Below are 72,089 nucleotides of genomic sequence, written 5' to 3'. Positions count from 1 at the left end.
GTATATTATAAATTCATAAAAATATGTTGCGAGTTTACAAATATAAATTTAAAATCGATTATTATGGACATACAGAGCATAGAATAATCCCGATTGAATAATATTCGTAATTTGGTATGCTTTTAATTACTGATAAAAAAAACCAGTTATAAATAAACACATACAACTTGTGTAGCAAGCCGCCTAGCCGATATTGTAGATAAATACAACAATACGTACCGATTAAGTTATAAATAAAAAATATGTGATAGCTGATAACGTAGATAAAGATGACAAGGTGAGATATGAAAGACTGTTTGAGGTTTTACGAAAAATTGATATTGATGGAAAAGACCTACAATTCATAACGAATTTGTATTGGCATCAACAAGCTAATATTAGAATAAATAGCACACTTTCTAATGACTTTAAAATTCGAAGAGGAGTTCGACGAGGGTGTATCCTTTCGCCATTGATTTTCAATCTATATTCAGAAAAAATAATGTCAAAGGCCTTAGAAGAAGCAGAGGAGGGCATTGTTATAAATGGGAAAAATATAAACAACTTGAGATATGCAGATGATACCGTGTTGATAGCTAGCAACATCGAAAACTTACAAAAGATATTAGACAAAGTAGTAATAGCTAGTGAAAACTTAGGTTTACATTTAAATGTCCAAAAAACCAAATATATGATAATCGATAAAGAACAAAGCCCGGTAAATCTGCTTAGACTTAACAATGTCCCCTTAGATAGAGTACATCAAATTAATTATTTTGGACAATCATTGATAGTTAACTGGGACCATTCGCACGAAATAAAATGTCGTATAGAGAAAGCAAGAGTAGCTTTTATAAAAATGAAAAATATATTCTGTAGCTATCAACTAAGTATAAATCTCCGAATAAGAATGGTTCGTTGTTATGTATTTACCGTACTTTTTTATGGAGTAGAGATTTGAACTTTATCCAAAGTTTCGATCAACTGAATCCAAGCGTTCGAAATGTGGATATACCACAGAATATTAAAAATTAGTTAGTGCGATCACATAACGAATGCTACAGTATTGAAACGAATGAACAAGAATCTGGAATTAGTGACAACAATAAAAACGCGTAAACTTCAATACCTGGGACATTTTATGCGACATACAGAAAAATATAGTCTACTATAATTAATAATACAAGGCAAAATAGCTGGAATAAGGAGCCGTGGAAGACCACAAATTTCCTGGATGGACAATCTCCGAAAATGGTTCAATACATCAACGATATCTCTATTCAAAACAGTCGTTAATAGAGATCAAATAGCTAATATGATTGCAAATGTTCGATAACGAATACGGCACTCGAAGAAGAAGAAGAAATATATCATTATGTAATCGAAAAAAATATCTACTTCTAAGGTTGGGTCCAGGGCCCCCACTTTCCTAAATCCGGCCCTGGGTACTATGATTTTTGAGTAAATAATAAGTATTATGCATTCAATTAATGAAATCACTAAAATGTAATTTGAAACTTGACTATGAAAGACATTTCTTATTATTAAACTAATTTGTAAGTGTTGGTTGAAATCATGGAATCTTTTAGTTGTATAAATTATTTCATATTGAAAAATACAACAACTTAAGAAATTCGTATGCAATAATATTCATTTTCATTAGCTGATAGTTATACAATCATAACTAGCGTATTTAACACTTGTAAAATGTTTATTATGCCCATTTCATACTAAATTGATATAATTTTTTTGCCAGAAATTAAAAAAAATATGTTATTACACTTAAGTTAATCATAGGTAGGAATTAACATACTAGAAATTAGCTTAGTGGTTTAATTGCACTTTTAATACTCAAAAATTATTCAATGTACAAAATGGTCTAATTAATTAAATAACATTATCAATTTATGTGCATTATTTAGGTATATTATTTTTGTGCAACCATGTATAAATAACTTCTTTATTTTAAGTTTATTTTATTTAATTGTAATATGAAGTTTAAAATATATATTATATACATTTTACTCGAAAAAATTTAATTTAATTTCACATTAAGTTGTAAAACCACTGAATTAGATAATTTTGAAAATAAAATCACTCATATCTAACATAATTATTGTATATGAAAATTAATTTAAAAACAAAAATACTTTTAAGATCTCGAATGAGCACATCAATGTTTCATCAACAGATATCATTGCTGCAGCATTGTCAAATACCCCACAGTAATTTGGAGCTGAAAATATTGTGACTAGCTGCCTCTTGGCAAAGAACTCGTAACCATCCTCAACAACCTCAAAACAAAAATTTCAATTGTAAATATAAATATTTAAATGCTAGTATTTAATAACCTGATGAGCTCTGCATATAAGGTCAAAGTCATGTTTAATCAAGAATTTAGTCACAACCTCAGCACCAAATTTAAATGATACACCTCTGTCTTCATTTTTGCCCCAGCCCATTATACCCTAAAAAATTTACAATAACATTAATAATTATTAATAAATATTAAACATAAAAAAATAATAATAATACTTTATCAGGATCAGACCAGAGTAAATCACATAATAGACCTTGGTCAGATACATCTGTAGGCCTCGGAATCCGCCTAATTTGTTCCATTGATTCCAAATCGGGACTTAAACCACCGTGACAACAGAAAATATTTTCTTCTATTATTGCTGCCACAGGTAAACAGTTAAAACAATCCGTAAATATTCTCCATAGTTTAGTATTATATCGACGCTTGCCTAAAAAATAAATATTAGACGGTTAAATAATTTAAGTATATAACTTGAAATATTAAATTTAATAATTACATTCATCATAAAATCCATATATCCTGTTTATTCTAGCACATTCATGATTTCCACGCAGGAGGAAGATATTGTGAGGATATTTAATTTTGTATGCTAACAACAAACAAATCGTTTCCAGAGACTGTTTGCCACGGTCCACATAATCACCCAAAAATAAGTAATTCGATTCAGGTGGAAAACTTCCATACTCGAATAATCGTAGTAAATCAGAATATTGACCATGGATATCACCTCAAAAAGATAAATTGATTATAAATAGCATAACTCGTATTATTTTACTACTATTACTATTTTTAGCTATTTTTTTATTTAGTTAATATTTACATAAATTACAAAGTATGTAAATAACTGAACTTTCTACTGAAAAAATAATTAATCAATAATTTTTGATAGAAACAATAATGAACATAAATGATCATAAGTAATTCAATAACAGCTTTTTTTCATATCTTTTACAAATTTAATAACATTGTAGTTATTTTATTATTTTATAACGATTATATATGAATAGTTGATTTTATAGGAGATTAAACGTATAACTTGTTTTCAATGGTTTCCATGAATTTAATATAACTTAAAATATTTAAATAAAATAATTTTAAGAGAAAGAACTCGAGTGGTTCAGTTTTTGATTCTATAAATGGTTGATATAATAGAATAATCAAATTAAATCAAGTCATTTTTTTTTTTTTTTAATGCCTTAACAATTTTATAAAAAGAATTCAATTATTATGTCTTAAGTATAAGAATTAAAAATTTTATGTTGTGTTGACTACAATAAAGCTGTAGATTTTCGTGATTTATGTCGTTTCGTGAAAAAAAAAATAAAAACTCTCATAAATATTTTTGAAATTGTGGCTTAATTTTTTTTCATTAATCAGTAAATTATAAATATGATGAATTTTGAATTAAATTTTCTTGAAATTTTCGAAAAAAGCTAAGACGATTTATAAATAGCTCAAAAATATCTTTTGAAAATTATACAATCTATAGAAAACGCAATACGAGTATAAGTTAATATTCAGTGAAAATGTCAAGTCTCCACGATTCTTTTTTTTTTTCCTATTTTTTTTTTACGATTAATATTTTTTAGTTACGATAAAAATGAAAATTTGATTTTGTTAAAAATTGGTATGTCGTATATTTTGCTCATTTTCTTATAATTTTTCTTTAGTTTTTCGTAATTATTAAAAAAACTGTTGATGAATTCTTAAAGTAACTTCCTTTAAAATACTAACTAGACCACATTTTCTATTAGAAATCTTTTATGATTGTGACAATTGGAGTTATCTCTGTGTAAAGACACAAAAATAAGATAGTGGGTGACAAAACATTCAGTGATTATAAGTTTGAAGGTTCAAATGTCTGTCGAAATTTAAGATGTTTTTTTTATGCATTTTTTTCACAATTATTCGGAAAATGGTTGAGATTTTTAAAAAAATTATCATCTCAAAATACCAAATAGAACTCATTTTTAATATTTAATTTTATTAATATCCTAATTAATAATTCTACTGGTCGAAATCCTATATACAGACATTAAAAAAAACTCTCATGACAAAATCATTATCTTTTCACACATAACCTAAAATTAAATCTATATATATATAAAAATGTAGCCAAAAATGTATAACATTTCATCAATTGAGAACGGCTAGGCCGATTTGGTTCAAATTTTTTTTGATATACACAATGTACAGAGAGAATACACAAATCATGAGTGGCTGGCAGAAAGAGCAAATTTAGCAGCAAAAAATGTGGACGTCAACGAATTAAATCTTAAAATACAACTTTTTTTACCAGATGTCATACAAATCTGTTGATACAGTTTGCGACGTTACTGAAGCTGTAAATTATCCATCAGCTTTTAAACTCATTGGATTTACCAGGTAAGCCACCACATAATTTACAACTGAAGGTTGGACATCCGGTTATTTTAGTTCATAATTTGAACATATCACGATTGTGCAACGACACGCGATTAGCTATTAAAAAATTAATGAAAAATATTATCGAAGCTATCATTTTAAATGGCAAATTCCGAGGTGAAAATATATTATTACCACGAATCCCTATTTTACTCACAGATATGCCAATATAATTTAAACGCCCTCAATTTCCAATTAGATTGACATTTGCAATGATTATCAATAAGTCTCAAGGCCAAACGATGTCTGTCAATGGCTTAGATTTGAGCACATCATGTTTTTCACACGGATAATTATATACGTGTCGTGTTCTCGAACCATTCAGTTTGTGTTAGCAAAAGATGGGATAACAAAAAATATTGTACACTCTATTGCATTAAGGGATTGATATTGTTTTTTACTAATATTGTTATAATTAGCAATATATATCATTTTTAAGGATCAATTTTAATAAATTATTAAAAAAATAAATGTTTGATGTTTTTTCATTTTTATATTCCGTCACTATTCACAGCACTCCATACCTCTTCCACTTATATACCACATCCTTATACACTTATATTAAATTAGTTATTTTTTCTAGCAAAATATTCTCTATAAATAATTTATATGACACCACAACGTTTTTCGGGTCAGCTAGTTTTTATACAATTTATAAGAAAATATCCACATTTTGATGAAAATGAGTGCTAAATAATATTATGAGTGCCAACAACATGAAAAGTATAATACATCTAAAAGGAAAATCAAATGGATAGATTTTTATTCGTTATATATCTTTTGTTAAATACCTAATCAATTTATAAATAGATATTAAATATTTTAAAAACTATTATATATTTTCAATTTAAATATTTTTTTTTTTTTTCATAAAGATTTATATTAAATAATATAAAAGTGATAATTAATAAATCACATAAGAATCACTAAATAGTATATTAACTACTGTATACTGTACTAACTAAATGACTAATTAATTCTGTGTGATTTGCCATGTGAACATAATTATACATTTTTAATAAATAATTCTATAGATGAGTTAATACATTTTTAAAGAAGTTTAAAATTTACTTTTCGAAACATTTTAAAAGTTTCATAGCATTAATATCAACACAACACACCAAATATTGTACTTAAGGATTTTTGTGTTTTTGTTTTTTAAGATGAGAATTTATGAAACAAATAAAGTATGAATCACTTTGTTTAGAGAATTAAGATTAGTATATATACTAATACACACACACACACACACACATATATATATATATATATATATATATATATATAAATAAATACATGCATATATTTAGTATACAGATATTTAATTCACACAGTACATTAAAAAATTAATTTAATTAATTTTTAATCAGATAATTATCATAGATAAATTCAAAACTAATTTGGTGTGATATACTTACCACATATTTTCAACGGCGCTCTGAGTTCCAAAAGCATTGGCTGTGATAAAAATATTTCTCTAGATTTCAGGCACAGACCTCGAATTTCATTTTCGGAAAGCTGCACATTCCTTATGGATTTAGCACCACGCACTGTTGAAAATAACATAGAAAATCAACCGCCTTCGTACACTGAGATGGTGTTTCGACTAGGACGAAAAAGCGCCGATTAAGGAAAAACCCCGGAAAGTGACGAATGGCTTGACTCAGTTAGCTTACTTTCCAACAATCTCGATATAATGTCTCTGATGTTCAATATGTTACTCATTGTTTGGAATCGATTTGCGTTTTGTGAGAGATAAAATATTATTTTGCCGTTTATCCGTTGCTATTGATAATCCGCGTTTATGCTCAAGAGTAATAAAAAAAATGTTTACGTTGTCGAGGCGACCAAAAGGACCCGCACAGTGTTACATATTATTAATATTATTAATATATAATAACATATACTTATATAAATATAAGAATTGTAATTGCTTACGAAATACGTGTTACTCGAACTTTAATTAGCTACTATTATAACACATACTCAAGTGTTATTATTATTTTTTTTTTAAATAAAATAACCAATTATTACTAATTATTACTTATACACAATCATGTATATTTAAGGTTAATCTATCTCCTTTAAGCAAAACTTGAGTTGGAATAGAGAGTTATAATATTAATAATATTTATTATAAAATATTATAATATAATATTATAATATATATTAATATAATGTTATTATATTTTACTAATATTATTTACTATGGTAAACAAATAATAAACAAATATATTTTATTCTATTAATCTATTAATCAAAAATATCTGATCATACAGATGAATTTATAAAACACAAAAATATTTAATAATTAATTGTCTAATTATCCATCATCTCAAATTTTATAAATTAATAATCATTATAGACTTGAAATATTTCTAATTATAAAATTTATGTAATACTCTTTTTAATTTATTAATTTGATAATTTCATTCCATATTTCTTACATTACATTTTTGAAATTTGAAGTTAAAAATGAATATTATTTTATTATGTGGTATCTACCGACTTAATTAATTCTTTGTTATAATATTTTTTTATAACTTCTAAGTATAATTTATTAATTTGTATATGTATATACACTATAAGCTTAGCTCCATTTGTATAATCCATGATAAATATATATCACTTATAGACAGTGCTCGACTTGGCAAAATTAAAGAAGGGGGACTCTATTTGCTTAAAAAAAAATGCGTCTCCAAAACTTGTTAAGCGTTATAATAATAACATCATAATAATAGGGGGACGCTCAAATTTCTAAAAAATAGTAGGGGTACGCCGTCCCCCTGCGTTCCCCCTCAAGTCGAGCATTGCTTATAGAAATAAATTCAAATAAATCGGTGTAATAGTATTAAATATCTATATATCAACATAAATAAGTGTTTTTTTTTAAAAAGTATTTTGTTTTGTTTTTATATAAAATAAAAAATATTTGGTACTATGAATTTTTACTAACCAATTTTTTAATTTTGTACTAATAAGTCAACTATTGATTGATTCTTTAATCAATAATATTAATATTTCGATTATTTTAATTAAATGAATATCTCGATTACTAAGTTCTCGATTATCGAAATCAATAAATTATTATCATCATTAGTCCGAATATCAAATTTACAGTAAAACATTGTTTATTATTTTCACCCAAAATATATTTCTATATTGAACTAAATCCTCAAACTCCTCTGAAAATACTTTAAAAATAAATCACTAATAATTATTTTCTTTAAATATAATTTGTATGATTCACATTGTTGAATACACAATAAAATAGTATACAATAGTAGAACATTTAAAAATATACACTAATCATAGTTAATATGTAGTTAGTTTTCAAGTTAAAATTTATCCGTATAAATATTTAAAGCTAATGTGTAAAATATTTTCGCACTTTGACTGCAAACTGTCAGTTTTGGGAAACCATAAAACTGACGATTTACGAACTGAATTGAATTAAACATATTTGTCTAATATGGTTGGAGTTTGTAGGATTTGATTTGTTAATAATAATATATAACTTTAATGGTTTTGTGTGTATAATATTAATTTTTTATATTTTTGAATAATAAATGACATATTTTATCACATGTTAATATCTCATTACAATGAAATAATACTCTTCTCCTTCGCATTTCTTTCAACTATTTGAAATCTACCACCCTTGTCCTAAACTATAGGCGTAACTTGGAAATTTAATATGGGGGGGGGGGGGGCAAAAATAATTACATATCTAACAAAAAGGGTGTCTGAGGCTAAATGCCACTTTACTACCTACATATTATTATATAAAATTATTCATTTTCTAACATTATATTAGATAAGCGAAAATTTAAGATTTAAAAAAAAAAATGTTATAGTAATAGCTATAACCAGCTGTTTTGTACTTATTTTAAAACAAAGTATGTTAAATATCAGAGGGGGCACTTCCCATCCTAATTTTTTCTAGGGGGGAATTGCCCCCCTTGCCCCCCAGTTTACGCCTATGTCCTAAACCTTTATTTTTCTCGATTTTCTACATTCTCTATGCACAAACCAACAACTATCTCTTTTTTGGGTCTTCCTTTTCCTTTTTACCCTTCAATTTTTATTTTTATTACCACACTTATTGCTTTAGTTTCCTCTCGCCTTATCGTATTTTTGTAAAAGTTGTAGCTTATGCAATAGTAAGAACATTAAAATATCTATAGTTGACTTTAAAATAAAAACTTTGAAAATAACTGAGTCAATAATACTTTTATGCACCTTTAAATTATATACTTACTCTCAATAAATTAGTGAAATAAAAAAAAGAAGTAAGATTTACTATTGAGTTTTTAAAATATTAGAATTAAAAAAAACTCATAACACGCTTAAAAATTAAAAAATTAAAAAAACCTACCAACAATACACAGATAAAGTTTTTCTCTTAAAGTATTATATAAGTCAGTTTACTCTACTATTAAAGCTAATATTGCTACATTTGAACTACTGAATGAAAAATGGTTATGTTGTATGTGACGGGGATAACATATGCAGGTGTGGCCTCCTCTTAAGATTTTATTTCTTGAAATTCTGATACGTGTCTTGTGAGAAAACCCTATGCATAAATAGATGCTAAATTTAATATGTATGTGAAAGTGTATAATTATAATCAATTAATCATACTTCCGTGTATAGTATACCAATATACATATGTATATTTGTTATTAAAACTTGATCACCTTCGTTTTAGTTACTTGGCAAATTATTTTATCGACTAATTTTTAGTTCTCTTATTAAGTAGGTACTTAAGTATAAAATATGTTCTAGGTTGTAGAAATTAATTTATTCGTGGAGCATTTTGATTTCAATTGAATTTGTATAAGATCTTTAATAGTATATATATAATATTATATAATAATTATATATGTATATATTTATTAATCTTCTGTGTATCGGAAGATAAGTTATTTCAACCTAACCACGGTCGCGAAATTGATGGTAATAATTTTGTTTTAGTATACAAAGCAATAAAAAATAAAAATCATTTTGTCTTTTACCTCCCTAAAAATAAAATTCTACGAGAATTTTTAATATAATAAATTATATCATATTAAAAAAAAAAAAAATTGAATTATAAAGGAAGGGCAAATATTTTGAGTTGCTTGTAGTAAATTTCTAAGCATGAAATAAATTGCGAGTGCATAAAACATTTCAAGGATATTTTTTAATTAAATCTACCTAGGAAACTATCAAGAAATACTAATATTTTTTGTTCTATGTACCCTATGTAGGGAATGAAGGAAGAAATAGAATCATAGAGATACATAATAAACATAAATTATATTTTTTTCTCATTAATTCTCCTATTCATTATATTACTACATTAGTTTTATTAATTTATTATTTAATCATTTATTTATTAATTTATTATATTATTACTCATTAATTATATTACTTAGTTTCTTCAGATTTACAATTTAACGACTACGTCTGGAACTGGAATTCTGGTGATTACGGGAGCATTATAAGCTACTTAGGTAATATTAACTGGTTCAATACAATTAATTCTAATTCTTATATCAATAATGATATCGATTTTTTTATACACCCATATTAATTATGCTAAAAATCAATTTCTAGTAAAAGTTCGCAGATAAAAATTAATACACCATATTTGATTTAGTAAAAAACTAAAAAATGTTAATAAAACGTAAACAAAATTTTAAATATATTTTTAAAATTTTATAAATACCTGAATCTTACATACATTTTCATAATCTTTGAAATCAATGTAAAATAATTAGATGTCATGAACTATATTAATTGCACACAAAAGTCAATCAAAATTAATCCTTAACATTTTTGGAATTATTATAATTTGCAAAAATCAAATAATCAAAAAATTACCTACTTTATCCCATTTTTATAGTATATATAAATTAAATTATTAATTAATTATTAATATAACTAATAATATTTACAAACTAGATAACTTTCTATTTTGCTGTAACTCTATAAACATATATATATATATAATGGATGTTTTCAATTAATTTTAGTTTATTTATTTAAAACAATCTACAGGTCTTGATGGTATCTCTGCAAGGTTTTTAAAAGAATGCTCATTTATATTGTCACCTATTATAACATTATTAATCTTTATAATCTGGTATTTTTCCTATTATTCTATCCATATATATGAAAATTTTCATTTTTATCTCAAACTTATAAAAAAAGAATTTAATCATTAGTTTCAAACTACAGGCCAACTCTTAAAATTTCAATATTTCAAAGGATATTCTCCAAACTGGTTAATAATCAATTATTTCCTTTAAACGAACGTTTAATTTCAAACGAACAATATGGCTTTTGTCCAGGGCAATCATCATTTACCAACCTAGCCATTTTTAAACATTTCATCTTATAATTTGTTAATACACAAAATCAAGTTGATGTAATCTATACGATCTTTGAAAAAGCGTTTGATTGAGTTACTAAATAATTTTGTTTTCTTATTTAAACTCAAATAATTTGGTTTCAACTATCTGTTACTTCTATGGTTCGAATCTTTCTTAACTAACTCACTTAGTCAACTAACTAAGTCTCAGCAATAACATTTGAAAATCATATTTTTAATCAAATAAACTTATCATCTGGTGTCCCCCGAGAAGAACACTTGTTATCATTCCTTTTTTCTATTTTCATTTATCATGTTCATAAAGTCATAAAAAATTCACAATAACCTTATATTTGTGAATGATACTAAAATTTATAAGAAAATTGAATGTTTTGATGATGCGATAAAACTTCAAGAGGATTTAATCAATTTATTTTATTAGTGTAATGAAAGTTATATCTCACTTAATATAGATAAATGTGCCGTCATCTTTTTTTCTTTAAAAAAAAAGTATGTTATTTTTCAATTATAAGTTAAATAATTTAAATGTGTTTCGTAGAAATTTAATTTAAGACCAGGGTGTTTTATTTTATTCAAAACTTTCATTCAATCATTATATTGATTATATTAGGAATAAAGCATTTATGAAATTAGGATTTCTAAAATGCGTGTATAAGGATTTTAACGATGAGTCAGCTTTTAAAACTTTATACTTCTCACTATTATGGTTTCATTTTGACAATACTGAATTAATTTGGCACACTGATAATATTACATAAAATCAAAGCTTATTCTCTGTTCAAAATAATTTCCTAAGATATTTATCAAATAAATACCATTTAGATAGAGTTTCTCGTTTAGGATATAATATTTTCTGTAGTTTTTTTTAGGTTAGATAATGTCTTGAGACAAAAAAATAAATTTTTTAAACTGTAAATTTCTTTATAAACAATTATATAATATTATCAACTGTCCTGAATTTCTTGAGCGTTTGAATTTTAGATTAAACCATTCGTGTTTAAGAATTAAATCATTATTTTATCCATCACCAATTAATAAAAAATACATGTTTTATTACCATAGGCGAAACTAGACACTTTTATTAGGTCAGGCCAAATGAAAAATATAAAAAGTATTATTACGTAAAATTAACTATTATTTCCTATAATATAATTATAAAAATAAACGTTAAATGTCTAAATTGAACAATAACTAATAAAACCGATTATTCGAATATATAGAATAGACTTATTATGTTTTATTATAATCCTTATTTGTATCAATTGTACCTATATACTATATTATATATTAGTATTATATGAAACGCACAAATGTATACGTTTACATGTATAAATATATTATTTATAATGCCTAAATAATTATTAAAATATATAATATATACATATTTTTCGTTAGTATTAGGTCAGGTCATGGCCTGACTGCCCTGACCCGTAGTTTCACCTATGTTTACCACCCCGGCAAATGTTATTATGACTGCGGAAAATTCAATTAATTCATTCAATTTATTATATATTTTATCCAGTTAATAGTATTTACTACTACTATTAATAGATTTTTTTTTTAATATATTCATATAAGTTGTCAGTTTACACTGTCCATTTATTATTTTGAAATAGGAAATCAATTTCCGTTTATAAAATTATTATTATTATTATTTTTATTATTAACACTATATCAGATATCTAGTCATTAACGCAGTGGTATGAATGTATGAAGTACTTATCGGTGCAGAGTTTGACTTCTCCCTTGTCTAAAGTATACGCATTATTTGAAATAAACGTCTTGCGTTCCATAAGCGAAACTAGGGGGGCTTAGCCCCCTATAAATATTCCACCTATGATGGTTCTTGTATGAAAAAGTCATATAAAGTTTTAATTTTTTTACTTTGGTTTGTGTTCATAATTTTTATTATAATTAATATTATCCAAAAAACTCAAGAATACTAAATAAAATACACACTTCAAATCAAAGTAAAAAATCATACAAAATGTTTGTGATACAGATAATAATAAAGTAATAATATTGGTTCATGATTTGTTAATGATAAAAATAAATTATAATATTGAAAATGTTGACGTAAAAATCTTATCAGCATATTTACATGAATGACTTCCACGGTTGTTGATAATAATATTATTGCTTATAACCATGCAGACTTTAAATAAGCATGTAATATGAGGGGTTACCAACCAATATTTGAAATGTATAGGTAGAGTAAGAACTCGCAGGGGGCAGCCGCCTACCTTTCCCCTCCCGTAGTACCGCCTATGATTAACATGATATATAAGAATAGGAGTAATCTACAGGTTATTTTAAGTTTTGGTAGGAGGGCTGTAGCCCCCTAGATTTTTTACCCTAGTTACACCTATGCTGTGTAGATAAAATAATTTTGTTATTTCTATTGTTTTACTTTTTTTTAATGGGCTGTAATTTATTATCAATTTATTTAGACATTTTTGATTTAAAAACCATAATAAATATTATTAAATTTGTTTTTTTTCGTTGCACGTATTATTAGCAGGTAGAACTAATTAATGTGTAAAATTTAGGTAGTGTTTATACTTGATGAATTATTTTTTTCAAGTTGAAGTCAACACTGTTTTGTGAATTGATTTAATTTAAGGTGATAAAATATCAGGATTGTAAAGTTAGATTGGCCTGAAATTTATTTACATGTTATATTGTCTTATGAAATTATACTTTATGAATATACTACGACTTTGTATAAACGGCCACCTATATTAATTGATCATCATGTTCTCGCCTAGAAACTAATTAAAAAAAAAAAAATAAATTGAATTTATACACACCAAAAGTTTATTACAATTTACGATCAAATATTTTGATCGCCCTAATTTTTTAACTAACTATTCTTTTGTTCAGCTTTCAAGTTCATTATTTATTCTAACGAAAAGATATATAGAATTCAATATATATGTTTTTATATTAGGGTTCATACGTGGAAATTCTTTCATCATAAAACACTATATTTATTTATGGTACCCTGTAATATTACATGAGACTTTAATTTTTTACCAAATCTAGACCTATTTTTTTCAGAAAAAATTAATTTAAAAAACAATTTTTAATGATTTAGGTATCTTCTTAATATACTTGAGTAAATAATGTGGTAAATTCATCTCTGATCCGCACATAAAATATTATAAATAACAATTGCTTATATATTTTATATTGATTTATGATTTACTAAGGGACTATTTGATGACAATAATGGTGCCAAATACATACTTAAACTGTTGCATTTGCACCACATAAAATTGGGGTGTGGGTATAGATGACTCAGTCTGGATCAATATTATTCTGAAAAACTGGCACTTAGTAGTCAGTAGACATTAGCTAGAAGATATCTATTATGATCATGATAATACTTTGATCATTGATGGCTAAGTAATTGTAGAAACAAATAGACCGAAAGTTAAAAAATTATAATAAACCAGACTGTATCTTACTTGAATATATATTACGTATAAGACCAATTTAGAACAGATTTTTAATTAGATATTTAATTAATATATATTAGATAAGACTAAATCGGATTAAATAATAATGCACATAAAGTACAAACTGTTTTATATTTTAATTAAAATAAAACAATATTTTTTTAAAAATAAAACACTAACAAGATTTAAAGTATTTTAAGTTTCTAAATATATTAATTTTAAAATGCTATATTATGTATAATTTTTTTTGAAGTTATAAAAATCTAACTAAAGCTCAATAAGTTACATAAAATAATTGTATAGGTAGGTACTTACTACTAGATTGTATATTTTCTCGTATGGATAAATAATTTAAAATAATTACTTACCAAATGGGAATTGTGTTAATGATCTTAAATTTTCACTCACGACAACAAGACATAAAATGTTCCAAATAAAATATAAAACCATATAATTATAAGATTTTCCACAATGTATATTGTATACATTTGGAAAAAATTCAGATATCAAATAAGACAATTCACAATCATTAATTCGAATTCTATCTCTATAAGTAAATATTATGTCATCAATAAAATCATACAGAAACGTGACGAATTATTTTGGTGTCTCAAAACGTTATAATCTGAGTTAAAATAACATATTATTATGTAGGGTATTAATTTAATATGTAATTTAAATAATATTTATGTCATATTAAATTGTTATTCAAAATTAAGACCATTATTATAATATTAAACTGAAGGCAGACGAACCGGACTGGACTAATTCTCTTTTTTAGACAAAGGGACCCCAAATCGTACCAGACCGGACCACGTTAAATTAAAAACATAAATATCGATAAAGACCAGACTAGACCGTGCAGAGGTTTAGTGTCTAGGTAGGGGTGGGTGGGTTAGTAGTTAAATTTTGTGTTTGTACCACCTACTAAAAAGTAGTTAAGCACCATTGGATTACAATAATATAATAGACTCAGGCAACATGATTTTAGATTTTTAAATAAATGATAAAATTCTGTTGTATTTAATATTTATTTATTTGTTTTTGATTGTTCAAGTAATACTTTTTAATTTAGAGAAATACTTAAAAAAAATGTTCCATACGGGATCTGTTATTGAATTGGTTGACTAATATTTCTCATGTATAGGTATAATCGTTTTGATTTTTTAAATGTATTCATACATTTATATTATGTTTATACTTCAAAATTTGTATAACCAGTACTCGAAGTGGTGGGGATACGGAGGGATGGCATCCCTCTACTTTTTTGTATTTACAGTTTTCATCCCTCTACTTGTTTTGTCTAGAATAACGCATTCCTCCTAAAACTTGTATTTTAAAATGATATATTTATCATTTTTATATTTATATATAAAACATTTTTTTTTTCAGTGAAAATAATTGTTTTTAATATTCAAGTCCGGGCGCCCGGCTTATTGTGTTGTTTAGTATAAGCCGTTTCGCAACTAGTATTATACCCGTATTTAGAGCTACGGACAAAGATAATATACTTTATGTGAACTATAAAAAAAAAATATAAGTACACAAGGTGTGAATAATGTTATGATTATATCAGGATATCTGAATTATAATGCATCCCTCCACTTATCTTGAGCCATTTCGACCACTGTGTATAACTCTTTAGTATGTTATTTAAACTATATAATCGTATAGGTATAATTATTGTATGTTACATATAAAAATGTATAACAATCGTAGAAAGTATTGTAATATAAATTTTTAATATTTAAAATTATTAAATATGAATTTTAATGGTAGGAGCTGTAGAACCTATAGAACTACAGAACAGAAGGTAACTAAATAGGAATATTGACGCTTACAGAATAATATGGTACAAAAACTTCGAAAGTAACTATAGAAATCACCAAAAAGTTGTTTATATGTAAATAAAATTAGATATTCGAAAAAATAAAGAACTTCGAATCAGGAAAAATGTATTTATTATTTAAGAAAGTGAAAGGGAAAACATTTACCAGCAATAAAAATTTTTTCTTAACATGATGTATCTCATAAATGTGATTTCATTTAACTTTCGCTAGCTTGTTGATTTTCAACTAATGTTATTCAATAGTAATTTTATAGTGTTGTATTTATATTTAAGTATATGTTATTAAGCTTTCTATTTCATTTATTATAATTTATAAATAATTAATCTCTATTTTTTATATATTAATCTTATTTTTAAGAAATTCAATTTAATTGTGTTGTGTAAATAAAAAAACGAAAAACTCAAACTCTTAGGTCGGATGAGATACAGGGATTGTTGAGGTAAAATAATGTATTTGTTTTTTATATTTGAAACCTATGTGTAATTTTTCTCCAAAATAAGATTTTGAATAAAAGAGGTATTTTAGTTTATATTTCTAAAAATGGATAATATAGTAAAAAAATTAAATTTCTTAATAAAGAAGATTGAACTTATAATATTTTATATTACATAAAAAAAAAGCAAAAGAAGACATAATACATTTCAAATGCCAATAAATAGTAAAAATCTTTCTAAAATATTTTTAATTTATGAAATATCTTTAACTGAAGAACAAATATCGTTGAAATAACTTATCTCATTAATAATTTTATTTTATAACGCTTAGAAAACATTTTTGAGAGTTTCCACTAGATTTAATATTTTTTTTGATCGTAAAGAAAATCATGTATTACTTGTTTGACTCAGAATCTAAAATTGACTGTTTCATAAAAAACATTTTTCTTTTCTGATTTGAATACTAAAACATTAAAAAAAGTAACATTTATAAGATAATTATATAATAAGTTTGATAATAGAGTTTAAGAGAAATTAATTTAGTCGTAAGCCTAAGTTAACACTTAATGGATTCTTGGTAATCTGAATCCAGGACTTGAATTTTAGGTGCTTGGATATAAAACTCTTTTTTAAAGAACACAATTAAATATAAATATGGTTTTTAAATATAACTAATAATTATTGTCTATTGTTGGACATGAGTGCAATACTAAATAATTATTAATTAGTTTATATAACTAAAATATGAAAATAGGGAGAATAGTTTTTCGTTAACTCGAATAAGTTATCAGTGATATATTTGGGGAATAATAGAGGCAATTCAATCTAGTCTTCGAATTTCATATAACAACATTTTCAAAGCCATATTCGTTTAATTAAATGCTTACCATGTAAATCTTATGTTAAGTGACTTTAAATAATTTAAATCTGTATAAGGATTTTATATTTAAGGCTTTAAAGTATAATTTATTACTATTAATTTATGTTTTAATAAGATTTCTAGAAACACAAGAACCGAACCCTAAATATAGGGTATATAATTAAGCAATTCAATTTGTGTTTTATCAGTATACAGATAAAACACAAATTTAATAACTTAATACCATACATATAAGTAGTACACATAAACCATACATACATTGTCTCCCAGTAAAATAATACAGAATATAATTGATTATATAATTATAATTATCTTATTTAACTATATTTTCTTAATTAAAATTCTCAAAAAGAAATTTAACCAGCTGTTTGATCAGCATAATTACAATTACGGGTTTTAAATTATTATTTTCTTTTATTTATTTTAAATAAATAAATGTGTTTTTAAAGTCATGATTCCGTTTTCTTTTTGAAACTCGTAACACTTCTCATTACATGTTTATTAAATATTTATTAATATTTTATTTTATACATTATTTAACTGTGTTGCTCGAATTGAAAAGAGCTCGAAAAGATATTTTGATATTATAGTAATTTTAAAATAATATTAACGTCATCAATTATAAATATTTCAAAATAACGCAAAAATAAAGATGGTGTGCATTATATGAGTTAAATATTATTTAATGCTGAATACAATTTGTGACAAAAATTATTATTTGCGATGAATTTGTTTATTTATTTACTATATTTATATATTTATTTATTTATTATATTGGTGATCAATAAGTAAAAAATGTTTTATGTTTATTTATTTTAATATTAATTGTGAAAAATCAATAAATAAATATAATTGCTTTGTTTATTATAATAAACATGAAATATAGTTTAAATCAAATACAGTTAAAAATGTCATTAATTAGTAATTGGTAATGTGAAGTAATATTATTTAAAGATCTAATAATAATAATAAAATTATTAAGACTATAAATTAATTATTGTCTATTATTTTCAATGAAATTTTAATATAACATAATACTACATAATAATATATACTAACATAATACTAACTATACAATCGTGAAACTAAGAGTATTATCTTCGTATTACTAATCTCAGAAACTACGCGACCAATTACATCGGCTTTTTTTCTGTTTTGTAGACAATTTCCTATTGATGGTATTAATAATAAAATAAATATTAAGCTTTCCATATTTTCAATATCTTACATAATAAGTATAAAAATATTAACCCATCCTTGTTCGCTTGTGACATCACATTAATTTGAGAACCACTGACTTACTATGGTAACCTATGATATTAATCTTTATAATTTATTTTTCTAACTACATTAACAAATACTCTAATCAAACTGTATTCTCTACCGAATCACGGGATGAAAACGCAACTTATCAGACTGATAGATAAATATAAATTCTTCAGAAACTACATGATGTATTACCGGATTTCCTATTCATGAGCGCCCTCTTCCAATAGTTTAACTGACTGTTTACTTGGAAAATGAACAGCGAGTATATTTTACACCGGAAAATGTTCATGAAAAAATCGAAAATATTAAAAACTTAATTCTTATAGCATTTTTCGAACTATGTTCACGCGACAACTTCGCCAAAACATTACTATGTCGTGAAGAATCTATTTAATATACGTTTGTCAATGATAAATTTCGTAGGAGAATGTATGGAGAAGCAATAGGTGAATTTTCATGATTAAAAAATCACTCATGTTTACAATTCATCCAAACAACACATGGTGTTATTATTTGCGACTTCTTTTATACTAAGGTTGTGGACTGCCGTAATTTGCATATCTCAAAACAGTAAACGACAAACACTTTTTTTCCTCTAATATATTTTTTTTAGTATCTAATATATTTAATGATCGAATTAGGTAAATTTAAGTAGAGGATCTCAGTCCAACAATTTAAAAATTGCGTTCCACATGCGCAATTGGTGACTACGTGGTGACTGGTAGTAATGATGAATAAGCATTTTTATGGGCTAAAAATTTATCAGAGTAGTTTTGGTTGCTATTGTTGTTTTGGAAAAACTGAGCGAATACTTCCGAAACGCTGGTCGAGAATGTATAAATTTTGTTAAGATTATCTCTCAGTCGATCTGGAGTAGGGGGAGATTTATATCCTTTTAATGTTCGAATTTTGTTCCATAATGCCGAGGGGTCTATTTTATGATTGATAGTCGAGGTAAAATGTTTCCAAGATAGTGTTTTGCTTGTCTTAGTGATATATCTAGCTTCCGCTCTTGATTTTTTAAGATAAATATAGTTATATTTGGATACGAATTTCTATAGGCCAGTGATCACTTCCACTATAAGAAGTTAGGACCTGCCATTCCATTGAAGGTACTAGATTAGAAGAGGTTATGGTTAGGTCTAAGGCAGATAATGTTCTGTTAAAACTGTTGTGTCTGGTGGGGTCTCCGTTGTTTAGTAATATGATAGATTGTTCGTTTTCGATTATTTGTTCGATTGTTTTACCACGGAAGTCCGTGATATTACAACCCCAAGATGTATTTCGGCTGTTGAAGTCTCCTATTAATATAAAAGGTTTTGGAAGTTAGTCTATTATATTTTTAATATCAAAAGACGTGAAAGGAGTACTGTCTGGTATATAAATGTTAAAATACAAATTTGCTTATCGAGTTCAACTATCGTCGCTATTGTTTCTAAGTGGGTTTGGATTGTGACTTCTTTGCTTTCAATATTCTTATGAATGAATATTGCTATTCCTCCACTAGCTCTATTTGTTACTGTACGATTTTTAATATATCCTGTAAAGTTTTTAAGGTTGGGAAATTGAGAATTTTTTAAATTAGTTTCTTGGAAACAAAGTATAAGTGGGTTGAGTTCGAAAAGAACTTGGTTTATATCAACGGATCTTTTGAAAAATCCGTTTATGTTTCATTGAATAATACTGGTCATGAATAAAGGGTGATTGTTTATTTATTTTTTATATAATAATAATTTTTGGAGGTTTTTAATTAATTTTAGTAATAATTTGTTAGTCTTCTTGAGGTACCATACTTTTGAAAAGAAGATTAGCTAATTTTGTCAGTTTGGATTTCATTGAACGATCTGAGATTTTAAGTCGAACCTTTTCAGTTATATCTATTAACGTTGGTATATCTGCATTTACTTGTTGACAAAGTGAATGAATGGCATCGTTTGAAAAATGTTCAATGACGTATTGATATTGAAGAAGAAATAGTGGATGGTTGTTATTGTTAATGAAAATTTCTTCAGCTGGTTTTAGTAGATTTTCCAACGAAGTATCATCTAGATTTGAGAAAGAGTTCACCCGGGAGTTGATTTTTGGTTTTTTTTGTGGGTTTATTTGTAGCGATGAGCGACGTTGGTAAATTTGTTGTGGAGGGAGATTTAAGTGGCAAGGATGCTCCAGAGAGAGGTCTTTTATTTTTATCATTTGTTAAGATAGGGGTAATGTTATATTTAGGCGTATTTGATCCATGTTCAATATTTTCTTGGCTGGACTCAGTTTGTTTATCATCTTGTGGAAACGGTGGGGTAGATGAAGTCAAAATATTCCCAGGGGGATTTGTGGGTTCAGCTCTGTCCATGGGTTTGTCATCTAATGACACGTATATGGGAGGGGCTGTGCATTGAAAAGAGTTCACAGTTTTGTCGGTTGATGTGGAAGGCGAATTCTCTTCAACTAGAGCTTCCGAGGTATTGTCATGGGTGTTAATTTCATTGAGATCAATAAGGTGATCATTTTTAGATTTAACTTCATTATTTTTTTTACAGTTGGATGTTGTGTGGCCAATCTAACTGCATACGAAGCATGTGATTTGGTCATCAGTGAAAAAGATTCTGAACTGGTTTTCGTTAACAATAATTAATAACGAGTTAGGAAGCTTATGGACATCTACATGGTTGAGGAACATTTGACGATGGAAGCTCATTATATATTCGTAACCTTAAATCTTGATTCCAGCTTTGAGGTGGTTAATATGCGAGATCGGAATAATATCTATACTTCTAAGAGCGTCTATTATAACTTGGTTAGGTATGGATGGGCATACGTTAGAAATAATAAATCTTTTTGCCGGATTGATTAGTCTATGTATTGGAATTAAATGGTCGTTAATATTTATGTGTTTCTTTGTTAGCATTAAGTTGTCCAAGATTTGTTTGTTGGACAAAAAATTGCAGAAGTGGTTGTTTGATATTCGGGAAACAAATTTAATGTTTTTCGGAAGGACTATTTTATCGATAGCTAGGATATATTTAATTTGGGGTACGCTGTCGATAGAATTAAATACAATAGCCTGTTCCCTGCTCGGAGTCTTTTCCATGGCGGCGGCGGTTGCAAAATTTTTATTGTTATCTGTGTTGTTGTTCGATGTAGTATTGATGGTATGGGTAATTAGAGCTTGTGAGTCGGAAGAAATATCGTCATTAGTGAGTGACGCGATAGTGTTCGCTACCTGTTTGTTATCTGTGAGAGGCACTGGAGAGGAGGAGAGTGTTATGTTTTTGTTATTGGAGCGCTGTGTGGTGTTCTTGGGATTGCTGAGTGGGGAAAAAGTTTTATAATTTGTGTCTGCCACGGTGGCATTAGAGGCTGACCGAGGAATCGAAGATAATTTAATATTTTGTTTGTTTAAAGTTGATTATAACTAATGGTGTTGATGAAATATTAAGTTTTGAACGATTGGATTTATTAAGATTCAAAATTTTAGGCAAGTTGTTGCCCTTGGTATTATTCATGGCTTGACTAGTACGGTGTGAATAAGTTATAAAATAATAAGCTTATCATATTACCTACTGGACGTCGGTAAGGCTGACGATTTGACGTGCTATCGGAAGCTATAAAAACGTTAGCGATATAACACACGTGATGCACTGTCGGTGGTCAAACACGAACTGTGATCGTCCATTTTTCTTTACTGTAATTTATTAAAACTTTGCTTATTGATAAAATCTGCATAAGCATCTAGTGAAGTTGTTGGAACATTTCCGTATTAATTTTGCATAAAATATAGTATCAGCTGATCAATGCATTTTTTTTTCTTCTTTTGTTGTAATTTTGACGGGCTGAACGTTGTCATCGTCATCGCTTTTTTAATTTTGCAGACTTTTTTCAGCAATTTCATCAAGAATATTATCGTAATTTTCATTTTCATTGAAGCACTGCACACCATAATCAATTTTTATAAATAACTACCCGTTTTTAATAGAAAAAATAGGAGGAATAGGTAAATCAATCAGTGGTATGAAACCGCAATGTGAAAAAAAATGCTGAATCGTAACAGACGATACTTTTCTCCAGCTATCAACGACAAACTGTATTGCTTGTAGAGTGTTTAATTTAGAACTGATATCTATAGCACATGTAGATGGAGTTACTAAATTATCTTCAATATCCTTTAAAATGTATGTTACCAGTAGTCCACGGTAATAAGTTTTTAAATTCTTAATGATCCCCATATCGAGTGGTTGAATACAATTTTCCTTAATTGTTTTCCAAGTTCTTTGTCCTAGTCTTTCAACCACGATGTAAATATTTCTGCTATCATCTATGCATTTTTATTTGCTAAATAAGAAACAGGCAAGTTTGTTATTTTATATTTTTAAAACATCTTAGTCTTGCAGTTTTTCAATTATTAACAGTTGTTTTTTATCTGTGCCTGCCATATTACAACAACATAAAACTATTATAAGATTCATATATTAATTTATATTCATAGCTTTTTTTGATCTTTCAAGTGTTTCACGTTTATAGCACAAAGAACCATTCGCAGTCGCTCGGTAGAATAAATCAGTTTCATCGGCATTATAAATGTCCTGAGGAGAAAATTTTTTAAGAATTTTCTGGTAATTTAGCTAAAAATTATTCATTAGCTCCATTTGTATTAGCACTTGATTTTTCTCCTTGAAATCGCTTGAATTTAATATTATTCCGATCCTTCCAACGACTTATTCAACCTTCCGTAGCCTTAAAATCACTATATTCAATTTTTTCAGCTAAAAATTCAGCTTTCTGCTGTAACATGGAGCCCGAAATACGAACATCACGTTCTGTAACAGCAGAAAACCATTCATTCATAGCTTTGACTACTATGGAATCTTTGCCTTCTCGTTTTATTTTTCTCTTTACAGGTGCGCTTTTGTTGTCATTTAATTTTTCATATTTTTCTTGAATAGCTTTTTCATTATTTTTCAATCGGCTTAGTACTGATTTAGATGTACCTATTATTTTTTCTAATTCACGAAGAGTAGTACTACGTACGTCTCTTTATTACTAGTACGTCATACACATGGTATAGATAGGGAGTATTATATTCTTAGTTTAATATCTAGGTAATAGACTATTAAGAACTTGAGAATCAAATCTACAATTTACTATAAAATTGTCAAAATATTTTATTTATAATCTAGTATCAATCCAAATATAGTTAAATTTCGTACCTATGTTGTGTTAGAAAACATAGAACATTTTTAATTAATTTACATAATTTTAATAAGTTGCACCAGTTTATTTTTTTTATCTGCTTTCTTGCTGGCATTCCAGAATAGTTTTTTCATTTATTTATTTATTTATTTTCATTCATAAATATTTATACATTTTATGATTTTAAATATTTAGTTAGCTCGAGAGTTTGACTAACCATGAATATAAAAAATTGCTCTCGAACTTAATAATTTACTCATTCAAACACTATTATTTTTAACACCTAATTAAATTAGTCATTTCATTATAACCATCAATAAAAAAATACTTTTTAGAATGTATTTATTATTGAAAATTATATATGATTATATAGCAAAATAGTATTATTACTGTGAATATTATAACGTTCATGTTAAAAATAAAATATATAAATAAAATCAGATACATATTGCCTTCTTTATACATTAAAATTTAAGACCATTTTTCTGTAAAACACTGCTCTATGGTGAGTTTTTTTTTAAAAAAAACAAGCATAAAATAATTATAAAATATAGGCAACAGGTGTCAAGGTTTCAATAGGTTTAATAAATGTAATGTTTATTATCGTTCACTAAAATTTAAAATGACATAAATGGTAGTTATGTACAAATTACAAATATTCTTGTAATTTTTATTGCAATATATGGTATACATTTGTGGCGTTTGTTAAAATTTGAACAAGAGTCGCAAGCTTAATAAGGTACATGCTGTCCACCAAATAATTTTCTTAAAAGTAAGGGAAGGAAAGCACACTTATGTTAGAAGAAACGAATTTTATAAGAAGTTATATAGTAGTAGGATTTTGTAAGAAATAATTACAAAATGTGTAAACAGTGCTGTAATTAAACTATTCGAGGCCTGTGTATTTATTAAAATCTAAAGATCCCTAATCATTAAAATTTTTTTTACTTTTTGAGACCTTATAGTATAGTATGAGGCCCGGGATCTGTGTACAATGCACACTCTACACACTCGGTTTTAACGGCACTATGTGTGAATTAACTCCGTACAAATTCTTGTTGTACCTAGGTATACAACATATTTGTTTTACTTTTAATAATTAATTTTTTTATTTATGTCATTACATTATATACTAATATTCACTAGAATGCCGTTGAAATCGCTAAAAATGTTCAATTTTTATAATAATAAAATAGGATCTGCATTATTATACACAGTACTCAACTTGAAAAAAAGGGACTGTTTGTTTTAAAAACAAAGCGATCCCAAAACGTATTGAGCGTTATAGTTATAACGTAATAATAGTAAGAGGAAAATTAATTGGGGTACTCCGTCCTTCTGCGTCACCCTTCAAGTCGAGCACTGATTATAAAATAATATTATTTTTAGCATTTTTTAAAAACTCAATAACCCTTATGTTATTACAATAATACTTATTTTTAAAGTTAACAGTTTGTGGAAAAATTATTAATGTTATGATCAATGTCAATATAACTCGCACAAGAAATTAAGAAAGTATCATTGATTTTTCAAGTCAGCTTTCTACAGAATTTGTTCTCGATAGTGGTTAATTTGAAACAAGTCGTTTCAGATGTAATACTAGTAATCACTACTAACCGGTAATGTAACTGTGATTTGTAAGTATATTCATAAAACAAGAAATACAAATTGTATTACACTTATTTTTCTAGAAATTAATCCGTACTAACCTACTGTTTATAAAAAATTGTAAAGTTTGCAACTGAATCAATAAATGCAAGAAGAGCACATGTCCATAATTTTCATAAAACCACATTTATACAGATTTTTGTTTAGATTCGTCAATTACATTATTCTGAGCAAACGGGACACATTTACAGTTTACTGGTATATTATAAAATTATTATGATATTTTGTGTTAAATGCAAAAACGGCGTATGTCCTAGACACGTGACCTTTTTGCCGAGAATATTTATTATCAAAATCGTTATAACAGTTTTCCACATGTTATATTTATTTATAGCTTATTATTTACTTAATTTATTGTTATGTTAATATCAGTAAGTCAATCAGCCATCGGGTAAACCATTTATTGTCCATTATTAATATTATTCAGTTCTATACCTACTATTATTTATTAGACTAAAATATAATGTCAGTGACACAGTATACCTAATTTTGTTAATTTCTATTCGTAAATCGTAATATTAAAATAATGAATTCAGACGATGACATGAAGAGCCCTCAGAAAAGAAAAAAAGGTTATGTTAATAGAGAAACATACAAAAGAATGTTATTAAATAAGCGAAAGTATATGGGAAAGAATATACAAATTGGGTTGGTCAATTAGTTGCTCCAAAGAATGATCCTTCAACAATCACTAAAGGGTGAATGCTTAATTTTTTTTTTAAAAATTGTTATTAAATAATTTATTGTAAGGTATTTAATATTCTAAATTTCAAAATAATTTTATGTATTATTGATATAATAGGAACTATACTAATTTTTAAGTTGTTGTTTAAAAAAATGCCTTGAAAGTTTCAACAAGAACACCTGGAAAATGTAATGAAAATGTTTTATGAACTAGAAAAACGAAAAATAAACAAGATATTCACTTACAGCGTACATTTGAAATCAAAATGATTACTAGAAAATGTGAACGGGTAGAAACAGAAAAAGGAAAAGAAAAATCAAAATCCAAAAGTGTACAGTATTTTTTAATAGTAAATAACCAACGTATTCGGGTATGTGAAAGAGTTTTTATTAAAGTACTTCATATTTTTGAAAAAAGAGTTAGGTGGTCGATTTTTTTGTTAGAAAATAATACTTCACCTTTTAATAAGAGAGGTAAATATACAAAAAGTAATGCATGTAAATTAGAGTATTGCCAAAAAATACATGGTCATAGTATGGGTTTTCCTACTTAAGAAATACACTGTACAACAAAACAAAAAAAATATCTTGACCTTAAATTAAATTTCAAAACGATGCATGCTTTGAAAATGCTTTTAAAAATATACAAAATTAGAAGGTAAAATAAAGTATCAATTTTATTGGGAGTATTTTAAAAATAATTTTTCATTAAGCTTCGGTGCTCCAGTAAAAGACGCTTGTTCAAAATGCGAAGAACTTAATACAAAAATAATGAATAAGGATTTAAATGACACAGCAAAAATAGTAGCTACTGCAGAACTACTAGTTCATAAACATAAAAGTAAAAAATTTTACAACAGTATAAAAAAAAACCACAGAAATAACACATCAGAATAAAAAAGAGTTAGGTCTTTGTTTTAATTTCATGGCTGTAGTTGACTTACCTAGAATACCAGTACAGGAAGTTTATTATTATCGGTAACTATCTGATAATACATTTGGAATTCATAATTTAAACAAAAATAATTTATTTTGTTATGTTATTTTATCATGAAGCAACAGCCAGGAAAACCCCTGATGATGTATGCTCTTTTTTTGATGTATTATTTTGTCGATAAAGATGTAGAAGAATTGCATTTATTTTGTGATAATTGTGCAGGGCAGAATAAGAACTATGCTTTAATAAGAATGGTCATGGCTCGTGTTGAAATAAAAAGGTTCAAAAAAGTCAAAATATTTTTTTCACAAAGAGGACATTCATTTTTGCCGTGTGATCGTGATTTTGTCTTAATTAAAAAAAAAAAAAAACTAAACAAAGTTGATAGACTACAATTTAGAGGACTATGTAGAACTAATTTTGAGGTCATCAAACAACTCAGACAAATTTTCAGTATTCTTAGTTGATAATAGCATCATATTTGATTACCAAAATTGGTTTCCATACTTTATATTAAAAATACAGATGCCATGGAATGTTTAACCAGAAAAAAGTCAGTAAAATATCATACAATTGAGAAATTTTTAATTTCCAAGTACTACTATTTTGAATGTAAATCCGATCAGTATGGAATAATTGAAACAAGTGAATATATTGATGGAATAACTTCGTACCATTTCAAATTAAGAAAATACAACATAATACCAATGACTCTACTTGAATCACTAGTATACAGGATTAGCTTACCCATAATACACAGCAAAATGAAAGACTTAAAACAGCTGATAAAATATATTCCATAACAAGGTTTAAAACCGGTTTGGAATACAATATTTTTATTACAGATAATCTAATAATAATTTTTTTATGATGTTAAATAAATAGTTTAAATATTAAAAAAGTAATTGTAATATTAAAACGTTTTAAAGCGTTAGTCTCTATACAGTGGATAAATTACTCTTTGATCATCCGATTCTTTTGAATTGGGATTTCGTAAAATTTTTAATTTATAGTAATAAACCTCATAAAATATAATATATTGTATTATGCGGTTTTCCTTATTATATTTTATAATCATCACATATTTATTTGTGAATAACGCGATTTTTATTATATTTTATCATCATCATATATTTATTCATGGAATGAAATACGTGATTTTATATTATTTTTTTTTCCGCCGTCTAAGAACTAACATAAGTCCCTAGTTTTTACCGTGTAGGATTTAACATAAGAGCTCTGTCCTAAAAGTATTCGATCATCAGCCATTATTCTGCGATGGCCTTATTCATCATCTGGCCTATGGAATCCTTCAAAGTAATCTCCATTCAACTGAACAACACATTTCTACCAGTGTTCCACATTCTGAAGCAGTTCTGGAAGCTGGGTTTTTTTTTACCCGCTAGGTCTCGTGTAAGAACTTACATTCGCCCAAATCAACATGTTTCACGCCTGCGATATATTTAGCGACTACGTGCGTTTCATATGTAATATTATGTAATAAGTTCTGCACCTACTTTCCTTTTTTTATGGTAAAATGCCAAATGTATTAATTTAAATATTAACGCCACGGTGTGCCATTTGGCTTTTCATAACATTGAAAAACAACATATTATTAAGTAACAGGTGTTATGAAACGTAATACCCATCGTTGATTTTAGAAACCGATTTTGAGGATAATATTTTATTTTTGAAAACTTGTTTTTGATACGAACGATTACAGTGACATCTCGTAGCTGTGTCCACGTAGGCGCCACCAATTTTGACAGTGAGATGGCAAAACCTAGTGTCTTTGTATTCTACAATTAACGGTAGCTTATTAACGTTATAAGAAAAATATATGTTCAGATAGAAAATGAATATTAATTCATGTAATTGTTTACTGGATCAGACGAGATTAATTGCTCTTTCTTACGCATTGAAAATATGAATCGACAATCTTAACAACAGTTTTACTTTATTCCGTGAAACATTATGATTATTATTATTTTATTATTAGTCGGCGCCGATAATAATCTCAGAAATGACGTGTTTGAAACGGGTTTACCGTTACAATAATAGCAGTTTTCGTTTTGCTCGTATCCTACGTGCGAGGAAATAAATCCGTTTCCAATCCGGTTGGTGCAGCAAAAAATCGCATCGATTTGCGCGCACCGTTACGGCGCACAGATGCTGCTCGAATATAACCCCCCGAAGACGCGCACCGCGGTGGAGGGCGGACCGAAAGACAAAAATCATTGGAAACGGCCCTCCGCCGTCACCCGCGATCACCGCTCGCTCTACCGGTGTGTTTGTACCTAGCGCGATTGGGGACGCTGGCGGCGGCGGCATTTACGGCCGGCTGCTACTTTCACTGATCGCTCGCCGCCGTTGTGCTAGCAACCGCGAGCGGCGGCGTGCGTGCGTGCGTGCGTGTGTGCGTGCGTGCGTGCCCGATCGTCGACACTCGTGCGCGCTCCAGCGACGGCGGCCGTTCCATTATGTCCCCGTACGCGCCGCCACCGCGCCCAAACCGGCGAGCATCATCCTACTCCAGAGCGATGCCCACCTAACTCCTCCCGCTCACTGCCCCGACCGGGTTTTCGTACCGTTGTCGTTTCGTGCGTTCGCCGCCGCGGTATCATCGACGCGCGCGCCCGCCGGTGTCTCGTGCGCAAGCGTTACGCGATCGTGCGCGTGCGTGCACGCATCCGCTACGCGCACCAGGCCGTCTCGAGCAGTCCGGACGAGACACGGTGCACAACTACAACGCGTCGCGCGCCGCGTACACCGTTTCGCTCGCACACAGACAACGACATCGAACCGATCGAAAATAGACGCTTTTCCCCGCGGAAGTTTGGTTCGTTCAATCCCGACGGCAGCGTAACACACATTATTTACGTGTCGTTTTTTTTCCATCCGTTCGTGTCCCGTTCACTAGTGTCCGTGTGTGCCCGTCCGGCCGCCAGCGAGATCACCGTCATCGCGTGCCCGCGTCTTTTATGATTTGCGACTAATCGGAACGGGGCTCCCGTACCCCAGGAGCGATTTCTTTTTGAATTTTTTTCATTCGCATTTCTGTCCTCCGCCACGCGCAGTATCGCTTATCGCGCTACAATTGAACAAGGGGTACGCGGTTGTGCCAAGCGTTAAGAGTAGTACACGTAGTAGTGGGCCGCAGCGAGTGTTGCAGTCGACCGTTTGCGTTCCGTTCGTCGTCCGCCGCCGCCGCCGCCGCCGCCGCCGCCGCGATGTTGGTCGCCATGACTGCGATGCTCGTGTCCGTAGCCGAGTTCTCCAACATCCTGTCCGTGTTGGCCGTGCTCATGTGCTTCTGTGCCATGTTCTTGCTGATCATGAGGTAAGTCCGCTGCCCTCGGCCACCCACACGCCGAACAGCGCGTGCGTTTGTTGTTATTGTGGTTGACCACTACTGTTGTCGCGGTCGTGGTCGTCAGTTTCATCTCCCCGAACGGAGCACTCCGGGTTCCACGAGAATTCGATTTTGCCGAAAACTTTTAAAAACCGAACGGCATAATCGTACCGTTTAATTTTTTTTAATTTTCATTTAAGTCGATGCGCTGGCAACTAGTAGTGGTTCGAAGTGCTCGAAGTGGGTGGGATACGGAGGGGTGGCATCCCTCTACTTTTTTGTATTTACAGTTTTCATCCCTCTACTTGTTTTGTCTAGAATAACGCATTCCTCTTTAGACTTGTATTTTAAAATGATATACTTATCATTTCTATATTTTTATATAAGACATTTTTTTTTCAGTGAAAATAATTGTTTTTAACATTCAGGGCCGGGCGCCCGGCTTATCGTGTTGTTTAGTATAAGCCGTTTCGCAATTAGTATTATATCCGTATTTAGAGCCACGGACTAAGATAATATACTTTATGTGAACTATGAAAAAAAAAATAAATATTATAGGTACACAACGTGTGAAGAATGTTATGATAATATCAGGAAATCTGAATTATAAGGTATCCCTCCACTTATCTTGAGCCATTTCAACCACTGTTCTAAACCAACTTTTAATAACGTAACATTTAGTTAGTTGGTATAAAACATACATGTATAATATGCACACGCTCGCTGCGTGTTGCATTCACTTTTCATGGACATGTCGCGTTGACTTCACGACAACGTTCACGCAGTGTAACACTGTCGTGTTTAATGTCCGTACAGAGATGTTATTTGATATCGGAAAACGGCATTATGTAGTGTACAATCGCAATTCATGTGTAGAACCAGACATCCGACGATGACCTATTCCATTTTCGTCACCGATGATTTTGCAAAGACGGCTTTCGTGTCAGCTATTCAATTTTCGTCTCACGCTTAGGAGAACTCGGTGCAATCGTAATGTGATACCGTCGAATTCGTATCATTGTTTACCAGGACGTTGTAAACAGCGACTATAAAATTCTGATTGCAATGTCGATGATATTGATGAGATAATTAATAATGAGTCACCGGTAACAGGAATAATCCGTGACAAATCAATAACAACATCGATGTTCGTTATAATTTATAATGTGGTACGAACAATCACACTTACTGTGATTTATTTATCATCTAAATTGTGCTGACTTAGAAACGATAAGAATGTAATGCATCATGTGATGCAAAATTACTGTAAACGTTTTTATTAATTATTGATCTTACGTATTCGTCTCTCCGTGAACCAGTGCGTTATTGAGTTTCTCTTGGGCACAAACGACATACATTTGTTATGGCTGTAGCGTCCGCGACGAATAAACGCTAAACATCGCTTAGCTATAATGGCCTATTATAATTGAGGATGACCAAATCTTCAGTTTACCAATCAAATGTCCGTCTGAAAAACCGTATTCGTCGTGATTTAATCAAAATTGTTTACACACTTGTAGAACACATTAATAGTATGCTGTTATCGAAGACTAAAACACAATCGTACGCTGTTGAATACGTATTCGAGGTGCGAGTAAATGGGCTAATGGCTAATCAGTGTAATCGTGATACGATGTGGCTTGTGTTTTGAGAATCCCTAGCTGACAATCCCGTTAGACGGTATAAAATGCTAATTTTTTTTGGTGACCACAATTTCAGTAGTTTTACAAGGGGGAAGTATGATGAGTTTCTGTTTATCGTTGTTGTCCCCGATCGTATTTCCTGATGCGACAGCATATTGCATGTATACCACTTGAGGTTGTATAACATTCCAAAAAACGTTATTTTGCAATTAAAATTTAACAAGAAGTGCATTGTACTTAAATTCAAATTAAACACAAATATAAAACAGTATATTATACTGCTCTGCGTTTGAAGGGCAAATGTGGCAACGGAAATTATAATAATACACGCAATAGTGGAAACTTATGATACCGTGACTATTTTATGTGTCGAATAACGCTGACCAGGACGCACAATTGAAACGATTTAAATATAATTGTAATCTTTTGGACGTTTTAATTGCCAAACCGTTATTTACTCATCATAAATACCCGTGTCAATAAACTTAATTTTTATTACTCATTATACATGTTATACCAATTTAGCGTACCCATACGTGTATGTAACTCGTAAATAATATCCATATATAGAGTAGAACGAATAATATTATTATATTTGTTACATTTTCAAATCAAAATAATCTTAATGGAACCGTTAGACATCAATTATAGTATTAATATTTATAGATCGCATTTACTATGATATAAATTAAAACTAGAAAATATACGAATCGCTCGGATGGATAAAATTGTATGGGCGGAAGACACATGGTTACATAAATGTTTGCACATTGAGTATGATGAGATACTAAAAAAATGAATGAATGATCCAATTTGTTCTTTGATGGCTGTTGTACTTAATAAATAAAGTCTTTCTTACGTCCAAAAACAATCGCAATAATTCTATATTTCAATATGCTTTGATTTAGTTTGTTCATAAAATATTGGCATTTTATTTAGTTTGTATATTACGAATATATGGATGCCAAATGAAAAAAACTCAATATTTAACGTGTATCTTAGTGTATATACCTGCATATAATTGTTATTAAAAAATAATGTTCAGATTTTACTTTCCATAATTATGGTTCCGATAAAACACAATATATTATGGTATCAATATCGCGTAATAATATTCAATTTAGTAAAAATCACTTCTTCTAACAGTGAACTATAGTACTCCTGTATCGTATCGTACAAATCATTAAGTAGAGTATTTTATATATAAAACAGCAAATAACACAGAACGTTATGGAGTGTATAAAGAACTATAGTCGTAGTTCGTTTATAAATATATCGTCTTATTGATGATCAAATTATTTTTGTAATCATATTTTTATTTTTTTACTTCGTGGGGTTTCGATACGGAACCCGTCAAGCGTTTTTGTTGTATTATTATAATGGACATACCAATTACGTTTCGGTTATTGTGTTTATTATGACGTTGGTACGTGGAGAGGAATTCATGTATAGTAAATTTACGAGAACCCAATAAAAAAGTGTTCGAAGGCAAAGAATAAAAATTTATTACCATTCATGTTGTGTAGTTTGCTGTTTTCTCCCCCTCCTCCATTTATAGCGACAACCATATTATGTATTAATTTTTGGCGGGCGTTGATCCCGAAACGACAAAGGGTTCGTGTATTTACTTGACTGCCTACACTGGCGGCGTCTACCTACGTAATTGTAGTTCGAACGTTGGTGTGTTAATAATACGGAAATGTAGCCGATTATGTGGAGAAGTACAAGTAAAATTGAATAATACAACATGAATTTCGATGTTCGTGTTCGACGCTGTCAAAGACGTACGGAATGCCCACCAATGATTGCAATAAAAATAATTATTATACACTGAACTTTAAACTGTATTGTCAATGTTGTTACGTAATTGTTCTCATATTCCTACACGGTCTATATATGTAAACAGAAACTTCAATTAAACACTATTTTTAAGTGTTGAGTATTTGGACGAGTCGTCATGAATTAAATAGACATATGGTTGCGGTCTGATTGCACTATAATATTTCTGTTGCTAGATAGTCATCCAATGAATATGTGTAGTGTTTAGAAAAAAAAATTACTGAGGTTCGTTCGTTTTCGTCGAGGTCAAAATAATAATCACTAGAATAAAAATTTGAAAAAAAAATTGTATAATAAGTATAAGGTTGACCGTTAGGCGACAGTACACACTTCGATTTGTATGTAAATAATGTATGTTCGTTATATTACATAACTTATACGAAATACACGTATTCACGTGCACGTGCGTAGTAAACAATTAAAATAATCATTAAATAAGTAAATATAGGTAGATAAATAAATACTTTTTACACGCTTGTAATCGGATGATTTTAAATTGTTTTACATACAAGTTTTAAAATAAAATGTTACTATTTATATTCTTGAAACTACCACGGCACCGTCATTTCGTTCCTATGTAGCCACGGATAGGAGTAGTGCTTTTTAACAAAGGCTTGTTCTTCCATCGAAGACGCTTTAGAGATGATGTATTTATAATATTATTAAAAACTAACGATGCCGAGTGACCCACGTGACTGGCAATGCATACGACGCGCGACCGGTTATCGTCAGGTCAGTTTTCGTAACGGAATAATAAAGAAAGTCGTTTTATAATTCAAGTTTTTTTTTTCTGTGTGCCTGGTGTTCTGTCGCCATTTAAATTTGTAAATAAACGACTTTTATGTTAATATGCCGTATTGTGATTGTTACTGAAATACATTTCCTGTTAATTCTGTAGTTGAACTACATTTTTTCAAAAATTTGTATATGGACGTAAAGAAATTTATATAGACAATATGAAAATATAGTTACTAAAACAAATAATAAATAGTACCGTAATACGCTCTCTTTTCATCCACAGCAGACGTTTATTATTATACGAGATAGTTGTCAGCCCGGTTAAACGAGTCTTTTCATAACTGTAAGTAGTTGTGTCTATAGTTTATATTCATTAGCCTATACACTGATTGAACTGGTATGGAACGTTGACCCTCCTAAGATGTTATATTAACCGTGAACTTTCTATTTCTGAGACATGTGTAATGATCGAATGCACGTAATTCATTAAATTTGATCATCGGAATAGGCGATACCGAGCGAACTGGGCATTTAAGTTTTATTGCTGACGCCTACTATTTAGCCAGACATTTAGCTATAATTACCATTTTCGATAAAATTGACAACTCGCAATAAATTGCATTCAAATATACATCGTAATCGCTGTAAATAATATAAAATCTAGTTCTTGCCACATGCTGCGTTGTAGTAGTAATTGGTATGGTTTTCGGGTCTTCGAAACAAATTTCTACTCATTAATTTTACCCCGGAACGGAAGACCTTGAATATGCTGTAGATACTAGGTAAAATGTGAAATCTTACTACGAATAACGCGCGACTACCAGTTTAGAAACAATTATACATCATAGGTAGTTTAAAGATTTGGCCTTGTTTGATAGAAAGTTTAAATTTTTTATTTTCATATTATTTTGTTATTGATATTAGAAATTTTTTTTATCGATGCAAAATAAAAAAAATATTAAAGATTGAAATTCCTTAAAATATTTCGTAAGACCAAATTTATTACATCGAATTAAAGATAGGTACTACTTTTTGTCTATACACTTATAATACCTATAAGTTAGATTAATAAATTAGAAATTAATTTAATAAAACTGAATTGAACCACTTACAATTTGTTGTCCGATTGTAAATACTAGTTTTTTTAGTTAGTAGTTAAATAAAATTATATATATGTGTATATATTTGAATATGGGTATATTTTATTTTATGATTTATAAAATGAATGTTAAATCACTATGACATAATATGAAATTACTGTTTAGAGAAATAAGTGAAGAAGTGGAGGATAACGTCTATAATTAATTAAATTATAGTTGTTTTTGATTTGTATTAATTGTCAACAATAAAACATTATTTCTTTTCAGACCAACTTAATTGTATATTGTTGATTAAATTTCAAATTTTTTTGCCCTTGATGTATTTTATTTGTCTCTTTTCTTCATTATTATGTACTATTAGTTATGATGGATAATATATATATTAATTATATTTAATTATGGATTACATATAAACATACATATTTATAATTCTAATCTGTGTTTAGAATATACAGTTTTTTTTTTTATATTCGTGACTGCTTTGATGGTACAAATTTTTAAGTTTCAACTGTGTTTACTATGTTTATTTAATTAAAATTGTTTTCTACATCATTACTTCTTATATATTACTTTTTACGCATTATGTTTTTTTTTATGTTTTCATTTTAAAATGTTTATTTATATCGTTAGCATTTTATTCACTTAACATAATTCAATTTGTAATAATGTTATTTAAAATTCGTGTATAACATTATATTTAAACGTAAAAATGAAATAAAGTTGACTGATAATATGTATATTACTTTTTCTAAAAAATTAAACAGTAATACATGCGTTTTAGCAACCTTGTATTTAATATTCACTGTTATTTTGATGTATACTTTTAACAGTTATTAATTTCTTGTTGATTTCTCCAAAAAAAAAAAAAAAATTGAAGGCTATTGCTGGTCTAAATGGTCATTTAATTTGTTTTAATGTTCACAATAATCGAGCTGTTTTTTACCTATTTAATGATAGAGCTAGAAGATATTGAATGTAAATATTTAATTTTTAAGAATCACGCAAAAATCTAAATATTTACTTTTGAACGACATTGATGTTGTTTATCAAATTAGCTTCTGATAATCGTAGTTTTAAATCGTAATTGAATACATATGTATAGATAGTATATTTGTATATTTATGTACTCTTTCGATGAGTATGTATTAAATAATTTAAAAAAAAAAATTGTTGGTGTTAATTTTTAAACTTTGTAATTCATTGGTTTCAATTTTTATGTTAAAAATTATTATTAAAAATAATATTTAATGATATAACTGTTCGTATTGATATATCAATATTAATATAAATTTATCATCTTAATTAATACACATCAGTGTAAATTAGTAATAATTATTGTCTAATTAATATAAAACTGGTATGTTCGAAGAAAACAGAATACTAGAAAACATGCATTTAAAGTAGTATTACATTGAACTATATATAAATAGGTATTTGGAACTATAAATAAATTAGTCTTAATTGAAAACTATACATTATGCTATATAATTATTGGCAAAATTTTATTAAATCACGTTTATAGATTACTATAATTGATTTAATGATAATAAAGATAATTATCGAACTTAAACATGTTTATAAAATATTTTATTTCGTATCTAATAAAACGGTAGATTAAATTAGTATCATTTTTGATTTGACTTACTTTTCATTAAAATAAAATACCCTTTTTTTATGATTCATAATCGGTGAAATTTTAAAAATGTTTTTAATTTTATAATCTTCTATGAATCCTGATAATTTTAAAAATGTAGGTAAATTGAGGTTTATTTGAAATGCATCTTTGTTATAATTTGTGGATTATTTACTCTTGATTTTTTTATTTTAAAATTGGAATGATTTTCTGTGAATTTATCTCAGTATTTTGACCTTGTTAGAACTATATGATTTGCAGTTATTATTTATTAATATTGTTTTTAAATGGTATTGTAACGGGATATTATGATCATTTTAAAGGTCAACATTTCTTGTATAGTTTTGATAAGTTGCTATTGAGTGTTGTACTTCTATTATGACTAGTTTAAATTTAGGAAAAAAGTGACGGATAATATTATTTAATATTTAAACAAAATTTCTGTTAGAACTTATGATTGTAAGTTAAATTCAATATTTTATTTGCCTATTATGAACATCGGAGTGTTACAAAATCATTTAATTTTAAATATGATAAAGAATGGTTTATAATTTATAAATTATTGTATTTATTCAGCTTTTTTTATTTGAGATTTTTATATTATTTATTTATTGTCTTTTGTATCATTTGATTACCCATTTTTTAACAACTTAATTATGTATTATATGTGTTTTATATATTGAAGTGACGACATTGATGAGGGTAAATTTACCCTAGTATGCTTTTAATTATTTCATATATTACTTATAATTTTTCGTATTGACTTTAAGATTTTTCCATAGGCTTACAAATTATCTGCTCTGATAATAAAATAATTTATTTCATGATTAAAATTATAGGTATTACATATTATATATAATGTTACAATTCAAACTATAGTCTATATATATGTATATTAATCTGTTAATTATTTTAACAGTTAAATACTGAAATTATTAGAATATAAAAATAGCTAATTCTATTAAAGTTGTCTTTAAATTGATTTTAACTCTTTATAAAATTACTCATTTTGAATGCATTAAAATAAAATTCTTAAAACTGATAACCGATAATTATATTTTATTTATCCTATTGTTTTAAAATGAAAACTACTGTTTAAAAATATAATATAATTTATTTTAAAATCCTTTCAGTCATAATGGTATCATTATGAAATCACTATTTATTAATTTTTTCCCTCATTCTAGTGTAGTGGTATAATATTGAAACCACCATTAAATAAGTATATTGATAGTAGAGAAGTAGAGAATTATATTCATGTATATATTGCTTAAAATTTGATTTGACTCTTGATTCTTTATTCATAATGTTTTATTTTAAATACCGTAATATTTTATGGTATTACATTTTAAATTAAGACTCATGATTTATCTTATATCCTATAAAAATATTTTTTCATAAATATATGTAGAATATAAAAATTATAACTCTATGATAGTATGTAATATTTATGTAGATATATTTTTTCATAATAAAATCAATATTTTTAGTATTTTAATATTTTTTTAATTTAAATGTTAGATAAATGAAATATTTCAAATATTAGTTTTATGTTTTTAACGAAATGTATTTATGAATATTGGTATAAAAAAGTTTTTTGTAACATTTCATGGAATTTAGCTTACTTCCATAACCTGTTTAATTTATTGAATTATATAGTTAAAATGTTAAGAAATAATTTAAAAATGCTGTTGTAAAAATAGTATAAAAAGTAATAAAATTATTTATTATGCATTTTATTGTCCACAAGAATTAGGCCGGGCGCACATTGAGACGCAGGCGACGCAGGACAGCACAGCGTAGTTTTCTGTAATCTATTAGTTAGAACGTACTAACGCATATTGGGAGGCATGGCAAGGCAGAGCAGTGCTGTGCCTGTGTCAACCTGCGTCATGCAGTGTCCGCGACACAGATAACTACACGCGCCGGCTTAACATAATTTCCACCTTTTTAAATTCAATTCAATATTTTATTTTTTATTTTAATTTTATTACGGAAGAATTTGTGATTGAAGTCGTCTGACATTACATTCGTCTTACATGTCAAGTATATGAAGACAAAATAAAAAAAAATTCCTTTTCCACAATTTTTTTACGTGTGTTTAATAAATATAATAAAAAAAGTTCAGCAAATTTATCCGTCAGAAACTGATACAGAACTTAAAATGTATTACATTTTCTGCTATAATTTCGCTCATGACAAGTGAACGGTGGCACAGAACTGTGTAGTAATATGCGCTCACATAGCTCACACAGTATTTTCTGCGCTGCGCTGCGTCGCCTGCGTCTCAATATGCGCCCGGCCTTAATGTATGTAATATATTTAATAACTTTATATGATAAATTGCATTATTTTTAAGTTAAGGTTGGGTCAAATATAATATCTTAAAAAACGGTTAGACATTATTTAATGACCTCTTTATTTGTCAGGATTTAGCGACTTGCATTAACATTCAGATAGTTTATTTATTTTTTAGATTTTCAACGGAGTATTGGAATTTATTGGTTGTACAATGATGTGTGTTTTTTTTTATTTATTTTTTATTTTTGTGTCTGTCATCACGTTTTGGGGCAGTAAAAATGCTTCGATTTTCTTAAATAGCAACTTTTCTGAAAGGAAAGTGAAGGTAGATAGTACTTTAGCAAGTCAAAAATCAAACTTTTTCAATACTTTTAAAAAGCATCGATAAAAACCATAAAAAATTACGAAAAAAAACGGGAATTTTTACGCAAAACCACATTTTGGTAAACTACTTTTTTTTTAAAATGCTCTAACTCAAAAACAAAAAACCGCATACACTTAAAATTTTCACCAAATATTTAAATTATCATTTTCTATACATGATAATATTTTCAAAGTATTTTGAAATTTTTTGACTTATTTATAGACAGTTAAAATTTCGATTTTTCTAAATTTTTTTTTTGAAATACCGATAAAAAATTTGGCTGTAAGAAAACTCTTGAAAACTTAATGCAAGATTTATTATAAATTATACTTATCGAAACTAAAAAAAAATTGGAAATCATTCCACACAAATTTTTTTTATAAACCCATAAAGGTCCATAGTTGTATGAAATAAGTTAAAATAGCGATAATTTGCATGTTATTTTGTAGTTAAAAATTCATAAAATTTTTTTTACTTATACTTAAGGTGTACAATTTTAACACAAGGTTATCCATAAGTTATTCTTCTAATAACTTTAAAAAAAATTCTACCAGACTTTAAGGAAACATTTTTATGACCGTTTGAAATTTAAATTTTTACGAAATTGTATAAAATAACGATTTATCCTCAAACGATTTTAAATATTTGTTATTAATCAAAAAGTGAAAGTCGCAGAAACTTATAACATACTAGTTATTAATTTTGGCATTTGCTTTAAGTGTATTTTTTTCAAAATATTATACTGATTTTTAAGCAACTTATAAGCAATTGAAATATTCGATTTTTCCTAATAAAATAATAAGAGTCGTTTTGACTCATTTTTTGTTAATTAAAAATAGTTATATAGGATATTTATATAGAACTTATATCCAAATAGAACAATTTTGGAAGACTGCTTTCTATATATAAGATTATTATAATGTAATAATAATAATAATAATATATATATATATATACATACATAGGTATATAATAATATTTTTTCTATGTATATCTAACAAATCATCTTTATTCAGAATCGTTATTCGTATACAATGATACCTATCGTTGCATTCAAATTTAACAAATCCATTGTAATGACCTATTCTAAAAACGAGGTGCACTCCACTCCCTATTGTACAGCAGATCGAGGCTCATCCGGTTCTTTTTATTTATTAAAATAAGCTGTACATTGATTGTGCATTAATGTTAATAATTATTTTTTTTATTATTTTAATTGTAGGAACATGACAGTATTTTGGCTGCACGGCGAAGAACTAATGTTTGGTGGCAATGCAGTACATCCAGTGCAACAAAGGATACCACAAATGAAAATGATGAAAGTTCACATACCGTTCACGTTCAAATTACATGAAACTTCGAATTCTTCTTACTCTGGTGAATATATGTAATTTATTACACAAGAAAAAAAAATTATTAGAAGTAGGTACCTTTATTGATACGGTCCAACGTTGATGACGTATGTTACCTAGGTGTGAAAATTTCGAGTGAAAAGTATAAAACGGTATGGGTGTAAAAGTAGAACCCTGGACACCCCACGTCAAGCGTAGGACTGAACCACCAATTATCTTTTCATTCGTCATTAACACTTACGTAGCAAAGGGGTGTCCGCATTGTACGGCTGAGGAGGGATAACACACCTCGTCAATAGTTTATCAATTAAAATATTTTGTTTTAATCTATCGTTTTTGAAACGTTTATTTTCTATTTATTTTTAAATTGTCTTCGAAGTAAATTTAATAATATTTATGTTCCAAATATTTGAGACAACAGTCATTCATACAGTCAATACATATTTATATCACTTTCTTTTTTGTAGTTAGTAAAATTTTAGTGTTTTTAAATGAAAAAAATTAGAGATTTTTTTTATTTTAGTTAATTTAAATATTTGGTTAATTTATTGATCAATTTATATTTATATAATAATATTATTTTAAATATAAAATTTTTTTCAAATTAAATTAATTGTATTTATATAAATGTTAATATTTCTTTGCTAACATCGTTTAACAATTTGCTTCGGGGCTTGGGTTTGCTCCTTTGGACATTCCTTTGTGCATACGCTTTTGTTACTGTAAAAAGGACACACAAAATACACCTAATCTAACTGAAATATCCTGAAACTTTATGATCCATGAGTTTCTGGTTGAGCATTTTTTGTGAAAAATCAAACTATGGAATACATTTATTGAGAATCCTTGATTATATAATTCAGTATTATTTTAAATGTTGATATCTTATTACAATAAAGAAACAATGGTTAATTCTTCGAATAGTACTTTTACCAAGAATTTTGATTCAATTAAAAAATATATGTTTATTTATGGATGTAAACGTTTATATAGCGCAATAAGAATGTCCTGTGTTTATAAATCAAATCTTTTGAAAATCTTTTCGTAATTAATTTGGTTTCTAATTACAAAAATAATATTCGGGTATTTGTTTCCAGTTGTTGATGATTAAAAATGTATTGAACAGTAACACTTAATAGCTTCATTTCGATTATTAAAAAAAAAAAATTTTCGTGACTAATAGATTTATATTTATTCAAAGGTACTGGTTGACCCTCGTTTTGTATAGATATAGAAACATACAAAATTACATATTATCCTATTATAAACTGATCCTTGACTTTTCATCATATCACGTAACATTTATTCGTATTTTTGCCTCACGCGTACTTAATAATTAAGTTATAATTATTATAACTTATAATAATATATTCATTATATAAATATGTTTGAATATTAATTGGAAGCCAACTTTAGTTGTATGTTATGTCTGCGTTGCTTTTAAAAATGACTAAAAATATTGAGCTTTTTGTTTAATGAATTTTTTTGTTAATTTTATATACACACATTTTATATGAAATTAAATATATATATTAATCACAAGATGTTTGCCTGTTGTCTGCAATGTTCGTGATCAATATCGATCTGTTTTCATATAATAAATACAAAATGTTTAAATATTTTTCTTGATAAACATACTTAAAATGTGTTAATTTTTAACAATTTTTTTTTACAATAACAATTGGATTCATACAATTATATATGATTATTTGAACCACATTGATTCATGTGGATGATTATTTTATCGTTAAGCCCACTGGATTCTGGTTCAATAAATGTTTACTTTAGGTGAATATATTATATTATAATAGTAAAATAGTTTGTAAATATGAAAATAAAACAATTACCATATTAATTTGTGTTAAGTATTACTTTTAGTGTATTACTGTATAAGGAATATATCAGTGTTGTTTAGAATTTCATGTATATTCAATTATTTATTGAGTTTAAAATCGGGCATTTTATTTTTAAAAAAAACTTCTTGTGGTAAATTCTTATAGACATTTTCGAAAATGTATTTTATATATTAATTGCATTGAAGTTTTCAAGCAAAACTAATTTTGATTAAAATAAATTTGTTTTTTAAGATTTTTTAAAAGTAAACATTTTTGGAGTTGAAGAAATACTTGTTGTTCTTGTAAATAGTACATCTAAGTTAAATCTTATTTACATTTTAAACTTCATTCCTTTATACTAATAGTATTAGAACTAACTCAACTAATAGATATTTTTCATCATTACCAATTTTATTTACTTCCATAGAATTCTATGTACTCATCAAACGTCATAGGAATGCCAACTAGTGTACTGAAATAGTAGTGCTTCAACACAAGATTAGACGCCAAAAATCATGCATATTATTTGTCTAATGCTATTTTTATAAATTATTATTTTGTTCATTGGCTTATAATATTTAATTTATTTGCAGTATATGACAAATGATTATATGATTATACTATTCTTATTTTATTTAAAATAATATCAATCTGATTATAATTACTAGATAATTATTTTATATAATTACAATTAATTAAAGATTTGTTTGTTTTACTTAATTTTTGAATTTGTCAGTTGTATTTTTATTTAAATAATTTGATATGCTAACATCAAATTATTATCATCGTTATTGCTAGAATTGACTAAAGCCTTCAAAATAGTGTATTTTATTTGATAACTGTTAAAATTTTATCGAAGATTTCATCTATTAAGTTTTAACATATTTTATTTGAATTTTTTATGTTGTCTATTACATTTTTAACTTGATATAACTGGTTCAAAAGCTTTTTGCATGTAATTTATAAAATTATTAATTATTTAGAAATATTATTAACCATAAATTATTATGATTTTGAAACGAAAAAATAATTTAGAAAACATTATTTTAAAAATCTTGTTATTAGATTTATAATAATTATTTAATAATTATCTTCTTTGCTTTGATTTATTTAAATAGTATAATCTATTTTTAAATTATAATATATAATGATATTATAATTATATACTTACAATCTACATTGAGATGTATATATGTATATTAATATTTATATTATATCATGGTATGCGAGTAGTATTCTCACATTTCACGTGATTAATGATTTTTGAGATAACCATGTTTTATTATTTACGTGTCAACATTTGATCTTTAAATTCTTTCATAATTTAAGTTATTAAATAACTAAATTGCTTTTTGTATGTATGTCTATGAATATTGTGTATATGTAAATACTTACTATTCTCCCTTGAATTATCATCATAATACATAATATATGTATGCTTTACGTATGTCCTCATATTTCGAAATTATATATTCGCAAAATACGGCATCATAGCAAGCCAGTTTATTTTGCTAAGTAAACTAAATACCAAATTAATATTTGAATTTAATTTATTAAAACTAAAAATAATTAAAAATATATTTTGCAGTGCAGTTGAAGAGAGAGCACAGTTTAATTTATTCATCTGAAGTATAGAATTCTAACTGAGTACACCAAATATTTTGATTGTAGCACAAGCCAAGAGATGATAGTACTTATTATTAATTAGTATTAATAAAATATTTTTTCTTGTAGCATTAACAAAAGCATTGGTGTCATCATAATTTGGCGCACTTTCTTAGTTTTAGAATTATGCAAGTATAAAGTTTACTTATTTTGTGTTGTTTTTAAGGTGGTTTTTTATAATAAAGCTTTAAAAAAAGGGCTATTTCTGATTTGGTTCCGCAGAGATCATGAAATCCATGAACTTAAGAGGACTAAAGTCTGTAGCTGTAATTTTTCCTTGTTTAAAATAAACAATTATGAACTAATTTATGCTCCCTTTATTCTACAAAAACAAAAGTTGCTAACTCTTTTCGACTTATTTCTTTGCGCACTCTTTAAATTCAGATCTGGATATATTATGTTTTTTTGTTACTGGGTGTTAAAAACACTGTATATTTTTTTCTATATTTGCATATAGTTAAGTTATCATATTATCTATCAATATTTATAGATTTTAGTCTTTCCACAAACTATGTACTTATTATCAATTAATTCTTATGTAATTAGAATTTGCTTCCGTACATTACATAGCTATTATTGCTTAGTAGTGTTCCTATTTATAACTCAATCTATTAACTCGTATGGTTTGTATTATTTTTTAAACGGCTTCTGTAAAATATTTTTATAAGACTGTTTATTCTAATAAAATAACTTCAAAGTTATGCTGGCATATTATTACTATCGTAATTTATAAATAACAATATTTTGAGTTAATAATTTGACTAAATTTACTTATCTCATTAAGATAAAATATATTTAAGTACTTGAATTATGATGCTACAATTTACAAAATCATATACTAGAGCCGAATGCTCTAACGTATAAATAAACCTATTTTTAAGTGAAATTTTTTTTTTTTATGATTTAATTTTTTTTAATAAAATTTTAGTACTAACAATTTAACAACTAGAAAAAAAAAATAATTACCCTGTTATCTCTTATAATTATAGTCTTTGGTTTTTTAGTTTCTCAATAATTCAGAAATATGTACTCCCTTGAGCTGTAGACTTTAGCTATTTGTTTGACTGTATGCTATTTTTTATTAATGAATCAAAATAACAATGGAAATGATTTTTTAATGCTTAAAAAAAATCATGAATGTCTTTGTTATAATTTAACGACATGTAGACATGACAAGAATTATTATTCATACAAATTGACTTATTGAATATCAGTTTATCGAAATTTAATATTTTTTATTTTTATTGGAGGGATTTTATAAAATACTCCTTGAAAACTTATAATCAAGTAAATATTTATTTATTTATTAAGTCATTATTTAATCATATTCTTTGATCAATACCATGAATGCTTATATTTGTTATGATACTATACAATTTGGTTCAAATTTAATTTTTAACACTAAATTATTAATCAAGAACTAAAATAATTACACAGTTAATAGGATCTATATGCAAAATCAAATTAAAAATGCTACTACACGAAATTTAGGTTTATTGTAAACAAGTTTTGAAGTATTCACTATCCAACTTGATGGTAAACCATCGGTAATCTGATAATTGAGAAAAGAAAGTTAATAGAAAGTGTTTTTTACAATATGTTATTATACTAATATAATCGAACTATATACGTATGCTATGTCTGACATTATATTTGACTCCACACAAACCTGATAGTTCTATTCTAGAAAGTGTATACTACTCTGGTACAGCTATATACATAAATATTTGAGTATAGAAATATATTACATTAACATGAGTACCAAAAATATAGTTGTATATTTTCTATTTTAGTTTACAAATTCAAATCGTCTCTGATTTTGCCTAACTCCACTACATTGGATTCTACTTTAAACTAAACTAAAATACTAATCCTCTCATCAATAATATGTTACTCCTTACATTTCTGATGAATTCCTTCGCAGGCTAAAACGAAACTGAAACCGTGATCTTTTTTCTTAATCATCTTAAATCTAAGTGATAAATGTTAAGAGGTGTTACCAATGGGGAGTTTCTCTAAAATTATTTTTATGTTATGTTTAATATATGTATACCTAAATTATTCAATTTGTGAATTACAAATTGTTTTTTTATTCTATTAAAAAAAAAAAAATTATTTTAAATTTTAATAAATAATATAACAATTGTTCGTAAATTATTAATTTAATTTTACATAGCTACATACATAAATATGCGTGTACGTAACGTATATTCTTCTTTGTCGAGGACTTAATAATTATTTATTAAAAAGAAATAACGTCAATAAAAGTAGGTATGTAATTTATACAATCTCAATATATATATTATTGTAATTTTTAATGTATTATACCTTTTTTTTCCTGTTTGAATCGAGGACCAAGCTGGTTATACTGCCATTCAAATAATATATTATACCTAAACAGTAAACTTTATATAAATTCTATCTTGAAAGAAGTTTGAAATTAAAATTTGAACAAAAGTCTGACAGTAAATAAAGTAACACTGGAATTTTATAAGGTTAGTTTTAAATCAGTATGGTTGTATCCATGTAGTACTAAATAACCACTAACAAATAAAAACCAAGGTCAGATTTTTTTTGATTGCTTCTACTTCATTAATACTTTGAACCATGGTAGATTTTGTATAAGTATACTTAAGTGTCATAAAAAAAAAAATCTCAACTTATAATTTATCTTAAAGCTAATATGAAAAATAAATGGGTCTATTATTCTAGATAGGTATAGTACTATATTAATAATTAAGACACTTTACCTATTATTATATATTTATTAATATGATTATTTATATTCAATTATTGGACGATGTTTTTATTAACACTAACCAGACACTATGCTACACAAATACAATGCATGATGTCAATCTGCAGTTAGTCTGTTTTCACATGTAATATTCGTGAGTGCTATATTATGTTTAATTTTTTTTTTTATTTAATTAAAATGGAAATAAATACAGAATTTCATTGTTTATTTGAAAAATTGTTCTTTGAAAAACGAATTATACATTAGCCAATTAACGTCGACGTTAATTAAATGTTAACATTTCCTGTAACATATACAAATATATTATTTACATTTATTTTATCTGCGATTTGGTGTATATCAATATCTTTTTTGATTGGTGAGGAAGATTACTATGGAACGTATGGAAGTTAGGTCAAGAACTAGATAATGAAAGAAGTCATCAATATCCATCATTGTTGTAAAATGCATTACACATTAAATTATTTAATTCTTAAATGTCATAATTTATAACAAATGAGTACCTCAAATTAAATTATAACTTACAAAATGCGAGGAAAATTAATATTTGTAACAGTACAATTGTTTAAACTTAAAATAATTGCTCTCTTTTTTTTTTTTTTTTTAAAATAATAATTTTAACTGTATTATATTTAATTTTATTATTATTGATTATTTAGATTTATGTGTAAAAACATTCATTAACAGGAATTCATTTTAATAAAAATCAAGCATTGATTTGATGTATTGTTATGTATTTATGCTTATAAATAAAGGTAGTAGATTAGGTGTTTAAAAACGTATATTTTTACTATGTCATTGAAATTTTTCTCACACTCAATTCTTTTGTCATTAAATATAATAAAAATAAAAAAAATACTATTTTAAAGTTACTTATATTTTTATTAACTACACAATGGACTGTATCTAATTCTGTATGCTCAATAATGTGCAGTCATCGTGTAACAATTTCATTTGGAATTCATAGGTCTTGATCAATTGATCTAATTTGAATAAGAATAAAAAATTATTCAGTTTATTATAATTATTATTATATCGAAAATGAATATGCAATATATTAATAACCCTTTTGAAGAAATAACAACAATTTTCTCAGCCATGCTATTGAATGTGTAATATTTTTTGGGTTGTTTGTTTACGTTAGGCTCTAGTCCTAAGCGTAGATGCAAGTATTTTAATAAATAATGAAACTATCGGGGTGTAGATTTCCTTCAAATTAAAATGTACAAATGTTTAAGAATTTGGAACACATCTTATAGTTATGTTTTATTTTTTAACCTTGAAAAGCAAATTATTTACATTCAATAGTAAAGTATACATAAATATTTATTTAATTTGTTTTTTAAGCTCATTAATTGAAATCAAACAATTTAAGGTAATGATCATTATTAATTATATTCGTCAAATAACTGTCAATGTGAAAAAATTCATAATTACTGAAATCAATCTTAATATAGTTGATTCTATTATATTTACATGTGTATATAGTACTACAGCTTTCAAAATTTATATTAAAAAGGTTATTATAATTATTAGTTTCATAATTTACAGATATGCTGCCATCTTATTATTCAAATTAGTTAGTCAAAAAGCTATATGAACGCAGTTGCTAGAATTTCCTGTAATCGTTTGTATTCAACTTGATAAACAATTTTGAACAATAGAATCAATAACTTTTCATAATTTTCTATTATTTCCCTAAATTCTAAAAAGTTTCACCATCATAATATTTAATAACTGAAAAAGAAAATTTGCTAATTTGATGCCAAAGTTGTCAAAACAACCTTATAATTTTTGTTTTACTCAGAATATATTATTAATTTTTTTTACATAATTTTAAACTGGTCTCTACCAGAAATAAAATTATTATTTAATAAACACGTTGTAAAATATAAATTATAGTTATGTAAAAATAAATATAAATATTTTAATAAAATAAAATAAATATGAGTATAATGTACATAACCGTTATTTCTATGGTTTGAAAATAAATAAAATATGTAACCTAATATTTTTCTATTTTATAAAATATTTAAATAGTATTTATTTATGGCCAGGTATAATAAATTATAGCCTATTACTTTAAAGTAAAATATGATCAAAATAGACCTAAGTTATTTAAATGAAATTGTTGGTACGATTATTTTAAATACGAATTATTAAATTCTCTCTATTCAATAGTATCCTTTTTTTGGCAGGCTACAGTATCTAATATACATTAAAAGGATACAATAGTAAAATATGCACAAAATTGTTATGGTTTTCCTCAATATTTTTTAATATGATTTCCAAATAATATTTAAATAATTTAAAAATGCCAATATCTCTTAGTTTTTTAAATTTTTTATTATAATGTGACTATGGTACTAATTCAAAAAATATTCCAAATTCAACTTAATTGTAGGTGTATGAATGTCAAAAAATGTACAAAGTGTAGTAAATATATGAATGATTAAAATGTATTATAACTTTATGATTCATTTTTTATACTATAAAAAATAAAAAATTATAATAACACATTAAATGATTAAGTCCTCCTGAAGTAATTATTGACATGTAATCAAACAATTTGAATATTGTCGGGTTTGAATATAATTATAATATAAGTTAAAATAGAATTAATTATAATTAGGGACCGGATTTAAATGCACTTAAAACCATACAAATATGTTCTAAAAAATAACCAAAAATGTTCTTAAAAAATGAATTTTAACACAAAAATGAAATTAAAAATGAAAAAATGACCTTAAAAATGACATTTCTTTTTTTTATTTTGGGCATTATTTAACACATTATTTAATACATTAAAATCACATTAACACGTAATACGAGCAACGTCTGCGAGATAATAGGAACTGTAGCTGATTTGTTATTTGACCGAATACTGGTTCCATAGTCAATAATAAATTAAGATAAGATACAAACTGAATCAAAAAATAAAGATTGATAATGTATATGGAAGAACCCGATAAACCTACTTAAATATCAAGAAAATAATTTCTCTTTTGATTTTATTTTGAATAGGTTAAATTTGTTTAATATATCGAACAAATATGCTTTAAAAACTAACAAAATGACCCAATAATACTAAAAATGCTCTAAAAATGAAAAAACGTCGAAATATACAAAAAAAAATGCAAAATAAAATTTGTAGTTTTGAAACCCTCGTCACATGAAACGAATTATGTTCTTAGAGAGCATTATGCATGATCAATCAAAAAAATATGCACTTTGCATTAAAATCCGGGCCCTAATTATAATATATAGAGCAGTGAATGTGAATTTAGTTTTTTTTTATAATCGCAATAAATTTTTTATGAAGTAATATTAATTGGAATTGCTTTAAAAACTATACGAGTTCTAATAAACATATAACAATGTACTTATTTACTTTATATCGAGACACATTTTAAACTTTGCAAATCGTTATTAAAAAAGTGTAGATAAAAACATATATTTTCTCTTATTATTTCACAATCTTGTATTAATGAAAAAAATAAGATGTTTCGTTCATATTTTTTCATGTAAATATTTATTAGATTAATTTAATAGTAATCATTAATTAAATTAAATTGTTATTAAAATGTTATTGTAAAGAACATCTGCCTATTATTGAATATATCTGCATTTATAAACTATTAATTTTCTTTTATTATTATTATTATTATTATTATTGAGAACGATTTTATTTTTTAACGAAGGTTAAAGGACCTTGAAATCCTTCAAGTCCTTATTATTAACGGCCATTGTGTACGCGATATTTATACTAGTCAGAATTACTCTAATAAAGAGTCAACACTCGAAATTTGAAGGGCATGAGTTGTGTATACAATAATAGTTTGTTCTCTGTTTAATAGCCTCTCATGTGTGCGTCCATTATTATATTACATATAAAATTTCTAGTTTTTATGCACATGTATTGGTTCTAGGTATAATTTGTAATTTTAAAAAAATAAATATCTTAATAATTAATATCTTTTATTTCTAAAATGTATTATATATTTATATATATTTATAATTTACTCGTATGTATCAAAACATATACTTTATAAAATGTATACACATTATTTAACTTTTAATTCTCAATATTTATAAATGTTCTAAAATAATTCTCTGCAAAATATATAATACTGTAAATACAACTTCCATTTAAAAATGTTCTGTTTTGTTATTCTTAAAGTATACCTAGAAAATGTTTTAAAAAAATTATCGTAGAAGGTTAATTTTTCAACTATTTGTTTATAATATTTTATTATAAGAAGTTGTCTTTGTACATAAAATGAAAAATTATAGACTTCATTGTGTAGGGTTCGTATTATATATGGTTTTTTTTAAACAAAAACCTATCTATATATACGATGCATATATATATATATATATATATATATATCTGTGTATCGTATATAAAAGTTGCCTATCATTTCATTATAAAGTCGGTACTTTTTGATGTATTTTTTGTTTGTTGCGATAACTTTTTAAAATGTAAGCGTGACATAAAATGTGATTATTTAGTATAATTTTTGAACTCATACAAATTTATCATATGATTTATTGAAAAAATAAGATGGTGTTGTACATTTTTTGAATACTTTGTTAAGCCCTCCACCACTATATTAAAAAACACGTTAATAATATAACAACTTGGCCATAAAGCGGACTTTTGTTAGCGTAGTAGGTGGGGCCGGCACGATGACTCTTCGAAGGTTACATTATGACGACACAACCCAGGTTATAATTACTTACGCTTTACAGTACGGTTCTTATTCAAGGTTTTCAAGTGGAATGAAATAAAAATTTTATTTTATATTTATTGTATACGAGACGGTAAAACAAAAACGCTTAGTAAATTGTACATCAAAACCCGTGGGCTTATCTTTTTAACATCCCTTATGTCATTTATTCGCTTGTACGTGGAGGTCGCATAAAAGGTCAACGGATTTTCCTATTTCTTACCAATTCGAAGTCAATTTTTTTTTTTTACTTTTCTTTATTTATGACCTGAAAAAGAAGCGTTTACGTTTAGTGTTTTCTTATCAAAACTAACACATGTAAATGTGTCCTACCTAATTATCTTGTATCTCGTGTAGAACGGGTCGAATAGCAGATTACGTGTGACTTTCTCGTGGATCGTAGTCTGTGTGAGTGCCATGTATTGTAGTCAACGCGTCAAACTCGCAAAATTAAGGCTATTTGAAAAGGTTCGGATGTATTAATTATTATTTATATTATCACAGTAAATGTTCTTTATTATTATACACAGTTAATGATAGTCGTGCAAAGTTCAAAAGCAGATTTAAAAACTTCTTTTCGCTTGCGATTAATGTAATTCCTAAAAATATAATTTCGATTTAATATATACTCGACTTTTCTTTATTGCCAATCTTGTTTGTATTGATTAATATTCGTTCTACCAGTTTCATTCTAGCTATTTTTATCGAATAGTATTATTATTTATTATGATTTTCCAAGTTTATCCATAATATATTTATATACTAATGAATACATTTGCATTGATAATTTTAAAATATATTACCTACAATAACTATAGGTTGTATGAAGTTCCAAGTACGGTATGAATTGCTTCATTGCTTCCTTGTTGTGTGTTTCAATTATTTTTTTTTACTTTAGTACTTTCACCCACTCAAAATAAATAGCCTATTTCTACTTTCAGTAAGGCTGAATGCTTATAATTTCAAGGGTATAACAAAGAAACAATTATCTACAATAATTAAAACTTTTCTAATTGATGACATTTCTTTATTATATTAGTAAACGTTTGTTTAATTATTGTATAAAATGTAATTTTAATTTTAATTTGGATTTCTGTATCAATGTTTATGATTAACTACATATTATTTGTTACAATATATTTCATACAAAAACTTGTTTTATATTTTAAAAATATATAAATTAAATAGTAAGGAATTTTTTTTAAAATCTATGTGTGAATCCGTACCGTTAGTATATTATATTTTAAAATGACATAAATTTAAAAATGAAAACACATTTCTCGCAAGAAATTATAGTTATGCATTTTTTAAAATATGAGTTAATAAACTTTGTTAAATTTCTCAACAAACTACTTCAAAAAATGTTTATAACATTTATTTTGTTTTTTACCGAAGGTGACTTTTCCTCTCCGGCTACCATAAAAAAATGATTCAAATTTTTTTTCATATCATTTGCATCAATTCTAGATACAAAAATAAATACAAAAGTATATTATGTATATATATTTTGTTTCATATAAATTGAATATTTGATTTTTGTATTTTTCAACAGGTTTTAGTAGTTCAGTCAAATGGTTGCTTGTTAAAAAAATACATCACGCGAGTAGAATAATTGGTACCGTATTAATCATGAATTTGATTATGAAATGTATATTTACTCGTATATTTGTAATGGGTTTTAATAAACAGGCGTTCAATTTTGTTCGAAGTTGTATTCGTAAAGAGTTTTTATGGGATTTGTATATACAATTTCAAACAATTTAAAACAATGAACTAGTGAATTAATTATTTAAAAAAATAGTTAAAACATAAAAATTAATTGTTTGATTATTTCAGCGGATTTTTTTTTTTTTTAAATGCAGTGTTAAACGTATTATTATACTAAATGTTTTTATAAATTCCATGTATTAAAGCAAAATACATAAAATGTTTAAATTTTTAATTAATCCTTTTGTTTGGAATAAATTCCACTAATTCTACTTATATATATATATATATATATATATGGTATATGATATATGGTTCCTATACCATCTATACTTTATAAATTATTACTATGATTATTTATTTATTTATTTTTTAATATATCAAACCACGATTTTTAGTTCTTACACTTGAATATAAATTCTAACTAAATAATTTATAAAATAAATTTGACATATAATAATTTAAATTGAATGGTTCATATTATAAAATGTTATTCAAATTATTTTATCAGTGAATATGATGTACTAAAGCACTCAAACTATTATTATGTATATGAAATTTAATTTTAGTGTTTTGATTGACGTACGCTTATGGTTTCCGTTCTTAGTTTTCGCTAACTACTTTGAAAATCTCATTCAATTTAAATATAGTAGATGCATTTATGTTCAAAACTTTTAGAGTAGTTTCTATATATATTCGGTTACACGATTTTATTAGTAGGTAGATCAAACACTCTTTGGCATACTAAAGTAGTGGTGTGTAACTATTGTAGGTAACATTTATTAGTAATGAATATATATAATATATATGAATATACGAATTATATAGTTCACATTTTAAATTTTATAGTCCATTTTAACTTTACTGCTGTACATCTACAGATTTTTTTTGTAAATACTTACCAATTCTACAGTTACCAATATTACATTTTAATATTTAAAATTATTTGTATGTGAGAAGTGTTATTATTTTAAAAATTAATTAATAGATATAGTATGATATTCGGTTTTTTTCCGTTCAAAATTTCTCTTCAATTTGCAATTTTAATTATTTTTTTTAAAACATTTACATTATACAATCTAATAACTTTTTATGATAAAAAAAAAACATCAATAATAACTGACAGACGTTTTCTTTCTTCGTACATACTAATGGTATTCTGATAGTAAAAATACTTCTGGACGTCTGCCGAACTCAAGTTTAAACCTTTCAACAAGAATAAAATGTAATCGATTTTAAGATCTTCTCTTAGTGATAAATTATTTTTGTTTGGTCGCTATTTAAGCTGTTGTTTTTGGCTTCTTCTGTCAGTCAGTTGGGCTTTATTTGTCGATCATGCTTTTTTTACCTACTTTGGTTATTATACATTACCATTTAATTTTGACCTACTTCTTAATACTATTGAATTAATTTCCGTGAAATAGAATGCAAAATATAATTAACTTACTTAATATTATACATTTTGAATGGAAATATTTATTTAATCATGTAAAAATTATAATATACACAAGTTAAAATTTTATTCTGAAATTTTAATAATTACATTTTGTATATTGAAAATATTCTATAATAGTTAAGCTCATTTTAGATTCTGAATAAAACGAAAAATATATTTAATGTTAATAGCATTTATGCCTAAAATTCTTAAAATTAATTTTCATGTTCTATTTATTGCAATCTAATATTTTATTTTAACAAATTTAAATAATAAAAAAAATATAATATTATAATGCTGTATTTATTTTTAAAGGTTATAAATAGTTGTTTTTTATATTTGCAATATTAAATATGTAGGAATATTGTATTATTGTATTATGTTTGTGATAACAATAGTCACTAAAATGCCTTTGATATTATTGTATTGTCATGATATTATTACTGTATCAATAAATGTATACTATTAACTGTTAAATAGTGATGACTAATGCATTTCAAAGGTTAGAAGTATTAAAAATTATATCTAAAAGGGGTTATCTTGCTCTGGTGATTGACAATAAATCGATAAAATATTTCGAATAAAAATAAATTTGAATAGGTAGTTCTTCAAAAATTCAAATGCATCTTTAATATTTTATAAAGTTTTCGTCTAATTTTGTTTAAATAATTGTATTTTATAACAAACATGCATAGTGTTAGTTTATATTAATTATATATTTTTTCAGATCTTCGTTGTACGATCTCAAGTCAAGTTCCGTATACACTGCAAGCATTTTGGGGTGTTTCTATTCGAGAGCTTCACCATTTCCTTTGGAAGACTTGGAGCTCATTTCAGACAGCTGTCAATGATGACTCATTACTTAGTGGACACTACCAACACTGCGGATTGACTTTACAGTATCCTTTGATTTATTCAAAATCAGTATTTATCTTTCAAATATACTTGAATGGGTGGAAATTTATTTTTCATAAATACTGTCCATTAAATAAATTATTTCTCTTTGTAGAAATGTTAATATTTATTAAAACTCCTTAACTTGTATGCACTTCAGCGAAACAAGCCATACGGAAAAAACCATCCAGATGTTTATGCCAGAGGGCAAGTTGGATTTAGGTACGCCGCCTCGGCACTGTTACCCATTGGTTATATTTCTCATAAGAGACATACCCGAAAACTCTACTTTACATCCAGATGAGACGGTAAATGTATAATTTAATTTAATTTATTTTTGTAAACACTTACTTAAATAATTATATTTTTAAATTATAGCACCTTAATTTATTTTTAAAAATACTTACATTAAAGCTGTTAATTCGCGTATAAAATTAAAGATTTTGAGTTTTTATGTTAAATTTTTATTTATGATATTTATTTATTGTTATAATTATTTTCTGTGTTTATAATATAGGTTGCATTAGTGAATGTCGTACACATACAGGATAACGTATGCACGTTGCCCACCAATATTTTGGCGCAATATCTTAAACAAGCAAATGGACAACTGTCGTCATTAAAGGTTAGTAAGCGTATACATTTCATAATATTATTATAAGCACAAATTACAGTGAAATTATCGTTACCTTCAATAAAAGCTCCAATATCTTAAATGCTTGTTTATATAATTTTAAATTATCTATTACATTTTTAATATATTTGTTATGTATTGTTTAATAATAATAATCGACTATTTCATTATTTGAAATATTCTATATCGGGCGCGCCAACTTTACTTCTCAACTTTAATGAAGTTAATATCTAATTTTGTGGAAAGTAGGTGGGGATAGTCGAGTGGTTGGTATTTATTTTTGTATATGACTATACAGGACAATTTCGTTTAATACCAAACGTATGGTTTCCGTATATACTTCATTACAATTTTTTATTGTCATTTTTGACTAATTGTGTACAAGGCATTCTTTTGAAAGTAAATTAGTTTAAAGTTATTATTGTTTGATAGGTGGGTGATAATTACTTTTAGGTAATGTGAATATCATACTACTTTTGATACACTTTGGCGCACTTATTTATAAATAATAATAATAATAATAATAATAATAATAATTTATAGTATAGATAAGACAAAAAATTGGTATTGGGGTTATGATCTGTAGTTAGTAACCTCATGCGTTTTGTGTACCTGGATAACGCATGAACTACAGTATATTGAGAATGTCAATTATAAAAGAAAAGTTGTAGCTTTATAGGTATGTAATAGGATTTCGATTTTCCTTCGTCTCAAAATACATTAGTTTCTCTAATTTTTCTAGTAGATAATGAATTTGCATTTGAGCCAACAATCTACGATAGTGACGTGTTCTTTAATGATTAACATTATTCTTTATTACAAGGACTCGGAAGTTATAATACTAATAAAATAAAATGTTAGCGCTTTAATATGCACTAAAAAAACATCAAAATAAGCGGTATAAAAACAAATTAAAATTGAAAAATATGCAAATTGCAATTTTATAAAAAGTATTTTTAATTTTTCTTAATTTTTTTAAAATTCTACAAGTTTTATATAAAATATGGTGGTAAGTATTTGGGGATTAAATAATTTGTATTATTCTGAAACATTTCCAGTAAATATAAATATGTAAAATAATTTAAATATTATTGCATAATAATATAATGTATTCTTTATTATTTTTTAATTTTCCTTTGTTCGCACATTACAGAAATATATAATGTATTCATTTTAAATTAATTTATTTTTATATACATTAAAATCACACAGAAAAATCAAATGTTTTCTTATATTTTTAAATTTGAATAATTTACGATTATTTAAAAGTTAAGTTTTGTAAATCGATAACGACTGCTCATCATTGACGGCCATCACAGGTATGTACGTAAAAAATGTCAAATCTTTACAACTTAAATCTTAAGGAAGATCATCTAAATTCCGGATGTTTCTTCACCAGATAGAACTTTTGATATCTTTATTAACGCCAAGAGACCTCGATTTTTTTCCTGTACTTTATTGAATTTATTTCGAGCAATTTTTCCATTTGGATTATATACGAGTAGTGTTTCAAATTAATTTTGAATACCTTCAACTTCTTATTTTAATTTAATTTGATAATGACATTTTGCTGTTGTCGTTTTTTAATAGCAAAGTTAATTTGTTAAAGTTTGACTTAATATACGTTATTTTCTAATCCTGGTTTTATAGTTTTTAGCACCTTTAATACAAACTGCATAGTTTCTATCCAGCATGAAAATACGATGTATTATTCCGAAATTCTCATAATAATAAATTGTCACGTTAATCCAAATTCCCCAACAAGTGAGAATTGACACTGGAGGTAAGGTTAGGTTTGACACTTTTAAATATAAGTAAACGAATTGGGGCTTTTATTAAAAATTTTTTACATTCGAAATAACTCTATCTCCTGAAATTGACTTATTATTTCTTCTGTGACCCTATGCTGCCCACGTACAACACATGTTAAGTGATATATTTTAAATTACCTTTTTAAATTTTTCAATAACTATTGTTTTCGATTTATTTGATATTCGTATCGGGCGAGATTTTTAATATAATTGTTACTTTTTAAATGTTGTATTACGTTAATTTTTTTTTTTTTTTAATCAACTTTTATTTCATACATTTTATAAAAATAATAATTCCATTGAAAAATATTGGAACCAAATTCATAAACATTAACTTGGAGCCAGGAACTAAAGTTGTGTGCAGTACGACATACTTAGTGTAATACGAAATGTTAAGTGTGTAGTACGAAATTAAAAGTTATATAGATAATAATAACCACAGCAGGTTCTATTATCTATATTATGGTATTTGTCTTTAATTATACATTTTTTTATTAAATTAATTTTACATATTTTTAAAATAAAAAAATGTATTATCAGCAAAATCTAAAAGACTAACTATTTTAACTTTGTTTTTCATTACTGTTAACGTTTGAAAGGGGATTATGACAAAATCCTGAAGTGTGCAGTACGAAAAAGTATAAAATTTAACCTTTACTTGGAGCCTTCATTTGATAAACTTTTTTAATTTTAATAATTTTTAAGTCAATATAAAAACAAAAGAGTATAACCGTATAGCTTAGTTTACCTACTATTTGACAATCAATCGCATACGCAATACATCTATATAGCGGCAGAAAACTAAAATAAAATTATTGTTTTAAGTAATTCAACTACAAAATAGATTAAATTTATAAATTTAAATAATAATTTATATAACTTGTAAAGTTACAATGGAATGAAATAATTATAATTATCATTCGCAATGGACTTTGTCGTAATTTACATGGCGTTTTGATTCTTATGAGGGTCGCCAACTTACAGGGCGAGTTTGTCAGGTCGGACCACTGTAGGATTTAGTTATAAAAAAAACTATAAAAATAATAATATAAATAATAATAATAATCTGGCTTGCACAACTAATAAAACAAACATATGTTATCAGCCCCGGAGGACTAAAGAAACTTGGGTCCGGCTCGGCTAACGTTATTAAAATAAAATTTACATTTTTATTGTGTGCATGATTAACAGGAATAAATGTACCACATAGTCACACATCAACAGAGGTAATTATGATATATGCCTCGTAGCGTGCATCAAATATAATCATTATCAATAAACATATATATATTATACACACCTTCGACTCAAACAATCAAATTTAAATACAAATATAAATATACTTCAAAATCGCATATAAATACGACCAAATTAATAAAATTTAAATAAAATAAGAAAATAAAAATTTGGTAACATTTTGTCACGGTACAAACTATAAATTTAATCTATTTTGTGATTCAACGATAACGCTTCCAACGAAAATATGATAATAATACGATAATTGTAGTACGACAGTCATGATTTTAAAAATAACCAGATTATTGGAAAAAAAAAGAATCGTCCGATATGATCGACGATAACCAACGATTAATATGCACTATTTTAAAATTAAAATACATTTTAATTTTCGTTGAAATTTTCGTATTCGTATGTTGTTTGACCCAAAATCTTTTTTTTCTTTTTTTTTTATACAATTTTTTTTATTATCTTATACACTTGTATTTAAAAATATACTTTTAAATAGCACTTACAACTCTAAATTAGCAAAATAGCATTAAAAATTTGATATTATGCAAAAATTATCAAAATAAAATGTCGTATACAACATTCATTATACATACAAATCCATTCACTGTACCTTTTCCCTTCGTCACGGAATATACCCAACACTCTACCACAAAAACCAGCCACTTCCTCCTGCCCAATGTGTACGCTACCTCGGTATCCTAATAGATCGTAGACTTACTTGGCAAACACACATAGCAAACAAAACCAAATTCTTGAATGACCGTTTCCGACTTCTTTGACCACTTCTAACTTCCAAGCTCATGAAACTCCCCAACAAACCATTGCTGTACAAACTCCTTCAAAGACCTATTTGGATATATGGAAATTTACTTTGGGGCGCTGCCAAAATATCCAGTATCAATTGTATCCAAAGATTCCAATCCAAAGCCCTACGTACTTTTACTAAAGCTCCATTTTATGTCACCAACTACACTCTACACTTTAATCTTAATATATTATAAGTTTCTGAAATAATAAAAAAATCACTACAAAGTTTTAAAACCCGTCTAGTTAATTATAAAAATACTCTAATCTCCGAATTATCATCTGCCACCAAAAAAAAAAAAAAACTTAAAAGGCAATGGGTGTCTTGACCTGCTAACCTAATTTCATGTCGTAGTATCTCCAATGGGTACCCAACAATTGTTCTTATTGTTCTATATTGTAACAGATTGAATACAAATAAAACTATCTGACCTATCTGTCAATATTTTTTATCTTATCCATCAATTGTTCTTATTTTTCTATATTGTAACAGATTGAAAAAAAAACTTTGAATGTTTTAAAACATTCTAAAAAATAAATGTATTCCTTAAAACTTTCAAACCCTACTTATAGGTTAATTTGAACCAAAATTTGCCATCATTAAAAACAGTCGACATCCTGTAACGGTTTCAATTCATAAACAAATTAAAGAATTTCTTTACTATAGAGACAGTTTCTCTGTAAAATTCTATACGCAATAATAATTAAATCGTTTTGGAATTAGGGATGAGTAGAGTACAACCATAGACCTTATACTCATTATTAGGTATAGACCATAATAATCATATTACGAGTTATAATATATTAGTTATTATATTAATAATTATATTACTGAGTATAAGTTCTATGAGTACAACACATATATTTATTAGCGGATGAGTGCGTATCGATTTTAAAAGTTGCCATAGATCGCGTATCTACATCAGATGTACCGTATTGATTCGCTCGAAGAAAAAATTAAGGCAAAAAAGATGGGTACCGATACAGAAACTAGTAATCGTTAGCCTATATACAATCATCGTTTATTGCCTAAAATGTACCTAAAAACGTCTATAGTATAATAATACGTAGCGAAGATTTTTCTGCAGATTGCACGTGTAAACTTAAGTGTACCCGTATATTATAAATATAGATATATAATATTTTTTTTTAAATAATATTTATTTATACATTCTATTTCGTTATAATTAAAACGCCACTGTTTTTTTGTTTTTCTTCTTCTCGCAGCAACTGTATTTGGCCACCGGTAACGCACTCGGTTATCAAGACGATGCTTGTGATGACGCATCGCAGAGGGCCGTCGTTCTAGACAACAACAACAGTAGCAGCAGCTTAAACGCAGGCCAGGAACAGTTGTGCGTCGTGTGCCAGTATTACCCGTTGTCCAGAGCCCTTTTGCCGTGCCGTCATACGTGCATATGCGCCACATGTTTCGGTAAACTGGAGACGTGCCCGATGTGTCGTAGTCCTATCAAGAGCTACTTTTGCGTGCGCACTGAGGATTATTTGGCCGATTGCGCGCTGGGTTTGGAGAAAACGGGCGCGTCGGCAAAACGGCAGGCGTTCTCCCAGTGGATTCAAGACAGTATTACAGACTTTCTCGGCCTACATTAGGCCTCCCAATCTCTCTCAGTCCCCTCCCTCTCATGTTTCCCACCATCCTTTTCTTCATCCCTAATTTTTTTTTAATTTTTTTTTTTTTTAATTTAAATCAAACCGTTAGCGTTAGGCATTTTTTTTTGTTCATGTGCGTATAAAACACACACACATACACACACATATTGATTAATCGATTAATTAACAATCCTTCGTCGCCCACTTGGAATTAACCTCTCATCGTTTCCAATGTATATTACTTAATACATTTATGCATGTATTTATTGTGATATATTTATTATATATAAATATATATATTCATATAAGTGTAATACATAATTTCGTTTGGTAGTATTACGTTTGGAAATCGCCTTAAATGTATGTTTGTGGACCCCCTCTTTTTATTTATTAAAGAATCAAGCACGTATGTCAATATTTATACGCTACGCATAAATATTGATCTGTCTATGAGGTACAACCGAAATACCGTGGATACTTCGATGGTGTAAAATACGCATAAAATCGACGGATTTATGTAGAACATGATGATAGGTTATTGGTGTTAAACAATTACTCATGCAGATAAAAATGACATTGTGTAAAGACGCTAGTCTAGCAATCTGTGGAGCTAAGTTTTATATATTTAGGAAGAAAAAAATTTAAGGACGTATACATTTAATATTTTCTACTTTACGGAATTATCAAAATCATTTCCCCTCCCCCATAACATATCTTTTTTTTAGACATGTATCACAGAAAAGTTCCTTATGTATAATATATGTTATAATATTCATAAATATTTTATAAAGACTATACGTACAACATTTTAATGTTAAAATTTCAAAATGTCATGTATGTATATTTATAACACACATAATATAAAAATACATACATGTATATACAAAAGTTAAAATAATCTTCCGTGTAATTATTAACGTGTTATAGTGCGTTGCATTTAAAAAAATGCTTTTTTTTATGATCTTCCGTGTGCGTAATATAATTATTATGGTCTATAACTTATAGTGTATTAAACTATCATTATTTTTATTTTCATTATTATTAGGTATTATTATTATTTTTACGTATTTGAGCGTGTATGTCCGGTAACTTGCCCCTCCAAAAAATATCCTCGGCCTTATGTTACGAAAAGTTTTAAGTTAGTAACTGAGTTATATCATTATTATCATTTTAAACATTCTATTTGATTTTAATTATAATTTTTAGTTGTATATTTTATATTCAATGTTTCCATACTACAATTATCACAGTTGACCATTGAGTAACATCATTTAATCACATTAGCATTCGGTTATGTTATTTTAGTTCTACCGGTATTATATTATTGAAAAAATAGTTTATTTTTTTTAAATACCGTTACCGCTGACTACATAAGAGAGTTCTCATAATGTTAGAAACGCACATATACAATTATGTTTGATACATTAAATACGCCAAGTTATATTCTTTGACCTACAAAAAATGTATTGTTTTATTTTAATTTTAGTATTTACCATACTGATGTGAATTTTAAGAAATAGTTTAAAGTGAATTAAGTTTAAGTAATTTGCAGTGTTTCTCTTAAAATGAAGAAAAACATGTTAAGATTTTTTTATGATAATACTTAGTTATTACCTAATTTGTTTAAGGTTAATTTACACTCGGTTGGGCTAAAATGGCAATGTACTACAGTGTTTTGTCGTGAAACATCACTAACATAATTTTAATTATTACGATTTTTTTTTTTTTTTTGTTTTACGCCTATTTGAATGTGTGATTGTGATTAAATAAAAATAAATGTTTTTCAACAATTGTTCATTTTTTTTATTCAAATTGATTTTAGAAGATGTGGTGTCAACATGAAGTTAATTGTAAATTATTTATAGGCACCTACATATAAAATGTATTGGTAAAAAAATATACTCATTAGTCATTATACTTATTTAATATTTAACTTATGTTTTCTTATAATATAATAAACATATTATGCTATTTTTGTATTAACTGATATTATATTCTACGTTTTCTATCGTACATAATTGATTATTTACAGTGATTCCATTTATAATAATCATACCAACTTGTAAAAAACCAATTGACTCTTCGTTGAATATTCGTTATTAACTATTGACCTCATTTAAGTTTATACAATTGTATTCATAATATTATATTTACGAATGTAGGTATCTCCTTTATTTTTATCCACAATAGTAAATATATTTTAAACAATTTTAAAATATAAAATAAATAAAATATGTCGTAACTGTTTTTACAGAGGCGTATATGTGGTCCAAATCGGGACATAATTTAATTGATTAATTAAGAGATTTATTTATTTATGTCAAAAATACACAAAAAAACGAACAACATATAAATGTTAGATGTTTTAGTAATTTTTGTTTAAAATTGAAAACCTAAAATATAGGTTCATTTTTTTACTAATATGTCGGTATAATTAGTTCTTTATAAAATAAATCATTGTAAGTTATATTGGTTTCAAATAAATTTATAATTTAGTGATGTCATTTTAGTTTTTTCCAAAGTAGAACAGTCAGCATGCTCTTATTAAATTGTGAACTCGGTCCTTCATTTAACCAAAGTACCGATTAACGTGAGAGGTTAACGTCAAACTAGTACCTACAAAAATATAATGATTTTTACTAAGTACATATGTACCGTTTAGTACATATCTCATTTTTCTGTTTTACAACATGTCTATGGATTTTTAAAAGATGAATTTATATTTTGATGATGCATCGACTTTGGAATAGCTTAACTCCTCTATGCTGTGACAAATGCATGAGTTGCCCCCTCCCCAAATTACGCAACTGATTTAATGTAATAATACCATTGGGATAGTTTTTGAAACCAAGCGTGAAAAATGATTAGGATCTAAGATTTAAACGCAATTGACGTAGCCGACGAAAATTTATATTTAGATATAAATGTTACTATTTGTATTTTATGATCGTGCAGAGATTAAGATGTATGTACTGGTCCATAACGATTGTATCCGTCCATCTTTATTGTTGACTATTAAGATAACGAACTATACAAGTATATACGAGTACTTTGTACTCGTACGGTAGTCGTCGCTGATAAAACTCACTTTGGGAACAATATAAAGTGAGTCTTATAATCGAATGAATCTTATATATGAAGTAGAAAAAAATACAAACAAAAATCTGAAAATAATTACTAACTTTATTTTACTTTCACTACATATTATATAATACATAATACATGTTTTAAAATAAATATATTATTATTTATAACAATTTATATTATTTATTAAAAACATTTGTGCTTTTAATTTGTTTTTTATTATTTTTAACTATTTTAAAAATATACTGCTCTCATGTATATTGTATAATAAACTAAATAATTCGATGATGAACTCTCCTCTACAGTTCTAGAGCCTATAGACTAGAGGTTGTGTACCAGCAGCTCCTTAACATGCAATTTGTGGCTCTTTTAAAAATGAATCAATATTGAGATCCGTAAAATATAAATTATATTGTATATTATTTCAGTGATTATATTTCTGAATTTCTTATTAACGATATTTATTTGAAGTAAAAATAAAATTATATTTCATGTATAATGACTCCGCAATATTTATTAACCTTGTCACGCAATTAGTTTTATGGCATATTTAATATATATATATATGTAACTTATCTAGTAAACTCGATTATCATAATTTTGTATGATACGAATAGTGTTGGGACTATCCAAGGTTTATAGATAATAAGATATTATAGATATTATCTATAAACCTTGGGGACTATCTAGATAAAATTATCCAGAGTATCTTTATCTTAAACTTATTTTTTTTGTGTTTTTTCTGTCTATAGATAATAGATGTTAAATCAAGCAAAGTGGTTTTTTTTTTTTATTAAAATAAAATTTTATTATTTTATTTAGCCGTTTTTCATAATTTTTCATACAATAATAATTGAAATATGTGAACTGTGACATTTTTATGTATTTTAAAATTTAAATTATTACATTAAAAAATATTTTAATACAAATTCTAGTACAACCAAATGTTATATACTTATATACTAGTATATTATCTACATACAACTTAATGTTAACTTATATAATCAAATTAAATTTAGTTAAAAAATTATGTATAATGTAATGCTACTTAGTAATCACTACTTATACAGATATTAAAATATAGGTAGGTATAATAAATAATAATTTAAATTAATCTACATCTGTTAATCATTTATTAACCTATTTACTTTTAAGAATAATAAGAATATTTTATCAAACCTTAAATATTATTTTAAATAATTCTCTTTTATCTTTTATCTTTTTATTTCTTCTAAATAACTGAAAGATTATCTTTAATCTACATAAAAATATTGATTATCTTTCCCAACACTGGATAAGAAATTATATTATTCGATACGTGAGCACGGTCTTCTTATGATTAGTTCAATCAGCGCGGCTTAGTTCGGGTAATTTTTGCTTGTGCTTTTTTCCAACAGAAGTTTTTTTATAAACTTTTCACCGTATTAAAATATAACAATATTGTGGGATATCTATAAACAAAAAGTGTAAAATTGAAAAGGAAAATAGAGGATTTAGAAATGAGTGGACTGATACATTTGCATTTTCCAAAATACCATGGGACAATCAAAATGTCAAAATTATAAGCGGCGTCTAACTGTATAACGTACATTTTATCATTACGTAACCATCAATAACATTCCATGAGAATTTATAAGACATATGACATTTACAATTCAATTAGTTGCTAGCCAAACGTCATATGTTCACCATAGTAACGGACATTTGCTTCATGTATGAAGCAAATTGAAAATGAAAGTAAATTGCAAATGACATTTGCTTCATATATGAAACAAATTTCAAGTGAGAACAAAATGCTGTTAAGCGTTGTTAGTTACAATCTGTTAAAAATGTGATTTGTAGAGATGAAGATGTACTAAAATTTCATGTAAGTCTTTTATAAAAATTAATAATCTAAATAAAATAATTAAACACACACATATATATATATATATATATATATAACTATGACTTATTAGTCATAATCATGAAAAAATCTGAAACGACTGTTCTAAACAGAATCAGTAATATTTTAAAAAGGAAAGCTATAGATGATGTATGCTTGATCATGCAGTTTTATTCATAATAAGCTGTATAAGGAAGTAGTAGATACATTTAATTCTTATAATGTTTCTCGTATCAAGCAAGTAAATAATAAAAAAATTTTTTTTTTTTAGGAAATGGAGGTCAATTAACTTTCTTTAAAATTATTGTGGCTTAAATAATGTGCAATAAAATGATATATACCGTATATCCTTAATTCGTGTTTACTACAATACAATATTTGGGAGGGAACGATTCGATAAATTACGTATATGATATTTGTTAGTATTTTTTTCATTTTAGACAACTATTAAAAAAAAAAAAAAAAAAAAAAATGAGCTATAAAATAACAATAAATACTAAAAGTAACAATACATTGCATTAAATGAATAAGTAGTAAAGCGGGTATTATTTTGGGTAATGTACAACATTGTTTAAATAATACAATAAAGCCTGGACAATAATATTTGTTAGTGATCATGAAAATAATCTTAATCTATGAATATAGAATTATTGGTTAAATCAGAAATTTAGTTTTTTGATAGCACATTTAAGAGTGCTCCAAATTTTTTTTATCAAATTTTTACAATACATACTATTAAAAATAAAAGACAAGAACCATATTTGGTAGTTTTTAAACGTATATAAAAATATTTTGTTGATTTAAATGTAACATTAAATTTACCACGTATGTTCGTGGATTTTGAAATAGTAATTCACTTTGTTATCGCCAATGTGTGGTCAACGGTAGAAATCAAATACTGCCACTTTCATCTCAGTAAAAGTCGATGACGAAAAATTCAAGAAATCGACTTATCCACAAAATAGAAGGATCAATCAATCATCAGAAATAAACAAATTTTAATGTAGGTGTATATTTTTGCTTTGCCATTTCTTGACCCAGATTATGTATAAAAGGCGTTTGTGTTTGACTTAATGTCATGTAATGTTTCTATTAATTCCAAAGTTCATAAATTTCATCTTATCAATTACATATGATTTAAATGTTGGCCGAGTATGTAATTCATTTTACATTTTATGACATTTATTTCATTTTTTTTTCTGAAATTTTATTCTTATATAAAATATTATATACAGAATAAATGTGTACTATTTTGATTGAAACTTTTGTTAAATTTTGTACACAGAACTCGTGTAATCCTAAAATATCTATGGGACACAACTTCGTATTTGGGACGCAAATCATTTGCAACCGATTTGAAAACAAATTTTTAAAAACTGTAGGTTTTTTTTTCGTGTAACGTTAGATATATAAAATATTAGATTTATATTAAGTAAAAAGTAGTTAAGGAAAACGATTGTATAGCAGTGCATCAGGTGTACCGAGTTGCTTAATGCGATTTGTTTTAAATTGTTTGTTATAGTATTTATACGCTATGCTTAACAGTTATTACTCATCAAATTAAAAACATGGTTGAGAAGTTAAATAGAACAAGCTCACCGGATTAGAATTTTACATATTCATCGAATATACTAATTCATAGGAATACAAATTTAATTTGTATCATACTAAATAGTGATGTAAATTGATTTGGGATTAAAAAATCAAATCATATAATTAAATCAAATTATTTTATTTGATTTTTGTGATTTCACCGTTAAAAATATTGAAATGTTATTCATAAGGCATGTCGGTTTGACATTCATATGTTGAAATATTGACTGTGCGTATCATTTCATAATTCTTGACATTTTTTTCGAAATCATTAAAGCAACAACCTCATTTTTACTTATTACAGTTTTTACTTCTATAATGCAATGAATACTGTATCTGTTTAAAGTAACCACTAAAATAAAATGATATCAAATGTCGACTAACTGATTGGGGATGTTAGAACAACTTAATTTTAAGCATTTCAAATTAATATAAACGTTATAAATATCGTGATGTATGACACATTGTAACTTAATTTATTTGGACATAAATAGTATAATTGTAAAACTATATTTATTTTTATTTATTAGTTGATACATAAGTAGCTCATAAAAGTACATACATTATAAACTTTATTACTTAATTAATTGCAATTATTCTCTTTGTGTATGAATAGATTAATCTAAATATTTCTAAAATATAACAGGTAAAACGTTTTTAGCATCGTTCAAAAATGTAATTTTAACAAAGTGTGACAATCGCTTATGTAACAATATCTTAATAAATTTATTAAATAATATATTTTACTGTATAGTCTTATATTTGTATCATGTAAAAACAAACAAAAGCTGACTTAATACAAAATTGTTTGGTAGTTGTTTACCAAATTATAATTAGTTACCTATAGTAAAGTTTAGAAAAAAATTAAATAATTGTTTTTTCTCATTTATGTGCATTTATGATTATAATTTTCTTAGACCGATCATTCGAATTTAAAAGAATAACTGTTATACAGTCCACGTAAAACATTATTAATAAAAACAAAATATTAAACCAACCAGGCAGGGAATAGCAAATGGTAGATATTATTCATCTTATACATTTATAATGCTACTAAGTAATATACTAATATATTAATATATGTAGAACACAAATATTATAAAAAAAAATTAAATGAATTTAAATAAGTAGTTGAATGTGGCTTTTGGAATAAAATCAAAACAAGTGTGATAGTGTAATAATTACTATAAATACGAATATACATTAAGCATGAGTTTGGTGCAATCGAGTATAATTGAAACGGGTTTGGTGAAATATATTTATCATTTATACCTACCTAAATTGGTTGATCTAAATAATTAATGTTGTAGCATCAAAATAATTGAAAAATAAACACGTACCTACCTATTTTTCAATAAATGTCCATGATTTAATTTTTCATAGCCAACTTTCAATAGTTACATGAAAACCAAAGTACCTAATCTATTTGATAACCGCCACTTTAAATCTCTTGTGATTTTATGATATACTAAGATCTGCATAAACACTCTTTTAAAAATAGAACTAACTTTTCATAACAATAACATTTTTAGAACAAATTAATATTAATAATTAATTAATAGGTATTTAATATTAATAATATTTAATTTAATATTATTATTATTTAATTTAATATTAATGATTAACATAAATAAAACTAAATACCGTAATCGCCTAAGATCCAAATTTGCTTTTGAAAATGACCTACATAGAATAATACAAAACTAATAAGAAGGTTAGTCAAGTTAAACATGGTTAAATAAGTATTTCTTCACTGTTAAAGTTATTAATATAAAATTTATTTTAAAAGCAAAATAATCATAAAAACAGAATCTTTGTAACTTGACAGAAGTATTACCATCATTGTAAAAACTAAACACCAAACTAAATATCATGTTTTGACTTTTGACAGGTTTTTGGCAAAATGCATACCAACCGCTGCAGATAATGATTTATTTTATTTGAGTGAATCTGTGGTCAAAATACCTATTTTCATCCAAAAAACATTCGTCCTCGGTGTAACATATTTTAGTTGTATCTAATATAATTTTGTGGTTCGATATATAATGATGATACATGCAAATGCAGCAAGGCATATATATATATATATATATAAGGTATTAAAGACGGAGTAATCTTGAGAAATGTTTTGAATGAGAATTCATAGTGAAGAGTTTTGTAAATCATTATAAAAACAAATCGAGCCCAAAAACCAAAAAGCTGAATAATTTGTGTGAAAATATGGTTATTATTATTAAGACAACAATGAAATCAGATTCGGTTCAGAATAAAACAAAAATTAATCTTCTGAGATAATTTCGTATTCTATGTAATTAAATTAATTATATTATAATTTTATGTAAAAATAAAAATTATAAATTAAATATTTTTTTTCACTATCTCAAAATAATACAAAGGGTTTTTAGATTTATACTTAATTTTCATGAAAAATATTAAATTTATGTGTATATATAATGTGTATTTATGTGTATTTAATGTGTATATATGTGTATTTATATATATATATATACTGTTTACAGTTCTCTCACAATATAACGAATTTCTAGGAAACAGAAGAATTTGGGTACATCGAAAGTTTGTTGTAACAATAGCATTATT

At 26.5% G+C, this 72,089-nt stretch overlaps 2 protein-coding genes and 1 pseudogene across 3 annotated transcripts in view; 2 read left to right on the top strand and 1 right to left on the bottom strand.

Moving 5' to 3' along the window:
- Positions 1-6,574, bottom strand: part of LOC112689002 (serine/threonine-protein phosphatase PP1-gamma catalytic subunit B-like) — a 7,306-nt gene extending 732 nt beyond the window's left edge. The window contains exons 1-6 of one of the 2 annotated variants that reach the window (XM_025562486.1): positions 6,403-6,574; positions 6,145-6,332; positions 2,799-3,029; positions 2,515-2,729; positions 2,331-2,447; positions 2,130-2,273 (exon numbers count right to left, since the gene is read on the bottom strand). In XM_025562486.1, coding sequence (XP_025418271.1) covers positions 2,130-2,273; positions 2,331-2,447; positions 2,515-2,729; positions 2,799-3,029; positions 6,145-6,292 — 855 coding nt within the window. In that variant the 5' untranslated portion in view covers positions 6,293-6,332; positions 6,403-6,574. Of the gene's footprint in view, positions 1-2,129; positions 2,274-2,330; positions 2,448-2,514; positions 2,730-2,798; positions 3,030-6,144 lie in introns of both variants that reach the window. The other variant, XM_025562487.1, reaches the window with a different exon arrangement.
- Positions 6,575-26,377: 19,803 nt separating this feature from the next.
- LOC112688908 lies at positions 26,378-28,275 on the top strand (annotated as a pseudogene).
- Positions 28,276-30,702: 2,427 nt separating this feature from the next.
- LOC112688923 (cell growth regulator with RING finger domain protein 1-like) lies at positions 30,703-63,645 on the top strand. Its single transcript, XM_025562351.1, has 6 exons — positions 30,703-30,812; positions 41,665-41,819; positions 56,652-56,823; positions 56,979-57,126; positions 57,336-57,443; positions 62,543-63,645. Exons 1-6 carry the CDS (start codon positions 30,703-30,705, stop codon positions 62,927-62,929), a joined length of 1,080 nt encoding a protein of 359 aa, XP_025418136.1. The 3' UTR covers positions 62,930-63,645.
- Positions 63,646-72,089: the final 8,444 nt, after the last annotated feature.

The sequence above is a fragment of the Sipha flava genome, unplaced genomic scaffold (assembly GCF_003268045.1).
Source record: "Sipha flava isolate LNK unplaced genomic scaffold, YSA_version1 41_pilon_pilon, whole genome shotgun sequence".
NCBI classification, from domain to species: Eukaryota; Metazoa; Arthropoda; class Insecta; order Hemiptera; family Aphididae; genus Sipha; species Sipha flava.
The sequence above is the reverse complement of the archived record's forward strand: the minus strand, read 5'-3'. Positions and strand labels throughout refer to the sequence as shown.

Coding starts and splice junctions, on each gene's coding strand:
- LOC112688923 (XM_025562351.1), top strand. CDS start 30,703: ATGTTGGTCGCCATGACTGCGATGCTCGTGTCCGTAGCCGAGTTCTCC. Junction 56,824..56,978: donor CACTGCGGATTGACTTTACA/GTATCCTTTGAT, acceptor TATGCACTTCAG/CGAAACAAGCCATACGGAAA. Junction 57,444..62,542: donor GACAACTGTCGTCATTAAAG/GTTAGTAAGCGT, acceptor TTCTTCTCGCAG/CAACTGTATTTGGCCACCGG.